General features: G+C 41.0%; 2 protein-coding genes across 4 annotated transcripts in view; one reads left to right on the forward strand and one right to left on the reverse strand.

Moving 5' to 3' along the window:
• Window positions 1–20,120: 20,120 nt before the first annotated feature.
• ACTR3B (actin related protein 3B) lies at window positions 20,121–46,536 on the reverse strand. The gene is made up of 12 exons (XM_042817202.1): window positions 46,436–46,536; window positions 39,029–39,084; window positions 37,081–37,205; window positions 35,951–36,061; window positions 34,232–34,327; window positions 33,974–34,081; window positions 32,479–32,622; window positions 31,759–31,932; window positions 30,090–30,182; window positions 22,134–22,259; window positions 21,620–21,703; window positions 20,121–21,080 (listed from the first exon to the last, which is right to left on the reverse strand). Exons 1-12 carry the CDS (start codon window positions 46,477–46,479, stop codon window positions 20,985–20,987), a joined length of 1,257 nt encoding a protein of 418 aa, XP_042673136.1. The 5' UTR covers window positions 46,480–46,536; the 3' UTR covers window positions 20,121–20,984.
• A 22,488-nt stretch (window positions 46,537–69,024) lies between these two features.
• Window positions 69,025–72,089, forward strand: part of XRCC2 (X-ray repair cross complementing 2) — a 10,042-nt gene continuing 6,977 nt past the window's right edge. The window contains exon 1 of one of the 3 annotated variants that reach the window (XM_042817371.1): window positions 69,025–69,104. In XM_042817371.1, the coding sequence (XP_042673305.1) occupies window positions 69,066–69,104 (39 nt within the window). In that variant the 5' untranslated portion in view covers window positions 69,025–69,065. Of the gene's footprint in view, window positions 69,105–69,441; window positions 69,594–69,710; window positions 70,075–72,089 lie in introns of those variants that run through there. The other 2 variants (XM_042817372.1, XM_042817370.1) reach the window with 2 other exon arrangements.

Below are 72,089 nucleotides of genomic sequence, written 5' to 3' on the forward strand. Positions count from 1 at the left end.
TTTCTGAAATTAGGACTATTATACATCTGTTTTTCTAAAGATGAATGCTTTTTCCATCTCATACTGGAGTACAGTCAAGGCAGATTTCTGTAAAATTGATATCCTAAATGAGGGGAGATAAACACCCTCAGACTGATGCACAGAGCTTTCCTGCTGTATGAAATGGACGCAACATCACTGCATGGCAGCAGCAACATCAACCCTAAAGCCAACAGTGGGATTCATGAACAGCTAGATCAACCTCACTTGTTGCTGGGAGCATCCATCTGGGTGTTTTTATGCTTCAGTCTCTGTCAGGGTGGTGCCATCAGGCTGCAGCTCTGTGGATGGAGTAGTTTTTTCCACACACGAACAGGCAGAGGTCTGCCGATAGCACTGTTGGAGCACATATCCCCTCTGTAGCCATGTGCATCCCAGGCCATTTGAAACACCACCAAAGCCTCAGCTTCCTGATAAGAAAGAGTGCTTCAGAGTTAAGGCTAAAGCAGAGAATCAAAAAGGAGCTCCGCTCGCTCCCCTCAGACCAAATGGGACAGGGAATAACGCAAATAAAACAGTTTGTGAAGAGGAGAGAGAAAATGCTGATGAAGAGAGTGTGGGTGAACATCATGAATCCCATTAAACCTCTATCTTGTGCAGCAGATTGCTGCAGGCGGGAATTTCTGATGTACTGTCTAACTTGCTGTAAAGTCTTATCACATATAAAACTGCAGTAATCATAATGCCAAGGAATGAGACAATGACAAATGAAAAAGCTTTCAGAAGTTAATGTTCACAACACACTGCCAGCAAAATGCACAATTTATTTAATTAGTAAAATGCCATGAGATACTGTGCAATTCTGCATTCAGAGAGACTGTGGGTAAATATGCAAGAGTGTTATAATACAATGAGATGGCTACATTAAAGATTGAAATATATGTGGCTGGTGAGATGTAGACACTGCACATTAAAATAAACACATTGCATCATAAATTCAGCACACTTGACATTATAATGGGCAATGAAAGCTATGTCACCTATGAAAACAGATGCACCTCTTTTGGAACCGTGGCACCAATGGCTGCAGGCTGATGTAGACTTTCTGAGCCTCTGGTCTTGCTGTTTGAGTAGTCCATAGCCACAAGTACAGCCAATGGGCTAAGAACTAGTAGGTCTTTATTTGGGCAGAGGGAATCAATCACTTCTTGCCTCAGTGTCAGTTCTCCCATCACAGCTCAGTTCCTTTTTCTTGTCTCTTCACTTTACTCCACACCTCAGTTTAAACAGCAAATTCCACACTCTAAACCATGTTCATACCATCCTCAGTCCTTCCCATGCAGTTTTCCACCTCTTCCCCTCCTGTTTGGGGACTAAGGCATAGCTTGGGCTGCTCCTGGTGGAGGTATTACCCAGGTTGCAGTGTCTATCAGCCACCAGGAGCAGCACCTTAATGGTCCAAGCCAGGAAAGCTCAGATACTCCAAGCTCCTACTTTTGTGGCCACAGACTCTTTCTATCACCTTTCAAGACCCCTCTGTTACTAAACATATTCTTAAAACAACACTGAGTTCACTAGAAGCCCTGAGAAGCATCCTCAGCAATCATGATCTTCTTGAGATACAGTGAGGCTAGTGGGTAATTTATTCTGCTCTCCTGTGCTAACAAAGAAAGCACAACTGCTCTGGTTGTGTTGGGCCCAATTTACCACAGGGGGTTCATTACAAGGTTGATTGCATGATGAAAAGATCATGATGGCAGGCTGCAGTGCAGCAGCCGTTCCCATCAGTTGAGGTCAATGTGCATATTTTGGAGTTTTCTCTTGCAATTTTCACGTGTGGCACTGAGTATTTTAGTATTCATGGGACCCCATATGGTTTACAGAATGTCTATATCCAGCAGAGCATACATTCTGCTCTATAAGCAGTAATTTTGATTTAACATTGCCAGTGTCTCTTCCTAAATCAGTTTTGATGCCTCCAATTCCGTATCATCATATTCCTGTTTCAGCAAGTGTTGGCGTGATTCACAGTGAGCAACGTGGTTCATCAAATAATCTATTCCCTTACCTCGGTAATTATTTTTAATGGGTGATTTATCCTTTTATGAGTAAAACAGATTAAATGCACAGCACAGCGTATTTCAGTCTGTGGTACATATCTGCTGCTTTAAGGATGTGGATGTGAGTTTGTACATCTTTCTCAGTTCCAGGACTGACTGGTGCATCACAAAATGTCACTTCATTTGGAGACAAACGGAAATAACCCAAGCAGAACCATTTTTATTGATAAAGTGGAGCTGCAAAATATCAGGGTCACTTATCATTTTGTACGTGGAGGACAGGCAATGAAGTCTTTATTGGAAAATTCTCTATGACAGAAAAGCTCTTAATCTTGTCAGAGATAACACAGCCACAGTAATGCATTGCTTGATATTTATAATAGCTACAGTAGATAGCCCCAACCAAACATGCTGTTTCAGCAGTTCACAAGGCTTAAATGACTTTAATGTCAAATGCCTTTGAAGATTCCATTTCTCTTTATCTTCTTTGCCAGGAAAATCTGGTATCCAAGCATTTCTTATGTGACTATTGCAAATTCTCAGCCCCAAGGTGGTGCACAAAAAGTGTGTGTCATACTGATCACAAAGGTTTTGCTAGGACTCCTGCAGCTTCATAAGCTTCTTCTGAGTGACACAATAGCCCACATCTTCAAAATGGCAAATGGGATTCCTTGTAATAGCCAAAATGCTACCAGAGATGTTCATACCACTTGCTTTTAAAGATGAGTTTTCCTTCGTTTTCTAAGCAGTCTAAGCTTTTGCATTGTTCCAGAAAGCTTACCTTTTTTGTTGTCGTATCAGCATCTCTTTGGGAAAAAGTAAGCATGGTCAGTGAGTTGTGAGGACCATCCCAGCCAGGTGACAACCCCAGCAGCAGGGCAGGGACTGTCCCTCCAAATAAAGCCACAATTTGTGTAGTACTTAATGCACTGACATTCAACTATATTACAATAGTGAAGTGACCTTATATTTTAGTCACTGAACTAAAGGAGTAAAGGCGTTTAAGCCAACCTTCTCTGACAGATATTTGTTTATAATTTGTTAGTAATCTCCAATGCTGTCAGTTCTACATCCTTCTCAGTAAATCTATTCAGTGTTTCATTACTACTATTCTCGTTGTTGTTGTTATGCTGATTTTAAATCCTCCCTGTTGCAAACAAGAGGATGTTTCTCATCCTATTCCCGAGAGACATGGAAAATAATTCCTCTGTGTATTTGAAGAGCATCACTCCTCTTTAATCTTTTCAACTTCAGGCTGTTTTCGCAGTCTTTCCAGGTTGTCTTTTCTATTCATTTATGGCAAGATTCAGGTCTCAATTAAAGGAACCTATACATAAGTCACTACCTCTAGTCACAGATGCCAGGTGTCCAAGTACCTGGCTTAATTCATAGAATCATAGCATCATTAAAGTTAGAAAGACCACTAAGACCACCTAGTCCAACCAGCAGCTAATGCCTGTGACTGTTCTATTCAGCTGATAGAGAATCCGTCAACAGATTCCATCAGCAGTCCAAGAGATGAATCAATTCACAGCGAAACAAACTCGACTGACTATTTTGCCAACCTTTTCATCAGCTATGAGAGCTCAAACATCTGCTTCACCTATAGACACATACATTGTAGCCCCACAAGCTTTGGTAACTAAGTCAGATAATAATTCTCCATATAGTTTTTATTTCTCACACTGAAGCAGAAGACTCGGTCTAGCTCCAAGATTCAGCTCTTTGATTAACATGCTAAACACTTGGCTCGTATCTCACAACAGCTGCATTCTAAAAGTTTCCCCCAAAACTACCTCTTTACCTCATAGACAAAAAATTTAGCAAACTCATATCCCAGCCTGGAAACATTTACTGGCAGGATCCTTTCAGCCAGAGATTCTTTAATGGCAGATGTTCCAGACCTGGGAATTTCAGAGAGATTAAATATTGGTCTATGAAGCAGTCACTTTCCAAGACCAGAAAATAATTATAGTAACAGTGGGAATCCCCTTGACCTTTCAGAGGGCCAGATGTATCACAATAAAAGTGGGTGGGCTGTGCAGCTTCAGAGCTGAGTCCTGATCAGATGAACGTGCATCAGTCTGGTGCTGATCACAGGATCCTATATTCTTCTTATCCTGCCTCCTGCAAATGAGTGCCTAAATATACGGTCTGCAGGTGCAGTTGTGATGAATGCTGTCACAGTTTTCCCTATCACAGAGCTTCCTCTGGCTGCTGCCAGTTTGCCCATAGCTCCTGGCAGCTGTGTCCACAATGAGAGAAGTGAAAGTCAGAGCATGTTACCAGGCAGAGCATTTCTGCAGGACAAGATTGGAAGTGACCTCAGCAGCAATTGCCACTTGGAGCATCTTTAACTGCAGGTAAGAAAAGCTGTTTTCAACTTGTTTTCTTACAGAACAGAATGATTGATAGGATAAGAGGTAATGGCTTTAAGCTGTGCCAGGGGAGGTTCAGGTTGGATATTAGGAAAAAATTTCTTGTCAGGAGTGGCAATGCACTGACACAGGCTTCCAGGGAGGTGGTGGACTCACCATCCCTGGAGGTGTTCAAGAACCATGGAGATGTGGCACTGAGGGACATTGTTTAGTGGTATGGTGCTGGTAGGTTGGTGTTTGGACTAAATGTTCAAAGTGGTCACAGAAATGACATTTTGTCCTGCCCAGAACTAACCCTAAGGAAAAGGGTTCATGGCAATGGTGAAGCTACATAGCCTTCCCTGCAGGAAGGCAGGGACATGCCCTATCCCTGCCTTCAGAAGCCTGCTTCTGGCACAGATACACCTGGCTGGGACATCCCAGGTGGCCTCCTGGGGGCACCACTCATCACCAGTCTCCATCTGAACACAGAGCCACCGACCACAGCCTTTGGCTGTGACCTTCCAACCACCCCATTATCCACTGAATAGTCCATCGCTCCAATCTACATTTCTCCAATCTAGAGATAAGGACGTGGTGCAGGACCATGTCAAAGGCCTCACAGAAATCCACACAGACAACAAAAGTCACCCCTCCTTTGTCCACCCAAGCTGTCACTACCGTAGATCAAGGTGTTAGGGAGCAAGCTATCCTGTAATCAAGCATGCTTCTGGCTACAAAACACCACTTGCATATAGATCTGCTGGCATCAGATACTGAAAAGATTTTTTCAAACAGTTATTTAGTTCTTTGCCTTTGCACCTTATATTTTCAGCCTTTCTTCAGCTCCTAAAGCTGGCTCATTAACATTGATTCCAAAGTTTGCTTATAAAGGAGGTTGGGATCCTGCAAGCAGAGCGCGTTGTTTCCATTCCCTGACTGCTGACAACAACTTCACATCTGGACAGCTCTTCTGTAAGCCAGGCTGGTGTCAAACCTAGAGCACTCACCCAAGCAAGCGGTCCTTTGGGTCTAAAATCCATGCCCATACATGAAGCCAGCACACAGCAGCTGCTCAGCATCTCCTGCAGCAAGAATTCTTCTCAAGGGAAGTGCAAAGATCCCCCTCCTGAGACAATCAAACTTCTCCTTGAAATCGGAGAAGCAAAATCAGCATAAAATCTGTTTCTTACACAAAAAGCCATAACTTCAAATGTCATTTTAAAGTTTGGAAAAGAACAGTTGTGACAGCAATTTCAATATCACCAGTCTGTTTAACAATGGGGAAAACAGGGCTGAAGAAGTAGATGTGTTAGACAAAGAGCTCCCTCTAGCTAACGAGATAGCATTCAAAAGCACAGAAAGCATTGCAGTATGTGTATACACAGTATGAAAGTTCACTTCTCATCATCCCACTCGTTAGAGGACAGCAATAAATACAAATAAGCTGTAGGGCAATGTTAGCAATTACATCAACACTCAATACTGTTACGTCAAGCCACGTAATGCAGCCTGTGTTTCTAGGTCTTCTATTTAGGTTCATCAGGAGGATGTGGTTAAGCAGAAATTGTTCAATTACACCTGAAATGCTGCAGTTTTATGCAGGTGCTGAAGCACCTCTTCAAATTCATCCGGCAGCACTAGCTGGAGGATTGTTTAGATTGTCCCATGCTGGGGGTGGAGAACCTCCTCCTTCTTCTGCCTGGCAGAGCAGAGACAGCACCATGTGAGACCATGGTGAGAGGTTGTTGGGGTCTGTAGCACCATAAACTCACATCTAAACAGTGCCAGGACTCATTGAATCACAGAATAATAGAATGGGTTATGTCAAAAGGAACCTTAAGAATCATCCAGTTCCAACTCCACGCTGTGGGCTGGTTGCCCCCCATCAGATCAGACTGCCCAGTGCCCCATCCAACCTGACCTTGAGCACCTCCAGGGATGGGACATCCACAGCCTCTCTGGGCAGCAGTGCCAGTGCCTCATCACCTTCTGAGAAAGGAATTTCCTCCTAACATCTAACTTAAATCTCCTCTCTTTTGATTTAAAGCCATTACTATCAGACTGTGTACAAAGTCAGTCCCACTCCTGTTTATAAGCTCCCTTCAAGTTCCAGAAAGCCACAACGAGTTCTCTCCAGAACTTTCTCTTCTCCAAGCTGAATAATCCCAAATCCTGCAGTCTCTGCCAATTTCCACCTTTTGCTGAGTATCTCCAGACATAGACACTTCTTCAGAAGCCATCGTGTTTGTTCTTGATTTAGAATCATAGCATCATTAAGGTTGGAAAAGACCGTTATCATCACCAAGTCCAATCATTGGCCCACCCCCACAACGCCCCATGTCCTTTCAGTGCCACACCTCCACGGTTCTTGATCACCTCCAGGGATGGTGATGCCAGAACTCCCCTGAGCAACATGTTTCAATGTGTTATCACTCTTTCTGAGAAGTTTTTCCTAATATCCAACCTGCACTAGGTGCCATGAAGGAAGAATTGATAAACAAAGAAGTATAAATGAGGCTTAGGGTCAAATAATGTCCACTTTAAGCAGGACCTGCATCTTGTTTCTCCCTATCCCCTCCCTCCCAGATTCAATTCAGCATTTCTCTTCGTTAGGGCAACACTTAACCAGGTGATTAGAATCACCGTAAGACTTTAGCTTGTATCTTATTACAACTTTTCCTGAGAAATAAATCCCCATAAGACTAGCTTATATCTCTGTGTAACTTTCCTTGAGTCCTACCTAAAGACAAGAAATTCAGGATCAGAAAAGTTAAATATATCAATCATACCAAGGTACACCAAACCATCTAATTTTAGTTAAAATTCAGATTCTGTATGTATGCACAGTACTCCAAGTTGAGCTTGCATGTTTCCCCAGAATGAAATCCTGGTTAAATACCTAATTCTAGCCAAGGAGATTTGTATGTGCACAGTAGCTGTTGGGTTTCAAAGATTAACTGCAAAGAAGCTTCCTTCATCTAAACTTAATTAACGTGCACTCTTATCAGGGTTTATAAAATTGCTGAGAAATCACAAGCATGGTATGGAACATTTCTAGAGCTATAAAGCTCTAGGATTTTCTTTCTGATAGACATAAAAGATAAAAATTTGTGTTCCTATTACTCTCTAACAGTCTAATAAACTGCAAATATCTGATTTCCTATTAAAGGCCAGAAGCCAAGAATTCAAATAGAAACATCTTCTATCACTGTGCTCTGTACATAAAGTAATGTACAGATGCAATAAGAAAGTTAATTGGCTTCTTGTTGCTTGGAGTGCATGTGGAAGAAAATTAAAAGAACCAAATTGCTATATCTAATTAGAAATTCTGTGGAACAACATTGTAGAGATGGATTGTCAGCTTCCTCAGGCATTTCCTACTCACGTCAGTCAAATTTATGCATCTCCTTTCCAATTAGTATCTTAATTGCCTTCCCATAACTAACAAACAAGTGCTGGCTGTCAGTTTACTTTAATTCACGCAGTCGCAGGGTTGCTAACACTCATCTCCCAGTGAGCAGGTGTCCTACTGGGCAAATCACAGCATTGCACTGCTACATGGAGAATTTCTGTTATGAAATTAAATCTGCAACAAACATCTCCTAGGAGACCAGAGTAATTCTGGTTAGAGGAGAAGAGGAGGAAGTGGAGGACAGATAAAATGTTTTGTAAACAATATTGCTGTTGTGAAGCGTTCGGATGGGCTGTCATCAGTATCTCTACTCTTAGCTTCATTTAGCAATTTGTGCTAATTTGTCCCCCTCTGCTCCACCCTTGTAAGGATCCATCTGGAGTACCGCAACCTGGTTTGGGGCACCCAGTACAGGAAGGATGCAGGCTGTTGGAGCGGGTCCAGAGGAGGCCGTGAAGATGCTCAGAGGGCTGGAGCACCTCTGCTACGAAGAAAGGCAGAGGAAACTGAGCTAAATTAGAAAAGAGAAAGCTCCTAGATGTTAAGAAGAAATTATTTGCTCAGAGAGTGCTGAAACACTGGCACTGCTGCCCAGAGAATGTGGGTGCCCCATCCCTGGAAGTGCTCAAAGCCAGGATGGATGGGGCCCAGAGACCTGGTGTTTGTAGCCCTGCCCATGGCAAGGGCTTGGAACTGGATAATCTTTAAGGACTCTCCCAACCTAAGCTGTTCTATGATTCTATGATCCTTCACAGGCAGCAGAGGGAAGAACTCAGCATCTTCTCTCCTACATTATCAAGATCTCCAAGGATACCAAATCCTCCAACTTTACCACCTCCCCTAAATTGTGCTCTCCTGCAGCTGGTAGAAATAGAAGATGAGGAACAACCAGCCTTCCCAGGCCCAGCTTAACTCACTGCTGAACACCATATTGTGTATTTGATCAAATCTCTTACCATGAGACAGCAAAGACCGCACACTGTCAGATGGAATCATTACCAAGAGGTAGGTATCCTCTGAAGACTGATAAGAGACACATTTGCACCATATAAAGGGTATATCCAAATGTCAGCACCTCTCCAGCGGAATCCCAGTCAGCCTGAAAGCTCTCCTCTGCTCATTCACTCTCACATATGAAACCAGGAAGGTAAATCTTGGGCTGCCTCCATGCTTCCATTGTGTGCCCTAGTTAAATCTCAAGAAAGAGCACTGGGGTGAATGCTGGAGAGAATTTGCTGCCCAGTAGCTAAAAATCTTCTCCCTGCAGGCTAACTGCTGATCCAGTTCTCTTCTGATTCCACAGATGATAGCTAAAGATGAAGGCTTACATCAGTTAAAACATCGTGCAATTAAGCTTGGATTTCTTTTAATTTACAAGAGTAATAGTAGGAGCTTTACTCTGCAAGAAGGATTTTAAAGTGACCAGAAAGCAGGAGTGGACAGATAAATGGTCACTGTTCAAAATGGTGGTGATGAATGGTAATTGGAAAATTTTTCATACAATATTTTCATCAGAATTGAGAAAATGAAAGGTTCTTAAATGATTATTCAAGTTAAGAACAACAACAACAAATAGACCATATATCAGTTTTCTAAGACCATGTGAACTTTTAGCAACCTCCCTAGTGAAAACTACAGAGCAATAAAAACACTTTCCTTATAGACCCCATGGGATAAATGATCGTATCTTTTCCCATGTCATAAACCTGCAGAGAAACTCATGCTTCTGCTTAGAATTAGCATAAGAGCTGTGGTAGGCAATAGGATAAAATATGCTAAGATAAACCTAGAAATCTCCAAAAGAAGATGCATATGATAGAATTTCACCCAATTGCTATGCATATGTAATGTCAAGATCCTTCCCAATTGAGGAAGAAAGAGATAATTCACTCCCTGTACGCTGGTGTCCTAAAAACTTTGCTCTGAAGCTGCTAGCAAATAACACAACAAATGAACATTATTCAAGAACTTTCATCCGTGAAACATTGGTCTGTTAAAGCTGCCAACATCCCAAAGTGTTTGTATGCTTTCAGAAAATGCCATTGTTATGGCACATACAAAATCCATGTGACAGACAGTCCAGATGATGAAAAAGGTACTGTCCTGAATAGCATCAACACTGATTGCAATAACCAACATTTGAGCTGTAGGTGTTGCTCCTGTCAGTCAGACAGAAATTGAGTCGCTGCACTTCCCCTGGTGCATTCACAGAGAAAATTGTCCTGCAATGAACTCAAAAGCCCCGTGAGTTGCTCAGCACTGTTGATCTCTTACTGCAACACTGTACACCCTCCGGATACCAGTTCTATTAAGACACAGTGTGGGTAGTCCAGCAAATCATCCATCTGTAAACAATTGAATTAGAAGCCTGTCCTCAGAGCAATATGCTCATACAACGGCAGCCCACAGCAAGTGAATACAGGGAAACTCCATTCTGAGTTAGGAGAGAAACCTCTGATACCTCACCACTGTTTTCATCACGGTCACAGACTTTCTGAATGCCAACCATGTACCCATCCTCGTGGATCCTCCACCTGTGAGAGGGCCATAAAAACATTTAGTTGCCTTGCACAAATCCTGATTTACAAACAGAAAACCTGCGATATGGAATCTATTGTTCCCTTCTACAATTACACATTTTTAATCATGGTGTGACTTGAAGCAGCAGATATAACAGTACAAATAGGTAACAGCACACTGCCTTTTCTTCTTTCAGATTCATCTGAAAAAGAGTTTACCTACCTTACTTGTTCGAATCACATCATTGTCATGAGGCACTCAAGGTGTGCCTCAAAATTTGGAGCTGACTTACAGCACTCTGATGTCAATGGCAATTGCTGTTGTTCACTACAGGACATAAATGGATCATACAGGTAACAGCAAACGAGAAGAAACATGGCTGAAACAACAGGACTCTTGCCAGTAATCTTTGGTGCAAGAAAAATAGCTGGATATTGTGCAGCTGAATAGCTTTTATGACAGACAACCACTGAATAATATCAAATATCGTAAGGCAACTGAGAACAAGGAATGAAGGAACTGTGTTCATTTTTATAGCGACAATGAAAACATGACTGAGAATCAGAAAAATACTGAAATTTTCAGAAGAAGCATTAGCAAATATCTTTTTGTTGGGCACTAGATACAGTAGCCTAAGGTTCTGACACAGATCTGAGTTCCTGGAAAGAAATCTTTTCTCAGCTAAGTTCAGCTGTGCATCTTGATCTAACTTGTTGAAAGAAAATAGATGGTGCTCTCCTGCTACCACAGAATCATTCGTCTGACCTAATTTAGACTCTATGAATTGCTCTTACAGATACATACCTCTCTCCTTGCAGTTAAAGGGAGCCCAAAGTGATGAGCTTGGATTAGTTAGATATCTGATCCTGAGAACCCTTAAAATCTTCAAAAATAGTGCCCTGTCTCAGGATTATGGTTCCAATTTCTTAGCACACAACCATGATTTACTTGTATCCACTAGCGCACAAATATCAAGAATACCAAACATGTGAAAGCTGCTACCTTCAGAAGGCTGCAAAGTAACAAGTTCTCCATCCTAGACTGCTTTCCAAGTAGATCTGCTTGCATTTAGCTTCACTCCACTGCTCTTCACAAGGACTGCCCGCTGAAAAAGAGGAGACAGGGCAAAACCAAAAAAGAGTGAGAAAGAGAGATATTTTGAGCAAGAGAAGCAAGCGCAGACCAGGCATACCAAGTTGCCATATGTTACCCTTCCTAGTTAGCTTCCACCCTTCTCATGATTACATGAGGGATCATCTATATTGAAGAAAATCAGTATCTGCTGCTACTTAGTGCTGTGACTGCCTGGTAGCATGCTGAATATTTCTCTGACACAGGCAGTAGAATTGGTCAAAATATCAGATTAATTGGAATTTTGCCCACAAAACCTAAAACCAAGTAATTTTTAGATTTCTCATTGAAATAAAAACTTATTTACAAGGAAATTTGAAGAAAATAAAACATCTATGTTAACAGAGCAGGAACTAAGCCCAGTGACTACAAAGGAGGTTCAGGTTCTGTTTGTTTGAGCTTCTCTCCAGTAAACCCTCAGGGAGGGCATGCTCCAAGGCCTCAATGTTTTCTTTAGTGAGGGGACCAAAACTGAACACAACACTTGAGGTGTGTGAACACAGTACTCGAGGTTTTTCTCTTTTTTAATTTTATTTACTTTTTGTTTGAACTAATTGATCACAGTTTAGCCGCCAGTTGTGCTGATCCAAAAATCCTCCTCCTTGGGATTGATGCTGCTCGGGTATGGCATTGGGAATCCAACCCACTGGATGCATTCAGAAGAGACCTCAGTGATCTCAGTGGGATACTGACCTGCCTGGAGCAGATAGAGAGCAGCTACAAAGAGGCAGATCTGCTTCCACCTGACTTATTATTCAAGTGTAAAAGTTTAATGCGCCTATCTGAACAATTAAAGCGTGTTCTCTGGAGCATAGTTGTCTTCTTGCTTCTGAAGAGACAATGGCTCATGAATTAGCAAGCACTACGGGCAGTACCCCAACGTGGATTTATTCATGAGCTGCCTGTTTCTTTGTACACACCTATGAGGAAGAAACAGCTTTAGTAATACACATCACCAAAGGATTTTAAGAAAATTAGGAATCATGTAGAAAATTCATTGGGTTTCTAAGATAAATTTTCTCAAAGATGGAAGGCCAGTATTTTTAAGGGCGGCTGATTCTACTCTGATACAGTTTTTATAGGATTTGTGCAGTCTTGTTAAAAAACATCTGTGGTGCAAATCATGACTGGAAGAAGCATGACCTTCCTTTGGGAAAGAACTGAGCTTGCTTTGCCACAATGTCCTTAATAAATACCTTTTTGGACATTCATATCAACACATCCTGACTAATGACACCTCTTAATCTGTTATGTGACTACAGCTACCCCCAGAAGAAGAAAAGGGAGTTAATTTCACAGCTACCTTTGGTTACTAAGGCCATGTACTCATGGTCAGTCTGTAATTCACAGCACAGAAGATTTAAATTATCATTCTGTGAAAGATTTGCTTTTTCCTTTGGTTTTGAGGAAAATTACGCCATTACAAAACTTTTATTTGTCTGGTATTGGCAATTTATCCAGTGTTATTCTGCTGCTACGCAAATTATCATGGCAAATTTACAATTCCATCAATTTTTATGCATTTGGGAATGCACTGGTTCAAAAGACTGCATCTTGCCAAATAGTGATAATTGTATTCCTTCTTTCAAAGAAATTACTAACAAAAGAGATTATTTCTGGGAGAGTTACCCCAAAAAAGTCTTTTCCCTTCTTTTGAAAAGTACTATTTTGTCATAGTCAATCTTCGTGTAAATTGATCACCTCACTGAAACATATACACAAGACTCTTAGATCCAAGACAGAAGAAAACTGAGGGGAAAACACAGGGAGTACACCACGCAGACAGGAGAGGAGAAAGCAGAATTTTGACTACAATTTCAAAGCAACTTCTACTCAAGAAAAAAGTCTTGTGAGCCTTGGTGCTGACGCAAGGTGCATAGCAGGCTATTTCCAGCTGCTAGGTCTGATTTGTGGCAATACTCCAGAACAAATTGTTCAATATATAATTCTATCAAGTCATCCAGAAAACTGAAGAAGTCAAGCTGGTTTCTTTTTCCTTCTTGAGTGTTGCCATCAGGAAGAAAACTTCTCAGACAAATTAGATGCTAGATATATCTCTGTAATCGTAGAGCCTTATGGAGACAGGATGATAACTCATGCAAAATAGTGACACAAAAGGATTAAGAAAATAAAGATTTACTGATGAAAAGTTGCAGAACCTATGACCCCACAATGTGGAAAGTTAAGAGTATAAACTGACTTGTGTACTTACATATTTACAACATACACCCTTAAATATTACTGACCTTAAGAACTGCAACAGTGGTTTTGAAATTGACACCTTTTCAAAACACATTGGAGAGTTCATCATTGTTATCTGACAGCTTATGATACAGCTTCCTCTATGGTAGAACCAATTGTAGCAGAAGTATTCTTCTTACACACAAAACAATTGACAACATTTACATCTTACGCACAATTGACACACAATTGACAACAGCATAACAAAGACCTAGAGCCTTAAGAAAACAAAATAGCCCATTATTTAAAATATTTTTCACCACTCTGACACTGAAAATATGCAAATTTTATTTATGCTGGTAAATTAAATGGTGTCAGGAAACATTCCCAGGCATCAGAGTACTATCAACTACATGTTTAATCACAAGCATGACCTAGAGCACCATTCTGGCCACAGCCATCATCACTGAGCCAACTAATGTCAGAGCACAGCTCAGGAATTAGTACAGTCCAGAGACCATCCTAAAAGGTAGTTTGCATGTGCTCACTTTATCAGGAAGCCAAGAGAGTTGAGTAAGAACAGGCTGCACCGTGCAAGTAGGCCTCAATGCCAGAAAATGATTTTGAGCATGTTTAATTTACAAGCATTTCTATCACTCAGAACAGACGTGGGATGCAAGCTGTTGCATTTCCAAAGTTAATAAAAGGTTCTATATTATCCTTGAAGAGAGTCATCCAAGTTCACAGAAAATTAAATGACATTTGGTTTACTTTTAATTTGGTAAAAAGAAGCCTAAGAACTCCATTTGGGGATCCAATCAACAGCTCAATACTGTTCTGCTATTACAGAGATGATCCTTAGTTATACTCTCATTCATTTCATGCTCATTACAACTAAGTATCTGCAGTTCTTTAGAACAGTGTTGACTGCAAAGGTAGTTGTCATCAGGTAAAAACATCTTCAGATATACTCATGCAGGCTCCCATCTCCATTGCACAGAAATGGAGGGTCTAGAATACTTTCCTGAGATGTTTCTGATCATCTTCAAGGGTGTTTTATTGATTTCACTTCATGGATACTCAAATTTAAGAGTTGCATACTCCAGATATGAGCCATTTTGACGAGTCACTGCATAATAAAGTCCAGGTGAGGGAGGAAAACAAGCATATTATAACACAAAAACATTACATTTTGATTATCCTGTAACAACATTTCCCATAAAAAGTCACTAACTACTTAAAGCCAGCAAATTGTAAACTGTGTACTCAAGAAATAGGTGTTATGGAAAAGGAGTTCATAATCCTCCTAATAATCTTTGGCATTGGGGCACATTCAGTATAATTATAGACTGTGGCAGAGTAATTTGAAAACTTTATTCCACAGAGCCATAATTACATCCTGGCTATAATCCTTTAATAGCCAATATCATTTAATGCATAATAGACATACAATATGACTAGATGAACAGACGTCCTAAACATTTTGCAAGCAAGCCATAGTAAAAACAGAAGCATAGATAGTGATGTAGGCTACGAAACAAGATGCACAATTAATAAGCAACAGAATACACAGCCTAGAAACATTAGAACTTCTGCTCTCATTTGCGCATTTGCTGCAACAACAGCTGGTTTTCTAAAGTACCCTGCTGGATGAATAAATTGAAAAGTACTGAAAGAAATCTGTCATGATTTGCCACTCACGTCAATCCACAATCAAGCAAAGGGTAGAAACAGACTTACAGCTATTCTTTGAAAAGACGTTGTAAGGACTTACCCTCCAGTAAGTGCTGACCCAGTCCAAAATGCAATGAAGCCACAACAGACCATCCATCCAGCTGCAAATGCGGAGCATTTATCTGGTCACCTCTCATTCTCCATGTTTATGTTGTCTAAATTTCATCTGTGTCACAGAAAATAAAAGCCAAGGAAACAGGGAGATTTGTTTAAACTGCTTATTTGTGCCCAAGAGCATATACAGTGCATGGGACCAGAAAGGAAAAGATTAAAAGAAAACATGATTTGGAGCCTATTTGTTTGTTTCAGGAAAGCAACACAGTGTTCAAGAACCTCTTTAAAATCTGAAGTGACCCTGAAGCACATAATCAGATGCTCCGGAGAAAAGACAGGAATCAGGACATGTCTAGTTCTTCTAGTACCTCACCAGGGGCTGGTGCTGCCTCTGCTCACTAAGCTAACATCAAGTCACCCTACACAACTGGAGGTTGAGACAAATGCAGCTTTTTTCAGTCAAACTACACTGATCTTTTTTTATTAATACACTATACACGTGATAGGTCACCACTTGAAGAGCATAATGGAGATGCCCATGATTGCAAAGGCATCACAAATTAGGACACTCAGTGAGCATCATCCTCCAAATTGCCCATTGCTTTGTTTTTTCCAGTCTACACCAGTTCATTTTGTTTCTCTTGCAGTCAAAGGGTCAAATATCACTCATTACAGATAGCACTGTCTTCCTTGTACCAATTACAGAAGAAGATAAAATAAGGGGAAAATTCCTTCGTGTTAGCACAATGCAGTGTTTGCTGAGAAAAGTAAGATCTTTAATTTTAGAATGGCCATGGAAAGATCAGACAGGCTCCTGAGACTACAAGCAAAACAGCAGCAAACTTCAAACTAGACAAAGGTAAGAAACAATGACTAATACTATAATCCAGTTATATTCATCAGCTGAATTCACAAGAACTTAGAAATATCTGTAGAGAAGCAGAAGTGACAGTTCTCCCTCCTCTTCTGAATTCCACCAGACAGAGAGTTGAAAAGCAATCCAAATTGTCGCAATTTAGCTTGACCTCTCCTTCCAATAGCTGAAGGCAGCAGACTTTCTTAGGCTGGCTCCACAGCCTTTCATCTACCTGGCAGGAGACTGCTATGAGACACAAATGTCACCTGAACTGCACTGCATGGAGGCAGAGTGGAAGCAATTTTTTTCTTGAACAATGTGATAAGTGTTGGTGCACGTGAGAAGGCCACAGCCACCCAGGAGCTCCGTGCTGAACGCTGTGAGAACACAGCATGGCAGCTGTTAGACATGCAGTGTTTCTCGAGGCACATCAAATTTGATACACTAACACACCCTTACCTCCCACATGAATAAGCTGCAGCTTACAGGAGTTGCTTTAAAGCATCCTTCCGGAGTCACCAATTTTCAACCACAGAAGCAAGCTGTGAATACAGGCAATTCTTTGTTGCCTTCTGCAATGTACAACTGTTCATGAACTACAATGTCCAACTTTGTCATCTTCTGCAATGTACAACTGTTCATGAACTACAACGTCCGATTTGTTGCGAGGGATAGAAAAGAAAATTTAAATGTTAAAAACTACATGTACATTCATGTGCTGCTTTCCCTCAGGGTGTATTTCTTTACCTCTTGAAGAGGCACTTACTAAAGTCCAGTGTATGAAAATGAGATATCTGGCTATTTCTTTACCACAGTTTTATCTAAGCTTTCATTCACTCTAACTGCTCTAGCCGTTCACTCTAGCTGCTATATGGATGTCTTAACATTATTCCATGAGCTGTTCAATTAAGCAGAAGGTTGCATATCTCTGTTCAGTATCCCTGGTGATTTTAAGTCAGCTGTTCACTTGTTCCATCTCCAATGCTTATTTGGCACAACAGAAATTTTTCCAGATGAGAAGGAACCTACTTATCACAAAGAATGAATTATTTACAGAGAGACTGGTATTCCAGTTTGTGTCAAGACTTCACTAATTGTAGTTTATTGAAAGTATCGCATTGAACACAAGCACAACACTCTTCAGGTTCATAAGAGTCTTGAGAGCTTTTAAATACTACCAAAAAAAGAAAAATTCTGGGGATTGTCAGCAGGAAGCAACACCTTCCACTTCTACGGTATTGACTCAAATCAAGGTTAAATCAAAGCTAGAATAAATCATTTGGTAATTGGTTGCTGGGGATATGTGAACCCCTTTCCTAACAGGTACATGGTATCATAAACTCTCCAAGTCAGAAGTCCCAGTTACAACTAGGCAGAACAGACTGAACCTCCTGCTGCACTTCAGCTTACCTGTGTTCAGTCTCCATGCACGTCGTATCACCTCACAGAAGAGTTCTGTGATTATCAGAGCTTGCTCCAGAGACCAAGCAGGACCACAACCCCTTCAACAGCAGCATGCCATCACAGCAATTCAGATGCTGTTTAAATCCCAGCTTAGGCCACACGGAGCTCACAGATAAATGATTTTTCACGTGTCAGATTCAAACTCTGAAATTCAGAGTGCAGTGGCAGATGAAATCAAATAGCCTGTCAAATGTAACACCTGGTTGAGCTACTTTTAAATGTCAACTTCTTTTACTCTAAAGAGCTGTATGAGCTTTCACATAGTTAAATCCAAAATTACACTGCTGAATACTGTCATACCAACACCACCTCACCACTTTCAAGTAGATAAAAACAGGCATTTTTCCATCCAAGCACACTGCTTTCTACTCCTGCAGATATAGACAGACTTGTCTTAGCAGGATAGGTAACAGATCCACCAGCCTCACCAGGCTCCAGAAATTTGCCCTAAAGCTCTGGGTATTAGTAGAATACACCTTACGACATCAAGCTTTGTAGAAGTACTAGTAAGTGCTGGTGCATGTGACTGGAGGCAAAAGAGGTATCTGCCCCTCTGGGTCTGTCTCAGGTTCAATTCCTTCCTGTCCAAAAGCAATCATGCCCAACGCATGCATTCCTTCTCAAGTGAGTGCCCAGAGCAACAGGTTAAGGGAGCAACTTCCAACTCTGTTTTCAGAGAGTAGTGTGGGTCCTCATTAACTGTTGGCAAGAAATCCAGAGAGTTAACTGAAAAAGCAAGCTGACCTGCCAACAATTCAGTAAAAAGGATCTAAGAACTCATTTTCAGTTTTTCCTCTGACATCTCATCCAGACTTCTTTTTCTGCCTAGCGGTGGTTTCAATGTCATGTGGTCCTTCACATGATAGGTAGATCAGCCTTCCAAAAAGTTGAAGAGGAGGGTAACTCAGCTTCAGAACGCTCAAACATCCTATATTAGTATTCTTACTATTAGTGGTGTGAGCCTTTGGTTTTCTTCATTCACACCAAAACTTGCTCTTTGAAACTTCTTTCCCCATGAAAAAGAAGAAAAAAAAAAAGGGATACTCACATCTTCCATTGGAGTTGTTCAACAAAATTACAGCTAACTCTAAGGAAACTCTATGCCTGACTAAAACTGGCAACTGGTAACCATTCCATATTCCCAGCATGCCTTATTTTGTAGCACCAAGTGTCACAGTGCAGAGTGCATGCATAAGTCTGAATGCACAAGGCTTCCTCTAAAGCCTGACTCCTGCCACATCACACTCATTGTTCTGGATTCTGCTGCGTACACCAGAAACCTAAAAAGCTGGCAATGCAGTGACAAACTTCTATTTTGCAGTCTTCACAATCCAACATCATTTTGAGACTAGCTGAGTGCTCAGTCCTAATGGATCTTGATTTCATTTTGAAGGGTATTTTTGAAGCATACTATTCTCAGGATCATCTCTTCTCCCTGCGTTAACAGCCTCTCTGTTTCTGATAAGATAACATGTCAGAACTCTTCTGGCTTATACCCACGTTTCCCTGTTTCTCAAGCTGCTGCTTAAAAATGACATGAAGTTGGAAGAACTAAAAAAAAAAAAAAAAAAACAAACCCAACTCATTCAGTTCAGGGCTGCATAGGAATACTTGTCCAGCATTTAAAATGCTTTCCTAGTGATTTATTCTCAACAAACCTGAACATTTTTAAAGTCTGTACCTCATAATATATTGCAGCAGGACTCAACAAAAATACTTTAACACAGACAAGGTGACGTTATGCTGGAACAAGCTGAAACACTGCACATTATGTTGGATTTCCTATTTTGTTCCTAGTGGAAGGCTTGAGCAAAGTAAGCTTCAACGTGTCTATTCTGAGCTGAATTTCAAGTTCTAACACATTCAGAAACAGGTTAGAGTCACAGAGTCCCCCTTTAATATCAAATGCATTGGTTGGTCTAATGCTGGTTAAAAACAAATTGACATGTATTGCAAAATCCTTACTGAGCTACATAAACTGTTTCCAGAGCTAACATGGAAAACCTCTGTTGCCACAGAACAAATAAATATCAGCATGAAAAGAAAAAGGATATCCTACCCTATCAATGACTGAAATCATGGGCACACAAGAACATGTACCCATGCAATGCATGTAAGTCCCAGAAAATGTTGCCCAGAGATGCTAAGGATTCTCCATTTAGAGATTACTGAGTGAAACTTCACTGACCCTGAACAACTAGACCTAACTTTAGGGTGACCCCCCTACAGAGCAAGAGTCTGAACCAGAGATTCCCAGAGATCCTTTTCAATTTGAGTTTTACTGTGATGCTACATACGGTGATCTACGAATGGAAAGGTCACCTTGGGAGATAACAGAAAGGAGTATGCAAATCAAAACTACCACAGACTTTCATAAAGATGTTAACAGCGTTTATTTCACTGGTGCAAGGCCCGTGTGTCACCCACCACTCAGCAACATCAAAACAAAACATCTTCTATAAAACAGTTTCAGAAAATTCAAAACAAAGTAACAGTGGCTATAATAAACTTCATACAGTACTGTAAATCACTTAATTTGTGTCATTCAAACAAGAATAAATCAACTGCTAGCATACATGGCTTTTATTTTTTTCCCCAAAAACAAAACATACCAGCACAACTCCAATACATGCCTCACACCTGGAAATGCGTAACATCACTCCATGACATTGATAGCTGTTCGTGCTTAGAATTCGTCATCAATTCACCCTACTGATATCATAAAATACAAAATGATATGAAAAAAACTTACATTTACAAAGTACAGTCCCAATCCTGCAATCTAATCTGTTTGGGCAGGTACCTGCCACCATTTCAACCCCCTGAAGGCAATGTGGTATTTAGTGCTCCATTGCTAAAGATTTGATTGCAGAATTAGGGCAAAAGTGGGAAAGGTTTAAATCTTTCCACAAGCAGTAAAACCCTGCTTCATTCTTCTAGATTCAGTTTCAGTAGTATTTGCACAACCTCCTAAACAGAGAATTACCTACTGCCAATTACCTCACATTTAGGAAGAAAGAAGGATAGACTTTAAAGCAGTCTGCAGAGAAACGGCTTTCACTGAAATGACTTGGGGCTGTAAAGCTGTGCTGTAGCACACGGCGGTGATCCAAATGCTTCCAAGAGATAGCCACATCTTCTTTCAGTATTTACAGTACCTGCTGCCTTCCTCTGCCTGACATGAGCTTCTTCACGAGTAAGAAATCACAGACCTTGTTTCCATTTGATAAGCATTATGACATGACTCCAAACACAGGATTATGACGACAAATGCTAGGGCCATATTCTTCATAGTCTTTTTTCGTGTGACATACTTGGAAGAACTCCGGCTATGAAAACATAAAACAAATCCTCTCAAAACCATACGAATACATAAAGCAGAAAAAGCACACAAATAAAATAATGCTTTCTTTTTTAATAAAACTAAAATTTTTTAAGAGGAGAAAACAATCAGTGAAAGCCTGTATGGATAATAGATTAAAAAAAACAAAAACAACATAAGAAATCTCACTTTGAAAACAAGAATTGTTCCTGTTTTCCTCCATTTGATTCTCTCTCACGTCAAAGAACGTTTGTTTAGATCCTATACTCCTGAAATCCTGACTAATCCCAAGTGCTAACTTCAAGAATAAAGGGTCCATGCTACAGCTATCATATAAATTCCATTTATGTCACATCATGATATCTTCACTCAAGTAAAGCTTCCACTTGCTCTGTACAAATTTTGCTGAGACGAACGTTGTGATAGGATTGCAGAATGTGACAGAGTTCAGGATGTCACAAAAGGTTTGAAAGCAGTACTCAGAACAAACATGGCCAGCAGACAATGTGAAAAGAAAGATTCAGAATAGTTTTCATGAACACTTACTGTTGAAGCCAGCATGGAACCACCGAACCAAACCGCATAACGCTGCATATGATGTGTTATCACTTGAACTTCAACTGGCTTGGGCTAAGAAAAACAGTTCATCATTAGTTTACATTTCCTTCTAAACTCAAAATGTCTGGAAGTCTTCACCCCTCCATTCATATCACTGTCTCATAATTACTCAGAGCATTGTATTTCCTAGGAGATCAAATCATATAATAATTCCTGACCAGTAGGCTGAAGGACACAGCAGTTAAATTCCTTTTGTCTACTGCTGAGACCACTTCTCTCCCAGTAAGAGATATCAGAAAAGTCCATACACATTGCTCACAGTAACTTCAAAGCTCCTGTAAAGATATGTCATATGCTGCCAAGCTACCAAAGATCTGATAATACATACATTCACACACTCTATTCATTCTACAGCACTGTGTTTTCACTTGTGAGGTGAAAGCTCTGAACTTCATTTTTTCTACTATTCTCATAATCAACCCTACTTGAAATTCTTACTTACTTTTATCCGACCACCACTGAGCTCCTCACTAAGCCTCAATCTCGCATCCACGACTCTTTTCAAATCCCTTTGCAGTCGCCGTCCAAAGTCCCTGAACATTGTGGATCCTCCCGAGAGCACCACATTCTGTGGAGAAAGTAAAAACACACTCTCTAAATCCATCTTCAAAGCAAGTTTCCCAAATTGCATTAGGAAGCTGACAAGCTACACAAGGCACCTTAATGTTGCTCAGTTTCCACAACACGTCCACAGCTCCTTATGTTCACCCTTTTTCCTTAAATAGTAGCTTTGTGTAGAATATACTACCACAAAAGAGAAGGATTACATTAAAGTAATGAGCAAATATCTATACATGCACTGGAGCAGAAAGATGACACTATCCAAAAGTCTCAGAGATGTTGATGACTTACTTAATTATCAGTGCTAAAACTGCTTGGCTCTAGCCTGGTCATGTTGCTGTTGGTACCATTCCACAGGCTGGAAAGTTATCTAGAACTCACTTTTAAAAAGAGATAGACTCCTAAACACAGTCACCAGCAAATCCAATGATTCAAAGATGTATCAAAAAAGGACAATAGTCCTGAGAAAAGTACAGTGCCTTCCACTTTTCTCTACCTGCTTGTCTAGTGCTAGTTCTCAAACAGAACTAAAAGCCTTGTTCCCTGGATTTGTGCTTTGATTCTAAACACAGGTTCTAAAACATCACATCCTTAACGCTCCTGATAATATCTCAGGGCTCCAGAACAATGCAGAAGTCATTTCAATGGGGCAGGGGACCTGGGATTGATTTCAAAACAGGGACACTGGAAAATAACAATGGTGGCAACAAGAATGGACTTCATAATCAAAAAGGAATGAACTCTATGTGTGCCCCGCAGTGCCTGCATGTGGCACTGCAAACCAAAACACCAATTAGTGCTTACTAAAACCACGTGTATACCTGAGTCACATTGGCAAAGAACTTTACTGAGATCAAAAGTTTTACACTGGGCAAATGGTTATCCGTTCATAATAGCTTTTGACACTGCAGATTGTGCAAATAAAGAAAGAATCCCTGAACCACTGCTCACAGCCACAAAACCTGCATACAGATCTGAAGTGCAAAAGTATTCATGCTTTCAGGCTGCAGAAGTAACTTTTTGGAGTTTAAGCACCACAGTACAAGCTGCAAACAATATTTTCCTTGCTAACTGAGAAGAAAGCTGTTTGCTTATTTATGAAAAATAATGAGATAAGTGACCATATACCTAAAGTAGGATCCAGAAACCACAGCTGGTCCTAAAATTAACCTGCCTCCTTCATATACAAGAGCTCCCTCTGCTTTCAAGAACATATCTTACCCTGACTCAAAGTGGTTACACACTCTGTAAGAGGAAACTGCTAATGGGGAAGAAAAAAGGGAAAAAAGACAACGACTAAGTTGAGTGATGAAATAGCAATTAAAAAATTGTCATCGGGAAATATTACCTGGAGATAACGAAGTTGGCAAAGAGAGCGAAAGCAATAATTCCATTCAAAACAAATTAAACTTTAAGTATACATCACAAAGTGGACAGTGATATCACTAAGAGATTTCAGAATACTCTTGAGAATATTTGTAGGAATACATCTTAGACCACCTTATGCAACTGCAGTTAGTGGTAACACTAGGAGAACCTCTTATCATTCCAGGGATACAAGCTAGAATGTCACACCTCCCTGAGATTATGATTGTGTAAGTAATTCTACATGCTAAAATAACATCAGAAAGAATAGAAACATTAGGGTATACTCTTTGAAAAGATGCATCATCTCATCACACCTGGAAAAGTCAGGTTAAACAGCATGTGGGATACAAGTATCACCAACTGCCATCATAACATGATTCTACACAGTTACAGTTCCCCTGCTTCCTGTAGCTCTTGGCAGCACTGGTCCAAATCTGTGCTAAATCTTTTGTAAAGGACTGCTGACAACATATGGGCTTCAACAAGTCACCACCACTCAGCAGGTTGATCTTCTGTAAGGAAGGCAGAAGACAGGCCTCACAACCGAAGCAGAATCCACACACATTCCTCACCCTCTGAACACCCTTCAGAAACACAACAGTGAAGGTGGCAAAAAACTGTTGGGATTAAAACAAACAAACAGCCAATACCTTCTCTAAAATTACTGAGTCTTATATGGTAACTCCAGTAACAACTGGAATGAGAAACATTAACAGCAAGGAAGGCTACACATGTCTGTGGAGAAAGCTTACTGGTGGTGTTTGGGATTCCAGCCTGCCTGGGATTTCTCTGGCCTCTCAGAAAAAGAGATCAAGAGAGTTAGGATTCAAGTATCTGTTGCCAGCTGCTTCCTTTAAATGAGACTTCTTCTGACCTATGTGCTTAAACACACTTCAGCTGATTTAACAGTTCTAGGCAGAGCACAGGTTCCACAGCTGACACTGATCACACCTCCTGATGGAAAGCAGCTCCAGTTTTTGCTTTTATAGCTACCTGGCTGAAAGTTACGTTGGCTTGAAAGAATATATTTTCTTACAAGAGAGGGTTGAAGATCTTCCATGCTCTTGAATAAGATAACCACAGGTAGTAAATAACAAAAGCAACCCAGTTCTGGGAGGAATCTGGGGGTCAATGCCATGCGCCTTAGAGGGCTGGCAGGAAACTTCTTACTTCCCATCCGTTCCCTTCACTTCCATTATGAGCTCTAGGATACTGAATTTCATTCCATGCCACCTCTGATCCTATATCTGTGTAGTACAATGCTACAAAGATACAAAACAAAACCAACCCAGTTACAATAACAGAAATCTTTATCTAAGTAAAGCTTACCTAAAAGCTGCACACTTTTGCTAATTTAGTTAAAACACTTACCAAGACTGTATGGAAAGTGTAAGAAATATTCATCTCAAACAACAAATATTACCCCCACAAATAAGTAAATGTATTGCAAAAAACTATTTCTGGAATAAAATTTTATTTTAGTCACGAAGAAACAATTTGTGTTTCTTTAAATTCATGATACTTGGTGTCTATTTTACTATTTGAGTATGGTCCTCGTTGGTTCACCGAAACACTTCTGCACTCAGACAAAAAAGAAACCATAAGTCAGCCACTGTTAAACTAGCTAGCACACTAATGTTACAAACCTAATTAGCAGTGGATAAGAAGGAAGGAGGTTTCCTCTCAGCACTCCTGTGCTACACTAACAATGTTAATCACTTGGGGCTTCAATTTTAAGTCGCAAGAATGCCTTTGCTTTCCCCATGACTTACATCAGTGCCAACAAGATGCAGAACTAACGGCCTGGCAAGCTCTCCAGCCTTAACTCACCTGCAAAGCCTGCCTACTCTGCACTTAGCAATTAATAGCAAGCTTTGCCATTTTGCTGAAGCACGCTTAAGCAAAAGTCAGTTGAATCCTTGCTAGCTTCAGCTCGAGGACACCTACAATTTCAGTGAAAGTGATAAGGAAAGAGTTGATAGGGCAAATGAGCCAGAACCCACTGGATGGTGTTTCTGCCTGCAGCTCACAGCTGCACAGCAGTCTAACAGCGCCATCTACACACCACACGGTGTATGTGAGGCTGCTTTCACACTATTTAAAAGTATTTTAAGTTAGAAGTGACATTAGGGAGACATTTGCTATAGCTTTAGTCTTTTGCATTTCAAACCTCCCCGGGATTCAGTCATGGTTCGTTGAAAGCTGGGTACCCAACAGTTTGACTTTCTAAGAGAACACAAGTACAATAAGCCTACTGCAAACATCAACTGCAGCAGTACTTTCAAATTCTCTACTGCTCACATTAGCTGCACATCCAGCTAAAAGTCATCTTCTCAATGGAAAAGAAGCAGTATCCTTAAAATTCACTGAAAGCCAAAATAATCCATCTATAACAGACGTCCACATTCACCAATACACCACAGTCCTCAACTCGTGATATGACCAGCTGGAAAAACTAGCTTAAAACAAAATTGAAGAGGCCAAGGATGTGAGAACTCAATCCACCCTGAATATTTAAACTTGGTTGATTAGAATCTTTCAGAAAGATTTCTGAAACCAGCTGAATGCTCTGTCAGACATCACTTTTACCTTAAACCACATATTTGTGCCAAAAACACTGCAGAAAATGGAAATGAGCTGAAAGAAATCAATCAGAGACATGCAAGTGTAAGGTTGTTGGTCATATCCCACTGGCAGAAGGCACAGGTTTCAGAACTGTTGATACTGTTCTCATCAATTGTTACTGTCAGAACTCCGGAAGTATCTGGGGAGAAACTCTGGATGAGGAAAAAGGAAGATGAAACAGCAAGTAATAAGAATGACAATTTCTGAACCCGATACAAAAACATAAAGAACATTATAACTTACTAGAATATCAAGCAGTTTTCAGGACTTTGAAAAGTCCTTCATCCACTTGTAAAAGTTATTACAACTATATCCACTAGCCAACTGATATGTCTGGCTATTCTTTTTTGACACTGAGGTAAAGTGTCATAAGATACACCCTAACTGACACAAAGTTGGGACAAGTCTCAAGGTCATACAGAGTGTTTCCAACTTAGAGAGGTTTTTAAATAACAGTACTGAAACCATGCAACATTATCATTCCTTGCAAATATACCACAGAGCAGATATTTCATGCTGATTTCAAGCTAGATGTGCATTAATAACAGTGTTTAGTAATATGCTCAGAGTAACCTAAAAGCAGTGGGAAAGATCACCTTCTACTTCCACATCATGCTACTGCTCACTGCATTCCTGTGATACGTCATGTATTCACATAACTGTGATGAAAATAAGGAAAGAGGAACAATATTTTAGGGAAAACTGGAGCTAAAGAATGCAACAGAGAATACCTCTGTAAACAAAGACATGGAGGTATTGGATAGAGAGCTGGACATTAGCCAGCAATGAACCCAAGAACCCAACTATATCCTGGGCTGTGTCAAAAGAAGTGCAGCCAGCAGAGCAACAGAGGAGACTCTCCCCCTCTGTTCTGCTCCTTTGAGAAGGCTCTGGGGAGACATCACTGCAGTGCCTAAAGGGGGCTACAGGAAAGCTGGGGAGGGATTTTATCAAGAAGTGCGGCCAAAAGCTGGTAGTTTTAAATTAGAAGTTGGTAAGACTTATATTAGATAATAGGAATAAATTATTTACTGCTAGAGTGGTGAAACACTGGCACAGGCTGCTCAGAGCAGCTGCAGATGCCCCATCCTTCGTGGTGCTTGAGGCCAAGTTGGATGGGTTCCTGGGCAACTGGGTTTGGTGTGAGGTGTCCCAACAAAGGGTTGGAATTAGGTGATCTTTCAGGTCTCTTTCAACTCAAACCGTTCTATGTTTCTGTTATAACTCTCTGAAAAAACAGAGCTGGATAAACAGACTATACCTTTCTGCCCAAAGAACACCAAAGGTAATGTGATGCACTTTAACAGCCTCACCAAGCTCTAAGGAAGCACAATCACATTACCTGCTGCACGCAGAATGTTTCATTTTCCAGTGGAATTCAGCATACAGGAATAAGCAACATAACCAGGATACCAGACTACTTCAGTCCTACAGTAAGCTCAAAAAATTACTCCTCCATCACCTAAGCACTCAGTTTAATTTAATTCTACTTTCTGTTGTTTCTGGTTTATTTAAAAAATAAATAGTTTATCCTATAGCTTATCCTATTTCTTCAAATTCCAGTGCAAGTCTCTGGTTCCAAACTCAACAGCTTAGTGCTCCTTCCTTATTTTATCAGAAAGAATCTCACTCCAAGCAATCTGGAACTCTCAACCCCATTAGATACAGTCAGGGAAGACAGAGAATATAAATCAATGTTTCCAAGCGATCACATCAAGGTGTAATCATTATCAGAATTAAAAACAAAGTACATTGTTGCTAATCTTTATATAATTAAAAAGAATTTATGAGTTTATCTTGTGCAATTTGTAGAAGAATGCTCGCATGTGGAATTGAACAGCTACAACTGGCTGAACAGCAACAGACTTGTGAAAGTCCTGATGCTCCAAACCTCAACATAAGGCAACACAACTAGCCTCATAAGAGAACTGCTGATAAGATCAGGAAACAGGAATACCAGGAATAAAACTACAAAAACAAACACCATAGAACATCAGAAGATGGGTTACAGAACAATTCTTCAAAGGCTACAAAACACATATAACCTGCAACAGGGTATCTTAGGATATATTCTGGAGGAACATTGATGAAACACTGGGCTCTATCAAAAGAGGAGTGGGCAGCAGGGACACGAAAGTGATTGTCCCCCTCTACTCTGCTCTTGTGAGGCCCCATCTGCAGTACTGTGTCCAGGTCTGCAGCCCCCAATACAAGAAAGACAGGGAGCTGTTGGAGAGGGTCCAGAGGAGAGCCACGAAGATGATCAGGGGACTGGAGCACCTCCCCTGTGAGGACAGGCTGAGGGAGCTGGGCTTGTTCAGCATGGAGAAAAGAAGGCTGCGGGGTGACCTCATGGCAGCCTTTCAGTACCTAAAGGGAGCCTACAAACAGGAGGAATCAACTCTTGGAAAGGGTAGATAACAGCAGGACAAGGGAAATGGTTTTAAGTTGAGGGAGGGAAGATTTAGGTTGGATGTCAAGGGGAAATTCTTTACAGAGAGAGTGGTGAGGTGCTGGAACAGCTGCCCAGAGAGGTTGTGGATGCCCCGTCCCTGGAGGTGTTCAAGGCCAGGCTGGATGGGGCCCTGGGCAGCCTGGTCTGGTATTAAATGGGGAGTTTGGCAGCCCTGCATGTGGCAGGGGGTTGGAGATTCCTGATCCTTGAGGTCCCTTCCAACCCCGGCCATTCTGTGTGATTCTGTGAAACACCTACATGTACCCAAGGCAAGCCTAGCACTCCAGCACAGTAGCAAGAACAGAAGATATTTGCCTCTATGAAAACTTCAGTCTTGCAGAAAGAAAAAGGACAAAAGAGAGCCAGACATTAAAAGTTGCCAAAACCTTTTGCAGCAATCCTAAGCTTGAAGCCATTTTAGCCATCTACTACAAAAGTCACTCTGTATAGAAATTTGTTAAGTAGTAGAACCTCCCCTTTTAACCTGCACTGCAGATTTGCTCTAGGTTACTATGTTTCATTCTAGATTACAGAATATGTTATCTAAATAACTAAAACATGCTATAAAATGTTATTAGACACAAACTGTTCTAGGATATATTTAGTTACAACTTAATCGTTCCTGAGAAAATGCCAACTCTTGTAGAGGAGATTCTCAAGATTCTAACAGAACAAAACCATAGCCTTTCACATGAACAAGTCTATTTCTTCATGTTACTTCTCATGCTGTTAATCAAAAATGAAAAAATAAAAAAATAGGGCACTGCTGCTGCTACACAAACAGAAACAACTAGGAAGCATAGAATGTGCTGCCTATGCAGAAAGAGAGCTTGCCATAGGCTATGCCTGTCAATACCTTCTTTTTCAGTTCTTAATGAACCACTGACTGAAAAAACTCTCTGGACTATATGCTCTAAACAAGTTTAAACAGCCTTAATTATTGTCTTCTAAAGGATTAATTTTTCATGTACTTAAACATGAGGTTCAACACCTGGCTAAAACTGCAGTAAACACACTGAGACTACAGGAAAAAAAAAATCCACATGGGGACGAGACCATGAGGCAACCCTTAAAAATGGGCAAAATCCAAAAAATCCCACCATAAGAATTTATATTACAAATATCAAATATAAATAGTTTATTGGGAACAATACTTACCTGCATGCCAAGCCACTGCTAATCACCATCTTTTGTTTAAAATTAAAAGATCAAGTATTCCTCACTCAGAAAAACTGAACCTTGTTTTATCTTAAACTTTATTTCTATTCAAAAGTCCACATTCCTCACAGTAGGGGAAATCACAGCTACGTGTACCATACACAAATGCATCATAATGTTGTAGTTATCTTCCAAATGAATTCAGTTAATCTTAGAACACAAAGGCCATACCTTATATAACGGACGCCGGACATCGATGGGGCAGTTCTGTATAACTTCATCAACTACATCCGAAATGGATTCCATAAAATCAGGATTAGCAAACTAGAATGAAACAGAACAGACATGGTGTGTTTCCTTCCAAAAAAGGAAAAGGCAGAAGTGAGACTTTAGAGACAATTTGTAACAGCAGTTTTAAAAGAAAAAAAGAAGAAAGGAAAAAAAAAAGGGGAAATAAAAGTCAGTATCACTCCTGCTGACCAAGTATTTTACCCTATAACAAGCATACTTTTGTACAAGAGAAAAGAGCATTTCTTATTTCCACAGGCAAACTCAGCTTCTCCTCCTTGGTCATAAGTCCACCGTTCAAAATTTATGCACTAGAAGCCCACTACTGCACGTGACATGATTTTAGAGTACATTCTGTCAGACAGAGATAAACTGAAAACAGAATAAGATTGTAAGATGGTTTTACCAAAGACAGCTTTACCTAGCTAACTCAAAACCTGTTAAAGTTAGGAGTTAATGAAGTCCAGGGAGAAATTCTTCTTGGAAGCGGTACCTATCATCTGCTGTGTTTCTCTTGTCTAGAAAGATAGTGTTTTCAATGCAGAGCCAAGACATTAATTCTTCATTAAGTAATAAAAAAAAAAAAAGGAAGATTGTCCTTTATCCTATTCCTCACAGCCTTTATAGGGCCTAGGGAAAAGGAAAAAATTAAAACCATGTCTGACATGGGATTCAGTGCTCCTCTGTAAGATCATGTGAGTAAACAGTGGGGAGGAGAAGCTACTTAGCCTGGAGGTTTAATGGTGATGTAAGATTAGACACCTAGAAATTGATAACAAACAGATTAAGGTTGGAATTTAGACTAAAGGCAAAGGAATGAAATTTTCAAACAATCTTCGAATAGGAAGAGGGTAGACAAAATGAAACTTTAGTGTAAATATAGACCTTGATTAAGTTTTCATACTTTATTACAGACTCGGTTGCCTGAAATAAGCTGAATGGAGCATAAAATAACAGACAGGACATACTCTGCTATGCAGAATCAAATTTTAATGTTTCAATCTTCTCCCAGGATATTACAACATCCTGAAGTTCACTCAAATTGAACTACCAAAAATCAGACAGACCAGGCACTGTAAATGTCTCCCAAAACTGTTACTTGTTACCAACACAGATTTCAACAGACTTCCCTCAGGGAAAAAAAGTAGCATCCATAAAATGGCATCAACAGAAAGCAACAACACAAGTCAAGATTTCAAACAGTATCTATTGAGTAATTCCATGCAGAGCATAGCCCAAACAGATTGGTAACATAACTAAAAACACAATTATGAAAGCGTGCTGGTTTATCCCAGTGCTTACAGAAAGAGAACAAGTACTATATAAAATCTGAAGGTTCTAACTTGTTCTTCTGAACTTTAGCTTGCCTTTAAAGAAAAAAAATGAGACGTTACAAACATAGCAAGAGATACAAGAAAAAAAATTTCCCAGTGCACTCATGTTGCTCTGTGCTTGAGCTACCCGAGACTGTACAAGGCTTGCAGTTAGGAGACTACTGAGAGCTTACTTCCACTTGATGGCGCACTCGCATCAAAAACAACAGTAATTCCCTCCCCCTCTACTTATACAGTAAAGCTTCTGTAACTTAATACTGCTAGCATTTAACTCTTACCTCAGGATGAAAGAAAATTTCAGGTCCAAGGAACCTCTCATAACCAACGTCTATAACAAATTTGGTTTTGTTGATTGCATTGATGCCAGTATACTGTTTGATCCATTTTCGTGGATCCCCATCATACTTAGCAAATTCTTTCACTATGTCAGGGCAAATATAACAATATTTCTCCTGTTAAGAAATATCAAGCATAAAAAAATGCCAAAATAATTATTTTATTATTGACTTAAAGTATGTTCCAATGAGAAAAATAAAAACATATATGAATTCTTACAGATTTGGGTACAAATATCTCTTGGACAGCCCAATAACTACTGAAGCCTCAACTATTCAAGACAATGCACACGCTTAACTCTTCAATAAAATTCCACACTGACTCACGTAGATTACAGAAAAGTTCAATAGCGAGCTCTTTTTGCAAGATCAGATCCATGAAAATCAACCTACAGACATTACATATTCATCAAATCAAAAAACAAATCTTAAACAAACTTGAGCCCTACATGCTAATTCAATCTGCAAAGCATATTCAACTCTACCAAGGAGTCTGGTGTGACGATTTTCTTCCTCTTTCTCCTTACACTGCACTTGATTGGATACGCCAGCAGAAGCTCGTGTAATTACTTGCATTTTTAAGTGAACACAAGCAACTTGCTAAAGCAAAAAAAGAACATTTGCTCAAAGTATTTAGGTATTAGGAGACAAAGAAGGGTGTACCTTTATGGCTTTTGCTGTCTCCAGAGATTGTTCAGGAGGAATTCCCACTTCCCTCTCCCTCAGGAGTTGTTGAATAAAGTAAGTAATATCTCTACCTGCAATAGGAATATGTTTGATGCAACTTCCAATTACGTAGCCTTCTGCCTATGTGGGAGGAAGAGGGAAAACAAGAAGATGATCTTTAGGCAAAGTCATACTGTGCAAAACATCAAGAATCAACAGCAAAGTTACCTTTCTTTTATACAACAGCTTGCTTTCATTTTTAATTGAAAGTAAAATATTGAAACAGTGAAGTGTTAAGATGTGCAAGCAGCCCCCTGCAAAGTGGATATTACTTTTAAAAGAGCTTGATTACAACTTATAAACAGATACTGCTGATCTAATTGAAAAACATAAGCAGCAGACAAAAAAAAATCTTGCACATTAGAAGACAGACAAAGTCTGATCAGATGTAATCTTTCATTTTTTAGGCATAATCTGAAAAACAAATACAATATGAAAAGACTGCCCACGTCCTGTTTCAAAATGAAAAATGAACAGGAAAAAGTATAAAATTATTAAAAAGCTCAAGTAAAAAACAACAACAAAAAAATCAAATGAAGACATATCTAACAATAAGTGCAATGAAAAATAGAAATCTTTGTAGCATTTTTTTCCAGGATGCATTGATTGAAAGCAGTCATATTGCTGAACCAACATTATTTCTTTTCTTGCTTTTTACATGCTTCAGAGCTTCATACGGTAAATGTATGTAAAAAATATGGTTCTTTTTCTACCATTAGAAGACAATACTGATACAGCCAGATTAATACTAAAATGCAAGAAATTATAGGGAGTCAGATGTTCATTCCTAAAATAACTGATCATTCAAGCATACTATATGCTTCAGAAGTACACTGTCATCAATAAAATATATGTTAGTATGCATGAATAACTGTATATTTTTAACATCCTTCAAGAAATAAGCCATTTGAAATCAGCCATGTATATGAACATCCCTTTGTACCAGCCTGCAGTTGCTTCCACAGAGTTCACTAACTTCTAAAACAGAGACAACAGCTACGTAGCATAAATAAAATACAAGATATAAAAAAAAGTTTGTATGTATGATAAGAAGTAATGTAAGCATGCAGGAGATTTAACAGTGATATACATTAATACTGAACAGAGCTGAAGCATCACAATAATGCAAGACAAGGATTTACATTGAAGCAGCCTTTAAAAGATGCCCTAGTGGTTCCTCACCACAGCTTTGCAATAGTCTGGACAGCTAAAATTAATCTCATAAATAAAGTCACATAAGTAAATACATATTTTGCAAAGCTGCTGTAAGGGAGGAAATCCCAAACAACCAAGTAACTATAAAATTTTTTACTACAAAATTTTTTACTTTGTTTGCACTGTTTACTTTGACAGTTTTTATTTTAATATATAGAAAACAGAATCTGTACTTGTCTAAACAACCAATATTTTAGAAATGCACCCTCCTACATACCACAGGAATTACATGGGTCACTCCATCACCACTATCAATGACAATTCCAGTCAAAGTACGTTCTCCGACCTGTCGTGATGTCCAAGAGGCAGCTAAGGCCAACACTGCCTGTATGAGAAACAGTTTGCATTTAGGCAGAATGTGCTGAGTTACAATCTTAGAAAGCAATCATTTCAAGCATTTTAGACATAGGCATATGGAACATAATATACACTGCAGCTGCACTGTACTTTAGAAGTATATAATCACTGTGATCACCTGAACAGCAATGTAAAGTCCTGGTATGTTAAATGATTCAAACATGATTTCTGCAAGATACTCTCTGTTTTCAGGCGTGTTCAGGGGAGGTTCTGTCTGGAAAAAACAAAAACAAAAACAATTCCTCAGAGTCCTAACAGTTAATGCAGTGATTTGCTCAATAGAGTAATAATCAAACTTCTGGAGTTCTTAATGCGTTCCTAAATCTCACACAAGCTCCAATTCTAAAAATAAAGAATTCACACAATCTGGGGAGAGTGGCAAGAAGGTTATCTTCTGCAACATGTTCGATTTGAATTAAATTCTCAAAGCAAAGGAACAATTATGTTACAACAAAAGATGTTTTCTATCATACTGTATCATTGCCACTACAAGGAAAGACATTATCTCAACACCCAAGTGTTCAGAAAGAATGAGAGTACTGTGTTAGAGTGGCCCAGCTGATTTCAGAAGGACTAGTCATAGGAAAAAACCACAATGCTCAATGCTTAAACACGAAGGTGAAAAGCTTAGTAAGATATACTAGGAGCAGACAACCTCTGAAAATTCTTCATGTCCCACACAGTCATACCTGGAAAAGGACTGAATTTTAGTGAAAACAACCAGAAATATTTTGAAGGATTCCAAGTAAGCAAAGGCCTCTTCTTACACATGAGTGTATAGCACCATCAATCACATTCATACCATTGCTTTTACACACACTCTTACTCAATTTGTGCAAATCATTTAGCATTTACAAACGAACAAGTTTCAAGCTATTGGCACCATCCATTCAGTTAGACTCAAAATGGCACTGGGTTTTGAAGACATATAAAAGTCTGCCAGTGCAGTGCTGACTTTTTAGGCTTTTGGTGCACATAACAGAATGCAGAACTATTAGAGAACGTGGCAGGAGTCAGCATTCAGAAGTCTTCTGTGCTCAGTGCACTGTGATATTTGTCTGGTACTACAAAATGCTGGGGATGTGGAACGGGTATAGGTGGCCTGCAATCTGTTCCAGTCAGGTCTTGAAAGATAACAGAGGGTGGGTGGTGTTTTTGTGTAACATCTCCAACATAAGATGCCTAAGGAAGTTGTGGAGTCCTCCTCCCTGGAGCTGTGTGGACATGGCACTAAGGACCATGGCAAATCAGGCTGATTACTTAGAGATCGCAAAGATCTTTTCCAACCTAGACAATTGTGTGATTTTAAGTCATGTTCAGAGTAGAACTAACCAAAAGCCCCTTGCATGAAAAATCCGGAGATAAATCAGACATAAGGACACATGAATAAAGGATGTAAAAATAGTCTATTGCAAACTGCTTGCTAAGAACTAGTTACCTAATTTGATCTTCAAGAAAATTTTTCATACATTTGTCCTTTACCACTAACATATGGTGCTCTACTAAGCAAGAATACCCCCTACTGCAAAATCAGCCAAGAATTTCACACAGAATTCAGTTTAAACAAAGCAATTGAAGCTTTGCAAAAACAAAATCCAACCCGTCAGCAGCCTGCATCACAAAATGAACAGAATTTGGTTGCAATGCAGTTTCACAGATTTATTTTTCTCCACTTGATGAAGAAATACGGAGAGAAAAATCCTCTAACAGAGCTTGGAATTTGTATGTTGGAAGCTTGAACTTAGAATACTATGTACTTTTGCTCTTACATAAATACTCTCCAAATAACGTGCAGTTTTCATCTCAGAAAGTGTTTTTCTCAGTCTCAATAACTCACCATTAAAAAATAGTGATCCTCAGGTTCAGCTCGTAGGTATTTAAAAATGACCTGCTCCATGAATCTCTCCATGAGGTCCCAGTCTTCAACAATACCATGTCTTATAGGCCACTGAAACAAGAAATGTCAGCCTTTGATATTATAAGAGAATAAACACACCCAAAAATAGAAACAGTGAAAGCACCCAAATCCTTACATCTTCTGCAAGAATTGAAACCTCTCATCTCATTGTCACACCATCAAATCCTCTATTCTCACTTTAATTTAGAATTACTATTTCCAGTTATCTCATAATTCCATGTATTTCCAATTGCAATTCTGGGTTGCAGAACTGCAAGCCAGAGAGCATCCTTTGTTCTTAAATCTTGCTATTATTTTCTTGCAGCTCCATATTTTAATCTCTTTTTGTATCAGTTTAATCATTTATAAAGTTGAGAATCATACTTCTCTTCAATATGTCTTCCAATCTGTAAGAAGTAAAGAACATACAGGCAATACATTTTTCAGCATAAATTATCACAGGGATATGTTTACATTTTGTTCAGTGTTAGGAACACAGATGACATTTAAGTAATACAGTAGGATGTATAAAATATGATTTTTTCCACATAATTCAGATGCTGTTAACATCTTGTAAGTACAATAAGTCCCTTACTAGGGTATGGAAAATATGATTCACACAGAAGCCATGCTGAAGTCAGCTCTTCACAAAACAATTGTGACAATCCATGAAGCAGAAGTATCCAATATGTTCACCAATTCATGAGCCACATTAGAAAGATATATTGTTAACAAGAATTTAAACATTCAGCATTATGTGACTACTTTAATAGCTAATAATGTTGAACACTGACCGACTGCACTGATTCAGTGGATATTTACAGAGGTCATCAAACACCAACACAGGGCAGCACTAGTAAAACAGGCACTTAAGCAAGGTTTAAAAAAAAAAAATAAAAAAATTTAAAAAAAAAATCAACAAACCACAAGCATGTAGTTGTAGAAAATATATATTTTTGTTGCTTTTTAACAATGCAAATGTGTTTCTTTAAGTAGCCATCAAAAAGACAGAACGATACACAATAGCAATAAAAACATGAAAATTTGAGAAGCTTTCACTGTTTTCTTACCTTTGTAGCATAGGTAGGTTTATCTATGGCTTCATCTCCTATGAAAAAGTCCAGATCATCAACACCTTTCATCACCCTCCTCTGAGCCTGGTCACCTACTTTGGCTGATTCGCGGATCGCAATACCTTCAGATAGAATCCAAACAAATTGAAGTCAAATTAAAATAGCTAAATACACAGGAATTCATTTATTTGGAGCCTTTCCTAGAAATAAAAACTGAAATGTAGAAATCATAGTTGCCAGAAAGCAGAAATTATACCTACTGACAAGGCAAGAGAGCAGAATTCATTTCTGGTGCTCTCTCAGGAAGGATTTCGGTCACCAATCTCCCATTAAAGTAATAGATAGCTCAGAGCCCACCTTCAAAATGCATTCTGATATGTGCTACAGCAGTCATTTAACTTGCATGAGCAGTGTTCCACCAAGAGGTACTCCGTCAGTAAGCAATGTGATTTTCTGAGTTTCAACTCAAAATTAAGGAAAAGGGCACAAGAAGAACTACGTACTTCTGAAGTAAGTATTGGAGTGATTATCCTGGTTGGTGAGAAAGAGGAAGCACGGAGGGGCTAAATCAATTTGCAGTGGTATAGAGACATCTTTGAAGAGTCATGATTCCCATTATCAGGCTGTTATTCTCACTAAACTTATTAGGTGATGGCTGCCATAGGCAAGGAGACAGCAGAAGAAAAAAAAAACAAATCTGGGGCAAGTTATAAATAAAAAGGGTCTGAAATGATGTAAAATACTGCTTATCTATCTGCAGGTTGTTTGTTTTTTAAATACATCATCATCAGGCTCTCAATAACATACAGTAGAAAATGCACAGCAGAGAGGCATCATTCACAAAAGCACTGAGCAGCATCAAGACCACAAATCACAGACAAGCAAACAGCTCTTTTGGAAACACATTCCAGTCTCCACACGTTATCTCAGTTCTATAAAGCAAGGTTTATAAAAAATTCATAGGAAACACTTGCTATCCCACTTCTTTAACATAAGATGTTAAGATTTTTACAAGTGCTACTGGCTTGAATTATTGCTTACAATGGTTATAGACTATAACCAGTACTGCACCTGGTCAAGAACATGTTCCCCTCCACCTCTTTGGCCCCAACAACCATGATTATTTTCTTATCTTTATACCTCCTATTACAAGTAGTCACGGCAGAATGGATGCTTTAATAAGGAGTGAATTGATGACGTTCCCAAAAAGTAAAGGCAGCATTTATTGCAATTGGAGATAATCACGAGATAATAAAAGCCATTATGGAGTTAAACAGGTAGTCAGTGCTACAATCTGCACACATACATAGTATTTGAGACAAACTAAGGTTACAATTAAAAACACTGGAAAACATACAACATTTTAAATTAAACAATTTTAATGTGGAAAACCAAGAAGAGGAAATCTGCTCACCAAAACCATGTTAAATGGGTACAAACATTTTACTGGGTAAATATATACCTTGGATGAACATTACCTAACAGGAACAGTCTTTCTGACCATTAAAGTGCCTGCAGCCCTAGACAGATGTAAGCAAGGCAGAGACCACCTGCACTTCAGTACTTTATTTGGTGGGAAGCCTCACCCAGATTATACAGGCAGTAATAACCATGGTGTCAGATAGACTGGAGGTGAGTTGCATTCTGTCTACTCAGGAGCCCTAGCAAAAAAATAATGACTGTAAAAAGGAAATAGAATTGAAGTCCTCTTCATTCGTCATGGCAACCAGGAGGTGATCTAATAAGCACCAGGCCCAGCTAACTGCAAACAAGTTCTGCTGAACTACACTCCAGCCAATGATGCCAACACAAATAATGTTGCTTCCCAGATGGATGAGAAACTGTGAAGGCCAAGCTGGGAGCTAGAAAGCAAGTCATTTGCTTGTCATAGTGCTTAGTAACAGTGGTGTACCCTAAAAACTGGAGGGACAAAAAATTTACTCACATGATGGAATAATGAACTGAGGTTCTGTATTCCCTGCATAGCCAAGTTTGGTATACCTGGAGAAAGAAGGATCACAAGGTCATTATGTGCACATACACATTAAGGAAAAAAAAAAATCCACTCCGCTTCTCACACTGAAGGCCAAATAAGCAATACCACATCTATATTTTCTAGGTTATGCTTTCAAGTGTAAACCTGCTGAGAAGAAAACTCAGAAGTGGTAAATATTTTAGATGCTATTTATTTTTCAGGCACTTTCAGCTTTTCAGACTGGAATTTCAGAATGCTGAAACCTGTACTCTCAGCTCTTATTTCCACTTACTCACCAGCTATGGCAAAAGCTGGGGTAGGCCACATTCCACTGACAAAAGGAAGATGCAGATCTTACCTTTCCAAGAGCTACCATACCCCAAGATGCCATGAGATGCTGTAAATTTGGTTAATACTGTCCAACAGGAAAAAAAAAAAAAAACATCAAATGGTACAAAGCATTGACTGTTTGTCTTGATATACAATATTGAGACATGTATATATATTTGTCAACTAGAATACCAAGGCAGAAAAGAAACAAGTAACTTGGGCAGGAAAAAAAAAAGGGAATGTCCACACAAAACCTAATACCTGTGCATGATGTTTCCTGGCTCCAAGCTAGCTCAGGTTTTTAGCAACTATAAATCATTAACATCCCAGACTACAAAGAATCTCTTAAAATACACAAATACATTCAGACAGAGTTTAAAAATCAGTTATAATTGAATGACTTTAAACTGAACTTCTTCTCTGATATTGTCATACTACAGTACTGGATTGTGAGGGAAACCAGCATTAATCACATTCAGTTTTTCCATGAAAACCCAAAGGCAGAACATTGTTAAACAAGACCAATCACAAAATTACAGCTTATTCAGGATCTCTGTCTACAGTTTGCTGTCAACATTTGCAAATGATACCCCTAAAACAGAAGGTGGTTTCTTCATTAACAGCTTAAACAGAAAATGCCCCTTTATGGAGTATTTGGAATAAAAATACTCATTGAGAGTCAATCTGCCTGAATAAAGAAATTTAAACTGAATTAGCAATGACCTTGGAATTTAAATATTGTATTTTCAACATCTCTTCAAAGCTATAGCTTCAATAGACTTCAAGGAATCTTTTTTAAAAGATTTTTCCCCAAGGCTAAAAAGACAAGGGCTGTGTTTTGAGGGCAAGGGTTTGTTGTATTTTTAATCATCATTAGACTGAAAGCATATGCCTGTATAATCCAGAATGTTTGTACATACTTTCTATGGCTCTGAAAAATATAATCAGGGTATTAAATTAGACTGATTTGTAAAGAAGGCCATTACTAGCAAGAATTCTTTTTATGATAATTACTGCTTGGTTTCTCCACATTTTAGAATGAAGCCCATCTTGGGAATACAGTTAAAATGTAACAAACAACAAAGCAGGCATTACACTGGGACTTGGGATGCATTACAGGATACTCACTTTTCATTTGTCTCTCTGAAATGAGTTTTGCTTGCATGCACATAATGGCAGCCAAGGAAACCCTTTTTGGACTCAGAAGTCCTAGGTCTAAGGCTGGGAAACAGCAAGACAGGCAGAAGCCTCAGGAAAGCAATACTCATTGCTCAGTCCTCTGAGATCCACTGATAAAAAAATAGTCATTGTACACACATAAGCATAGAAATATGTACATATACTTGTAATACAATTTCTATGTGCGTATAATGAAAAGTAAAAGGTTCCTGAAATACAGCCAGAACTTTCTTCCTAAGCTAAGCTGTGGCCCTGAGTTCAGTTTGCCATCTCTTCTCCCTCCAAACACTTGCCAAACTCAAATTCAATCACGGTATTGAACAGAAAACAGCCTTGAAGAGTCAATTTGGGATATCAGTGTATCATGGCATTACCTTACCACTCAACCAGGAATCAGATGCCAATGCTAGGATAACTTACAAAGGTACCAAAAGCTGATAGCTCAGCATCTTACTGATTTGTTTTGTCATTAGCTGAAGCTGATCACTTGGTATCTGACTGATTGATTTTATCATTACCTGAACTTCTCTGCTTCAGTTAAAACGACAGGATGAGCCTATTTTTTAGTATGAGTGAAAATAGTTCTGTGGAAGATAACATCTGGAAAGGTTTCTCCTGTACGCCATTCATCCATGCAGGATAAAGACTAGAACTTTGTCAAAAACTCATCTTTCGGTTCAACATTGAAAGAAATGAAAAGATGTACGTTAATGAACAACAACAATGAAAAAACAGAATCCCTTTTCAGGACCAAACAAGATACAGACAGTTTCCTGTGGCATATCTCAGATGTTTTGACAAAACCAAATGAAAGGGAAACTCAAACCACTGAGAAAGACAAAAGAAACGAGGCAGGTGTCTTCCCTTCCTTGCCCAGCAGCCCACTCACCCAGAGCACAGCACACATGGCCACAGCCTTCTCTTCTGCCCAGCAGGACCTGGGCACACTCCATCTTCCAGGGCAGTACCCAAGAGTGCATTGGAGTGGTTGGGCGACCCACTTTCAGGACCTGCTACAGACACTGTTTGCTTTTATACAAAGCACTTGAATATTCATCAACCTTGAAGGTCTGGATGTAAATAGTTAGGGAGGTTACCCGGTCTCCAGCTCTTTTTCCGATGAATATTTAAGGGTCTGAAACATGTTTTTTCTTTCTCCTGGGCTACAGCCTAGCAGACTAATGGTAATGCAACATCTCATGATCTGTAAATTACAGAGAAAGCTTTAGGGAACGTGTAGATAATCAGTATTCCAATATCATTAAAAGTAGCAGATTTATTGCTAGAGAGATAGGAACATACCGGAAACTCTACAAAATGTAGCATATTGAAGACTGCATGAAAGATTAGTAGAAATGTGATCCAGTAGATGAAGGCTGTATTATGAAAGGGAATTTGAAGGAACTACTCATAAAAAAATAAATAAAACAGCTAAAAGTTGTGTTGTTGAAGCAAGCATATTTATGTATTTTTACTATTGTTCTCTACTATATACTACTTTTCCCAGGTGACCCGTTAGTACACCACTCAGCTTGGTCAGTTTTTGCATGAAGAACAGTAAGTCCTGCTTCTTCTGAGGCCCTACCATGAAAAGACAAAATGAAATCCAAAGAAAAATGCAGTGTGCATGAAGATGATTGCACAGATGTACAAATGGACCAAACTTGAAAGCAGATATGGAACCCTCGGTCACTTTTACGGGAATATATTCTGGAAATTTCTTACTAAAACATAAGAACACAGTTGAAGCATACAAGGCTACTCAGGCAGTTGCCTTATCCATTTCAAAGCAGAAGTCACTCAGCAAGCAAGCAGAAAAGCAAAGCCCAGGTGAGAACATGAAAAACAGGGAGGAACCTTTCCTCAGGAAGTGTAGGGATAGGACAAGGTGTAATGATTTTAACCTGAATGGGACGGATTTAGATTAGATATGAGGAAAAATTCTTCATGACGAGGCCAGATCATGGCATAGCTGCCCAGAGAGCTGCAGGTGCCCCAACCCTGGGGGTGCTCAAGGCTGGATGGGCCTAAGGGCTCCTGGCCTGGCAAAAGGTGTCCTTGCCTGTGGCTGGGGGCTGGAACTGGATGAGCTTTAAGGTCCCTTCTAACCCAAACTATTACGTAATTCTACAATTCTAAGTTTGAGCGTTTTTAAATTTCCTTCTTTTTTTTTTTTAAGATTGAGACCAAGAAGCAAAGTGTTAGATCCACAAATGAGCTCTGAAGAGACAGAACTACTGAGAATACCAGAAGGCCTTAAGAAAGACCTGTAAACAAACAAAAAATAATCACCTCTGTAATGAGAAAGCTTCCTCTGATGGATGATACATACATAAGGAAGAACTTCTTCTCTCAAAGAGTGGTCAGGCACTGGAATGGCTGCCCAGGGAGGTGGTGGAGTCGCCGTCCTCGGCAGTGTTCAAGACGCGTCTGGATGACGTGCTGCGTGATGTGGTTTAGTACTAGTGGTGGCAATGGTGATGAGGAGACAGTTGGACTGGATGATCTTGTAGGTCGCTTCCAACCTCGTGATTCTTGTGTGTGTGTGTTCCTATGTGTGTATGATGCTAAAACGTAGCAGTTTTTACTGTTACAACACCTGTGATGACATACTGCCATAAACAGACTGCATATCATTATTACAAATAGGCCTGAGAAACTCCTAATGTAAGGTCCTCATAAAGATGTGAAAATGCACTTTTGGAACGAAGGAGGATGTGAGAAGGGAATGGGAACGAAGAAAGAAAGAATGCAGTAGAAAATAATAATAATAATAAAATATTATGTCTGCACGACGTACAGAGAAGCACCACCAACCACTATACTAATAAACTGCAAATTAGAGCCATAGCTTTGGAGAGACTAGTAGGACCAGGACTGAAGCCTGTGATTATAAACCACAGCTAATTAACCCATGCTCCTTACACTCAGAACAGCAATTAGAAACTTAGCTGTGCACGACTGGTATAAAGAATAGAGATAATACTACTTGCATGGAACAACTCGTTTCACATCAGAAATACAATAGCAAGAAGAAATGTAAGACAGCCAAGTTAAATGGCAAAAGCAATGACAACAACAACCCCTTAAGTTTCAAGACAAGTTGAGCTCACTTCTCCCAAAAATCAAGTATTTACTTCTAAGCTGATCAGTAACACTTGGCCAAAGTAAGCTTTCCTTACTAAAATAAAAAACACTTGAATAAAATACACCCAAAATAGAAGCATTCCTCAATGCCTGAAGATGAAGAGCAGTATTTTAAGCCACCTCCACTTTGCACACCCACCTACTGGAGTGCTGATGTCCCACAGCTAAATGCCAATTAATAAAAACAGCCATGAAGTTTAAAGCCACTTGGAACAACACCAGAGAGGCCTGGTAGTCCGAAGGCCCTAAAAATAGCATGCCCTTCTCCACAAAAGGACTGACAGCAACACGCAAGCTGAGCACTAGAAAAAACCTCACTCAAAGAAAATGAAGACGTAGTGCATCAAAACTGAAGCAGGATGGTTCACTTGCAAATGCTAATGGAAAAAGAGCAGTCACGTCAAATAAACTGCTACTGCTTTCTGCAAAAATGTCATGAACTGTTCACTCTTGATTCATAAAGACAAAGTCAGCTACCTAACAGAGGAAAAAAAAGGTTAATGTGTCCTGCTACGAGGATATGTTTCTTGCCAAAGCTCTGTACCTATTTTCACACACCCATTTCTGCTTTTCTGCCAAAATCCAGCACTGCTCAGGACTGAGGCCTACCAATGCAAATGACAACTTTAATCCAGCCTTCATATGCACAAAAAACAGAAAGAGTATTTTCATAAACTTAAATCTACTTAGCTGAACACAAACCTGTGCTGAGACAAAGCTCCTCATTCAGTACCAGAGATACAAAATACATTTTTCTTCTTATGTATGAAATATTTCACTGTGTATCTGCACACACCTTTCCATTTCCGTTATGCTGTTCCAAGTTTTTCATCTGAAAGCCTTTTCATGAATCATTTGAATGAATTGTTCCAAGTGTGTAACCCAAAGTAGATTCATTCTAACAATAAGAAGGTTTTCAACCCACACAGAAGAAAATTCCAGAGACTCTATCAGTGAGTCAAGCTACTTCTGGCTGCTTGGATCAGAATCTTATGTCTTCTTGTTCTGCAAGATTACTTACTTCAGATAAAGTCCCGTCAGCAGAGACACCACATCATCTCATACATACTAAGATAGTTTGGAGGCATGGAAATGACAAGTCCACTTGTGGGCAGCCTGAACTCTTTCTGAAACAAGCTATCGTGCCTGCATACACACAAATTCCAATAGTTTTTGCAATGTAACCACTGAACAGATTTCAGAAATTGTACTGCAATTATCATTTCTCTGAAAGCATACAGCAGGTTATTTTTTGTCCTTATTTATTTTGTACAACTGTTGGCCAGTAACATCCACTGCTTATGCAACAATGGAATCACTTCACAAACTGAAAGCAAAGGAGTGCTCCTGCAAGAGACAGACAGACATATTTTGTGCATTTTCTGGATTTTGCAGTTGATGCTGCAGCTTTTGTAAAGGACCCACCTAGCGTCGCCCTTTCCCCAAGAAAAGCTCTTCAATTCTGTGAATTAACATTCCTGTAACACCAAAGTTCCTTGCAGAACAGGTACTTAAAATCTCTTCAGGAAAAACAATAAAATAAATAAATAAATAGATGAAACCAGGGAAATTCCAATGGAGTATCTAACGGACAGGCACAATTACATACAAGATGGAACCCATTCTCTATTCTACTCCCAGAACTTTCAGCTGTGGACTCCACTGAGAAGACTGAACTGATTTTAGGTATTATAAGCAGAAACAGCACAAGAGACTTGGGAAAGTTTTGTCACAGCTTAATAAACTTTAAAACACGAAATGCTTTTTCTGAAGAAACTGAACCCATCAACACAATGGGTTGCTCTGGTTACCTATCACTTCTTTTTTAAATTATCTTTTCTTTTGGTCTTAATACGATGGCCCAGTTTTGGGAATTTTAAAGGGAAACTTCCAGGCATTACCTAAACCAAAATAGTGCAACCAATTCCCTGCAGAAGGAAGGGCTATTCTTGCAATAAATAAATGAAATTGATGACCCTATAGCACAGCCTGACATGTGAAGTTATCAGCTGAACTCATGCACCAGTGTCTCTTCTCGTCCTGAGAACTTTCCATCACCGCCAGGCCAAAGAAACGAGCTCAGTGCATCTCCAGCATCTCTATCACAGCTCCCTGACACCTCCTGCTCCAGAGGCACAACAGCAGCACCAATGGACCCATCAGAAGCTGACAGTCCTCACTTGTCAGACAGGTAGGAAAGAACTGTTCCTCTGCAAAGTGAAAATCCCAGCACAGCCTCTGCTGTTCAGATTAACTCCTCGGAGTGACAAGGAGTTACAAACTCATGGTACGGCTAAACATCGAATAAATCAGAATAAGTTACAGAGCTGTGCTTGCCCAGGCAGAGTAAGTACAGATCTTTCTCCTCGCAGCAGTTTCAAACGCCATCCCCCACGTTTAGCATTGAAGTCCTTGGATCGTGGTAAGTCAGGGAACAGAAAAGAGGAGAAACAGGCGCGTTGGGACACAGCACCCCGGGCCGACACGGCCTGCCGGGCACAGGAGGAAAAGCAGCGGGCACAGCGGCCTGCCCAGCAGCAGCAGGGCCCGCAGGCCAGCAAAGGGACGGGGACACACGGCAGAGACTGGGCTGGCTCCGGACGCAGGGGAAGGGACAACGCGCTGCGGCACGGCGGAGCTCCCACCACGCGCGCACGCACACACACACACACGTCGCCAAGAAGGCTGTCAGCACCGGTCCCCCCCGCTCCCCGCACTCACCCGGTGCCTCCGTCTATCACGCAGGGCGGCAGGTAGCTCGCCATGCTGGGGAGCCGGCCCTACGCCGCACCCAGGCCGCCGCCGGCTCCCCCCGGACCGGCCCGGCGCGGCTTCACTGCATGAGCGCTGAAGGGGCGGCGGACACCATGCAGCCGCCTGTCAGCACCGCCCCTGGGGCGCATGCGCCGCCCGCCGGCACCACGTGACGCAACCTCCGCCCGCCTTCGCCGTTCTAGGGCGGCCATTTTAAGAGGGGGCGGCGAGCCTGCGAGGACGGCAGGTCGGGGAGTTACAGGAGGGACTTTCTTTTTGCCCGTTGCCACGGCCTCCAGAACACAGTGAATAAACTTGTTGAACAATGTTTATGTCAGCATGGGCATCACAGAATCGTAGGGATTCGAAGGGACCTGGAGATCTTGCAGAGCGAGCCCCTGCTAAAGCAGTTCCCTACAGCAGGTTGTACAGGAGAGAGTCCCAACAGGTCTTGAATATCTCCAGCAAAGGAGAACTTTCCACAATCTTTCTGGACAGCCTGTTCCAGTGCTCTGTCCCTCAGAGAAGTGCTTCCATGTGTTTGTCTAGAGTTTACAGTGTGTCAGTTTCTGCTCGTTGCCCCTTGTTCTATTGCTGCTCACCACCAAAAAGTCTCCCCCCCCCCCCCCCATCAGTTTGACTCCTGCACTTTAACTATTTATTAACAGTGACGAGATCCTTTCTCAGCCTTTTCTTTTCCAAATTGAACAGCCCCAGGTCTCTCAGCCTTTCCTTACAAGGGAGATGCTCCAGGCCCTCATTCATCTTTGTATCCCTTTGCTGGACTCTCTCCAGCAGTTCCCTGTCTTTCTTGAGCTTGAGAACGCAGAACTGGACACAGTGCTACAGCTGTGGCCTCACCAGGACAGAGTAGATGGGGAGGCTCACCTTCCTCCACCTGCTGGCCACACTGCTTGCTGTGCCTGCACAGCCCTCTGGCGTGTCATCCCAGCTTTATATCATCAGCAAACTTGCTGAGTGTGGCTCTATCCCTTCATCCAGATCACTGATGAACAATATGGTATTGAGTAAGACTCAGACCAGCACTGACCCCTGAGGAACGCCACTAGTTGCAGACTCTGTACCATTGATCACAACCCTCTGAGGGGTACTCTGTCACCCAACCAGTACACGCTAACAACATATACATTCATCAGGTTAAAAAACTTCTTTTAAACCTCACATGGCCACAAAGGATGCAGCAGAGTAAGGGAAAGAGGAGAAAGAAAGAGTTCACCACACCCCAGCAAGCACTGCAGATGCTACCCTCAGAGCAAGGCTCACTTCACGAGTCACGTCTCAGTGGTGGTAGGTTTTGCCCCACCAGCATTTAACCACTCACTTGTGAAAACACAAATTGTGTTCCTCTGGGTGCAGGTGGCTGCGGCACAGCCCGCATATCCTCTGAGTTGGCCACAAGCAGACCCAGAATACCAAATTAATACCCGAGTCTCAAAGCATTTGAGAAAAAAATAATAAGCTGCAACAAACATCACCTGCAAAGTTGTTGACATCCTATTTACATATACGATAATGATTTCTCATACGTGACTCAGCCATGGTCATACTGTGAGTGCGTGGTAGCACCAGAAATAGGCCTTGCAGATGCTTTGGCCTGAGTGCTAACCACAGGGACACATTTGTTAGCCGTGGGGGTGTCAGTTTTTATTACCTTCTTCCAGTCGAGCATTGCTGTGCAGAAGCTCATGCAGAAACAGGCTTTATATGAAACCATGAAAATGTATCCCCTGGTCCTCAGAAATGACATCTTTGGTGCAATAACTATAGACTGTTGCAGATGCCTGTGGGGTTTGTTCAGCCATTTACCCCACACCAAGCTCATTCACTCAACATGTTTGCTCACACCAGTCCCCATAGAAATTTTGGAAGATAGAGCATCGTGGAAGCCAGCCCAATTTGTGTGTTAGAAAGGCTCCCTTATCAGTGTGCTGAGATAGCTGGAAAGGCAGACTCCAATAAGCGTGCTCAAGGATTGGAGATTCAAGGTGGAGGGGAATCATCTGCTTCCTCTTTAAGATAGTCAACTCTGAATGACACATTAAAGGCACTGCTTTGGGATCCAGGGGGAAAGGGGAAAAAAAGAAAGAAAGAAAGAAGAATTCTTTGATTTCCTTGGCCAAAATTTCCCCTCTTGCATGCTGTCGCACAATATGCTATGCTTAGAGAATACACACTCATATGCTACATGGGCACATTTCTGTAACATTTCTTACCGTTCTCGAGTTCCCTTTCCACCCCCACACCCCCCAGTTGCAATGGCTGAGAGGAAAGTTTCATCTGGAAAAGGAGATATTGTCACAGTTCACATATAGCCTGCAGGCTGCATGTAGAAATTCAATTTGCAAACAGCTGCAGAGGTTTGAAACATTTGTGCCCTGCCCTTTTCTTCTCAAGATGTTTATTGCCGTCCCTGGGGCATTGATTACTACCCCCTGGCTCTCCCAGCTGTTTGTCGGAGTGCTCCCCAACCCACTTCAAGCAGAATCAGCTGAGATAGTTCAAACAGTTTAAGTTGGTGCTGTGTACTAACTTAGTCACTTATGCCTGAAGAGGATTAGGGAGCGTTCAAATTGTTTTGTTAGCAGAGAGGAAGGGATGGGATTGGATCAATTACTGTAATGTTTTTAGCTGTTCCAGCTGGATCCAGAAGAAATCTGTCCGTAATCAAGTAGCATAGATAAGTCCACAGAGAAGCTGGAATAAAACTTTAGCCACGAAACTACTGTAGCTAGATACTCCACTCTGTGCTGGTAAGGTCTCACCTTAGGTGTGGAGTCCTCAGCACAGGAGAGCCATGGACCTGTTGGAGTGTATCCAGAGGAGAGCCACAGAAATTATTCAAAGGACTGAACACCTCTCCTACAAGGACAGGCTGAGAGAGCTAGGGCTGTTAAGCCTGGAAAAGAGAAGGCTCCAAGCTGACCTGATAGCAGCCTTTCAGTATCTAAAGAGGAGCTACAGGAAAGAAGGGGACAGACTCTTCAGTAGTGTCTGTGGTGACAGAACAAGGGGAAATGGTTTCAAGCTTAAAGAGGGTAGATTTAGGTTGGATGTAAGGAAAAAGTCTTTTGCAGTGAGGGTGGTGAGGCACTGGAACAGATTGCCCAGAGATGTGTTGATGCCTCGTCCTTGGAGACTTTCAAGATGAGGCTCAGTCAGGCCATGGGCAACTTGATCTAGCCATGGAATCCCTGTTCAATGCAGGGGAGTTGGACTACATGACCTTTAAATGTCCCTTCCAATTCTGCAAATTCTCTGATAATATACATCAGTTGGTGGTCTTACCCAGCAGCAATGAGAAATGATGTAAAAACACTTATACATCCAGGTGATACATTGGAACTCTAATAGCTAGCAATTATTTAAATGAAAATAATGGTGAATAATTCCTCAGGTAGAAGAAGAAGTAAAAGACACCCATCTGTGCAGCTCAGCAAATGATAGATTCTTCTTCAGCGTTTGGAGGACATCATGGCTTCTCCCTCATTATTGGAGAAGATATGTTGTTATTTCTACTTTTGTGCTTTCAGCCAATGTAGATCATGACATCCCTTCACCTTTTGTACAGTGCAGACCACAAAAGTCCGACAAGTTTAAGCTATACTGAAAGGAAAATGACTTCCAAGAAGGTTAGGTAGTCTCAATTTGAATATCTGTAGAGCCTACCATAAGTTACATGATTAAAGCTCTGCTGTTTCACACTGCTTTGTCTACACCCCTTTTCACCGCAGTATCCACATGCCTTTGAGGAATGTAGTAAGTGATGTGGGTAGTACCTGCGTTCTTTCATTTTAGTCTCAAAGGGAGAACTGTGTAGGCAGCAGAGGGTTGGGTTTTATTTTCAGTTTTTTATTTTGAAGTGTTGATGCCACTGTATGTTTACAATAAAGAAGGTAATCCAAAGAAGTAGATGTTGGAGTTCTGATAACTCTTAACTCCTGTGAGACTTTTTCAACAGCAACAGAGCAGAAAAACTTCTTAGATAACTGAAACAGTGAGTGTGAGCTCAGCTAAGAAAGGTCAGTGTGGAAGAGAAGAGTGGTGCTGGTGCTTCTGAACCAGCCTCCTAAGATGAACTGCACATTGTGTTCTAGATTATGCATCTCAAAAGGTGATGGTGTCATACTTAGATATATCACACTGATATTTTGGAGCATTAGGAATGGCAGACCAGCTTCAGTTACATATGCAATCTGCCAGAAGGAGACGGGTTCCTAAACCAAATGGATTCAGAAGCTCAGAGTCCAGGGATGCCACCAAATTAACTAGCAAGTAAACCAATTGCCTTTGCCTAGCCTCAAATAAATGAGGCTGCAAATAAGATTTCCTTTGCTTACATAACCTCTCCCCCTGCTTGGCATCAGCTTCAGCCAGCTCTTTTTCATTGCTGATCTATTAAAGTATTAGGCTAACTTGGTGGTATCAATAAAAACAAAGATCTTTTGAAGGGCTATACTGCTGGCACTTAAGTTTGTATTGCCCAAGCAGCTTTCTTTCAGGCTGTATGTTTGTGATGAATTCTAGTTAAAGGGATAGATGTGAGCATATTTTACGTCCATCGCTGCTTTTTTTTAGAGGAAACCTTCACAGAGGCACCAAGAACTTTCTCCTGCACCCCTGCCTCCTTGCCGAGAGTCCTGTAGTATCTTGAATCAAGTAATATGAGGGTAAGAGAGCAGTACTGGCACATGTCCTGAAGTTTCTGTTCTATCCAGTCATCACCCTCCATCCAAATTAATTTGAGCTATGTATTTTGAAAAAAACACTTTCAAATCTAATGCTTCAATCTGTAGATAAATGGCTGGTCAGCACTGTTTCTCTAAACCTTGATTTTTGGCAAGTAGTGGAAATCTGTTATTAGATCTTATACTGTGAATTGTTTTTGAGTTAGTACTACACCCTCTGATTTTTTCATCTGACAAGCCAAAAACTGTGCTTACATATTGGTCACAAATACATGATTGCAATCTTCACTTCTTTTCTAAGTGGTAAAAATGATGGCAACGTTAGAAAAGACTCACTTCAGAAGCTCAGAAAGTAACAGTGTGAAAGACAGGTCTTTAATCCCCTGATCACCTCTAACATGAGACGAGTTTAAGGGCAGTTGCTACGCAGTTGTCGTCTTATAATCACTAGCAAAGGTCACCAAGTATTGGTGTTCACACACTAGAAATCACAGAAGTATTACTCAGTCACTGGGGAGTAAATTGCTGGAGAATCTAGGCTTTTCCCTGTGACACAGCCAAAGAAAAAGAAAAAAAGAAAAAGGGTGGGGGAAAAAGCAGCAACATGGGGCAAACTATTCTCACAAAGATACATCTGGAGAGCACACATTAACCTATTCTATTTCTTTGTTTCTGTAGACCTTTAAACAGCTACTTCTAAGACCACTCTGAGCAGACTCCATCTGTAATTTAAAGCACAGGAATAATCGTACTGAAAACAACAATTATCCATACTCCTAAACTTATATATCATTTATATAAGTACAAACTGGGGCCTAAACAAGCTTTACTTCCTACCAAACTGTTGACTTAAGATATCGTGGCAGAAAAATCACAAGCTGCTTATGCAAACAGAATAAAAACTACTTGCTGTCTTTATAGTGGGGACTTCTGTTATGAGAAAGTTAAAAGACAGTCCATGGTTTGGTTGAAAGGCAACAGAGTTGTACATCTTCTATAGAAAATGTGACATCTCTGAAAGTCTTTTCTATTTGTGTATCCCCCTGTTGTGTGATCCTTTAATTGCCTTGTAAATATATGAGGGAACATTGCCATTTCTAGCACTGCCTGCTCAAAAGAGGCTTTTATGCCCCAGGTAGAATCTTTCCATGCTTCTCATGTTTCTGGAACATCATGTTTCTGCTTTTTTTTTTTACTTTTTTTTTTCACTTTTTATTTTTTTTTTCTGTGTGACAGGATTGAACAGAATCAGAACCCAATATTCCCACTGAGATTGCATCACCAGTCACAGTATGAACAACTGCTTCCTATCCTCTTCTTTGTATAAGCCACTCTGGACTGTCTGTTGATGTATGTTTTCTTAAATAGTGCCCAATGACTCTCTACCTCTCTTTCCTGAGTGGATACTGTTAATTTAGATCTACTCAAAACATTCTGGATTCTATCTAATCTATTTTGTGTTTGTACCATATTCATCACCATGGTAGCTGAATGCCATAGTGTCCTTGAGGTAGAGGCTATGCAAAGCTTATTTTAAACCGCTTCTTTGCCTTTTAAATTGAGTTCTAACAATTTCAGCTTACTTCAGCTGAGAAATTACCCTTCTGCTCTTCATAAATAACAGTCTGAAATTTGAAATGAATCCAGCACGACCTGGGACTCTCTTTTAGCTGGGAATATCCACCACAGTAACTCTGACAACTATGTTAATAATACCCTTTTATTTAGTTACTTCTCTTACTCTAAGAGAAATGTTGTGAAAGAACATTCATAATTAATGAAAGCAATAGTTCTTCAAACTCAAGCAAAGCAAGCAGTCTTCTAGTAAGCTCTCATGCTCACTCTCACATCTTTTAACACTCTTATCTACCTTGAAATCTGATTATCATTAATGATAAAGCTCTGACTACAAATGTATGTACAAATACAATATATATGTATAGCATAACTGCATTACCTGTTTTTAAAACACAACACAAATTTTTTGTTCCATACACTCAATGCTGTATACTTTATGATGTTATAGGGAAGGTCTGAACTACTCCTTCCTCAACAATGCTGCTGATACATTTACAAATTGCAAATTTAAGGGGAAGAAAAGAAGAATGCCCATATTGAACATGGAAATAGTGTAAGGTCAACTGTATGTTTCTAGTTTTTATATCAATTTTAGTATTCGTTTTCAAATTCCTTGTTTGAGTATTCAATGTGGCATTCAAAGGAAAAAAAAGCTCACCAATAGTCGCTACCCTCACTTTTTAAGCACACTGCACAACTTCAATCAAGACTGAAGAAATGGTAGAAGCTTCAAAGATTTAAAAATCACGAGCAGATGTATGAAGAAAAATCACTAAGAAGCTAACGGTGAAAGGTCAGAATTGCCCTCACAGATAGAGAGATTACAGCATCAGCACAGCTAGATCATTAACAACAAAGTCACATGGCAGACATCTTCCAAAGTGTCGATATCTAAAGGACCGTGGGCTTCACCTGTCTGAAGCTGTTACAGAAGGGAGTCAGAACAGCACAGAACAAGGAACGAGTGATGAATTTGCCTTCCTTGGCACACGTACGGCCACACAAATCTTTATCTTCTTTGCAACAGATGCCTTACAGCCAGTTCTAAAAATGGTGACTCAGGATGTTTAGATGAACGCGCACACACAGAAGATGGATTAACATTCTTCCGGAGGTACTCCAGAATGCAAACAACAGCCCAGCTCCACACTGTATAAAATCACCCCCCTGCAAGAAATGCATCAATTCAGAGGTGATTACACAGATTTGTGCAAAACCTCCCATCCAGTGGTTTCCACCCTAAAAAGTGACTACAGATTCAACTAACCTACTGGCTTGGAAACTGTACATCCTGTCTTCTGTTACCGAATGGAATATTTTCTCCCATTACTGTCTGAATCATTAAAATGTCAATCACATAACTTTTATGCAATGTAGGAAGGCTGCTCTGAAAGCAGTGCCTCCTATTTTATGATGTTGGCCCACACATCAGAGGTGGATGTTGCTGGTATGGCAGAGCGGCTGAACCTTCCCACCAAAATTCCATTACATTTTGTTGCAGTGCGACAGATGGCAGCAGAGGGGCGGTCTGACATGGAAGTGTGCATGAAGCAAAGGTGTGTCATCGAATTCCTCCACGCAGACAAAGTGGCATCCATTGACATTCATCAATCCTTGCTGAAAGTTTATGGAGACCAAACAGTGCATGTGAGAAAAGTGAGACGGTGGATGGTGTGTTTCAGCAGTGGCAACAATGTCATGAAAGACAAGCTGTGTTTTAGGTAGCCATGTAGATTTGTACGAATGTAGCATGCAGACTTTTGTTCATCACTGGTGAAAAAGAATAGCTAACGGTAGGCCTATGTTGAAAAACAGTATTTTGTAGCTGACAATTTGATCTGTCAAACAGTGTTATTGTGCTTTTTGTATCTATTGTACCTTCTATGGAAGTTAATAAGAGACACTAATTTCAGAGCAATCTAGATAGTTTTTAATCAAATCTCAGATACACTCAAGTTTTGTGGTTTGGTAAGTTTCCCACAATATTTTGTTCATAAAGCATAGATCTGTTTGTTACAACAACAGCATATGATACCTCATCTGAGGCCCAGGATAGTTGTTTGTAATTCAGAAGTGATTTCTTCATTACGACCATGAAGCAAACGAGATTGCCATGGTCTGATGAGAGCCAATCTTGACATCTTCCTGCCCAGCCTACCTCTGCAGATATATCAGCTAGACTAGTTTGGACAGGCAGATCAGTTTGTTGTTTGTTTTGTTGTTGTTATTGTTTTTAAAATACATCAAATGAATCAACACATCAACAAAGCAGCAACATATTTTTCCAGTTACTAAATGTATTTGTTAATCAGCCAAACCAGAGATACCAAAGAGTCTGTCTGTGGAAACAAAGCCTTTGTTTCACCAAGACACCACAAGAACTGTCACACACAACACAAACATCATTTTGATCTAATCAGGGTTTACAAAGACATTTATTGTAGCCCTACATAGCTGTCCAAAATCATGGAGATCCAAAGTACATGTGACAGGATCAACCCCAGAGACACAAAATGGGGTCAGACCAAGCCTTGCCTTAGGAGCAAGGCAGTAGTCAGTCTCAAGCACTGTTAAAAGCAGCGTGCCATTTCCTCATCTCCAGAATTGCTGGTATTTATGTCTTTCCAAGTCTTTCCAAACAACTTTCCCAGGCAGCAGAATTGTTTTTTAAAAAAAGGCTTTGGGAGAAAATCTTGTGCATACTTCAGGTTGCAACAAGTCACCCACCAGAAGGGCTGTGAGGCTGCTGCTGGCACACAGTACTTGGAGGTGGAAATCCAGCCTTCCACAAAAGCCAGGGGCTAATTCTCTTCAGTAACATTAAAATACCAGCACATTCTTTCTGCCAAGGGAGGAATGGGTTGTTTCCTCCAACAAAGACTATCCCACAAAAAGATTCACAAAAACTGGAGCCAGACTCAATTTCTATTCAAGTAAATATATTTGGGGGGAGGGAGGGTGAGGGGCATTTGCTGATGAAATTGATTAAGAATCCCAAAAATCTCTACTTGGACTTAACTCACAGCAAGTACTCTTCTTTCACTGCAGTAAAACTGCAGATTATGAGATGTTGTGTTTACTTGCATTTCTCAGGTCATGCATCTAAAGCTGCCACCTACTGCAGAGCACTCAGACTTATGGTAGTTCTGCTGCCAGATGCTCACTGATTTACACTTTTTTGCTTCTGTACTTCAAGCACCAGAAAGATTCATGCCTTCCATATTTTTCTAAGTTGTTCAGGCCCAGTTGACATCAAAACTTAACATCTGTCTACATGAGATATGAGAGAAAACCCATCTTCCCAGATGAGTGTTTTCATCGTCAGCTATAAGAAAAAACATAATTTTCTCAAATACTCTTCACTGTTTCTTCTCCTGCAGTTCTTGTGTCTCCATTAACGCTTCCCTGCACTTAACCCCACTTTCATTTTCCTTGGCTGCAACACATATTAACTAACAAAGTTGGGCTTTTCCATAAGTAATAGAATTTTGCTAATGAATTACAACATGTTTTGATACTAATACTGTATAAAGCCAAAACCCCACACTTCAAGTCTCCTCTATCTCAACTTCACCATCTGTGAAAACAAAGACTTTCAAACTCACAGCCCTTTGGTTTCACACAATACCTCCATGTACACCAGGGAACAACAGGTCTGTTCTGCACCTGGAGAAAACTGCAAACAATTGCAAACTGCTCTTGATCTCTGCATCTTAACAACTGGTAGCAGTGGCAGTGCAGCAATGTGGATTGGGCTGCAGGTGATTAACCAAGTGGGTGGCACATCTCAGGATCTCTTCACTCTGCTTGTTGCCCAAGCAAAGCAGATCAAAGTTAAATGTACTCAGCCATGCCAGAAGCAGACCCTCAGCTGAAGCAGACATACACGTCCACTCCACTGTTGTGTGCGTTGTGCATACCAAACCTCCTCCTGCCTATATTCCTACTCTGATAAGTTAAGGCTTGTAGCAACTCTTTCGAGCAGCTAAGGATGAAGCTCTTCCTGGGAACTTGTGTGGGTGCTGCGCCTTGTTTCAGTTATGGGTTGTTCCTTTTTTTCCCTTCATAAATTCAGCTATCATTACAGTAGCTGAGACTACCACATGATGGAGTTGAAAATAAGAAAGGCTATCAGTAGGTGCAAGCAGTGATGTGAAGACGCAGTATTAATCATCTCAAGCTCTGACAACAAGAAAGTGGATATCACACACAGACAACACAGGCAGATGCAATCAAGCAGCTGCATCCTTTACAATAGAACAAGTTTTCCATCTTATCTACTTATAGCAGACCCACAATTATTTTTCCACTCAGCCAGGCACTATAGCTCCCTCAGGAAAGGTATGGAATTGGCATGAAAAAAAAATAGGAAAGTAAAATGTTTCTTACTATTTAAAAAATGTATCTGCTTCACAGCTTCAGGGATGAAACATGGAGATTAATGTAACTCAGGAGCTCAGAGTTAGAGAGGATGGGGCAATTGCTTAAAGATCACCCAGCAGTCACATCCACCCAGCCACTACCTCAACACTTTGTAAACACTTACAAAGTAATGGCTCCTTTCCCTGCCCCCAGCCAGCCCTCCTGGAATGATAAATTAATAAATAAATAAATAAAGTAAACAGGGGACTTGTATCTAACACAAGTCAATTTTAAAATGAATAAGTGAACAAATAAAAAGCATGCCTAAGTTTATAGCCAGAAGGCCAGAGCCTTCCCACTAGCTTTATGAGCAAATCCTGACTTTAGCCAATTTAGGGATATCCTCGAATAGTGATTCAAACTACTTGCTATCATATCAAGTAGCTATCACAAGAACTAAACTAAACTAAATTTTAAAAAGTAGAAAAAAATAAATCAGCTGTGACAGCACTTTGGAATACAGACTTACCAGAGCTCTCGAACAGAAGAAATACGATGAGCCCTTAACATTGTCTCAAAAGTGCTGTGAAACTTTTGTACTTCCTGCAAAGCTCCCTGGAAAAAAACAAACACCTCATCACCTTAGTATATATTCACTCCCATTTTTTAAAAAGAGGAAAAGAAAGACCTGGGGAACTGCAAGCCAGTGAGCTTTATGATTGCACACGGAAGATTGTGGAACAGAGCCTTCTGAAAGCTGAGTGCGACAAGGAGATGATGTGACACAGGAGCACGGCTTCACCAAAGGCAGATCACACCTGATCAATCCCATGGCCTTCTATGAGGGAATGATGGCATCAGTGCAGAGAGGTAGGGCAATTGATGTCATCTACCTGGACTTGTGTGGGACCTTTGGCATGATCCAGCACCACATCCTTATCTCTACATTGGAGAGATGTGGATTTGACAGCTGGATAATGGATAATGAGTTGGTTGGATTGCCAAAGGGTTGTGGTCAGTGGCTCTATGTCCAGGTGGCAGCTGGTCTGAGACCAGCAGGTTTTAACAGTCAGTCACAAGACAGTGGGATTGAGTGCCCACAGCAAGTTTGCAGATCACACCATTATGAGTTGATGTGATAGAAGGAAGAGAGATGCCATTACCTCTCGACCCACCACTGCTACCCAGGAGAAGTAGGCTGGAAGTAGGAGGTGAGGGAACAGCAGGGACTGCTTCAGCAGGCTTGAGGCACTAAAGGAATACATGCATCACCAGGACTGGGCATTCCTAGGGTCTCCTGTGAGGATGGATAGATGGTTCCCCTGCTCTCTCTCAGCAGTGTTTCACTTGACAAACTTGTCTGTTTGTGGGTGTCTGATTCATTGTAATGGAGATCCACCACTGAACTACACTCACTGTTTTCCAGCAGGGACATTTCCTGCTAAGAGGTGTGTTTCAGGCAAACACTGCCAGCATTTCCTCCGGTGAATTCGCCTTTGGGACTTTATGTCTCTGACTTTGTCTTAAGGCACTAAACAGCTTCTCACCTAAAGCAAAACTACAAGCAGGCATGCTGTTGCTTGCAGATTTCACACAGCCTCCAGCACAATCACAGAACCTGTGAGCTGCTCGGGTATATTTAGAATCCCATATTGTCATTACTTTCATCCTACAAAAGGGAGGATAAAAATCAAAGAAGAATGGAAGCAGAGGATAAATGCACAGCTGGAGAATGTCAGCAGTCACCTCAGCAGTGGCTGGGCCTGATGCACCTGTTGTTTAACAGAAAGGGAGCAGATAACCCAGAGAAAAGAAAATCAAAGTTAATTCCTACTGCTGTAGTCAACACACACTGTGTACAGTAGTCCATCTAGTCATACAAAGGTCAATGCATAAGTCCTGTGTCAGCAGAGATGCTTGTAATTAACGATTTAAATCACAGTTGTTGGCTAATTAGCTTGGACTGTGAAATGTGATATTTTTCCCAAGACAGGATCCCAAGAGAAAGAGGAAAATATCAAAGATGCAGATAAAGTTGGAGCTCTGCCTCCAAAAGCTACTTCCACAATCACTCAAACTTATCAGGGCTGCTTCCTCTTGGTTCACCAGGCCCCTAATTTATGTCTATTAAAACATTTGCAGAGCTGCTTGCAAGCTAGCTGACCTATTTGTCTTCCTTTTCACTATTCCTAAGACTCCTCATCTATCTAGCTTTGTTTAATTCTTCAGAGGCACCTAATTTCTCGAGAAGTTGGAGGTCACTTGCTCATACACACTTTTAATTATAATAATGGATAAAATTACCCAGATAATAATATTTTTTGCCTCCACTCTACCTTTTCATTTAATCTAGTGGGGACTATATTAGTAAAAATTTCATTTATCAGGATTTTTGTTTGCCAAGAGCAAGAAGGAAAGGAAAGCAGAGATCAAATTCTGGGTATTTTATTTAGTTGTTCAAGTAAATATTAGGTTCACTTTGGTAGGGTAGGGAAATACTGCAGTCAGCTGACGACTCCAGAGAACGGGGTGAAAAGAGCTCTTCTGGGTCACAATAACTCCATGGCCATGTAATTAAAAACTTAATGATATTATCCTTAAATTCAGAAAAGGGAAAGAAAAAAAAAAAAAAAAAGCAATTAGAAAAAAAAACCAACCTACCACCAATGTTAGTGATGTTACATTCAATTAGAAGCTGATCTTGGACCGCAGCCACAGTAAGATTCACTGGCAACTGCAATGGTCTTTTAGAAATACAGCAGCCTTTGTGAATCCCGTGACCTTTACGAATGGCCATAAGTCCTCAGATACCCTGCTCTCATTGCACGGAATCCTTGTAATTGCTTTTATTACGGATGGTGACTTGTGAAATGCCACATGAACACGGAGAGTCTCCCAGAAATCTGCAGACATAGCTCCCACAAGTTTATTACACCTCCACAGATCCGAAGAATCATTAGGGTTGGAAAAGACCTCAAAGACCATCACATCCAACCATCAACCCAGCCCCACACCAGCTAACTGTGTCTCTCAGGGCCATGGTCACATTTATTGAAAACTTCCAGGCATGGTGACTCCACCACCTCCCTGGGCAGTCTGTTCCGATGCATTACCACATTGACTTACACCATCTTCTTTGTTAGGGACCATCTGTTCAGCAAGTCCAGCCTAGTGCTTGCTTGCACATCTTTGGGAGGCATCATGACATCTCTTACTGCAGTTGCTACCCTGTGCAAAATCATTTTTGTTGGAACTCTGGTGGTGTCAGAGGATTTGTACAGAAACTATTTTAAGCCTACTGCAATTCCCTGGCAAATTAAAGGGTAGAATTACCCTGCTTTGGGCCAGACACAGAAAACACTCTATATCACCTTTGGATGGCCTAGCAACGGGGTGTTTCCTTCTGGGCACTTCACTTTGTGCTTCTGAATGTTAAGCTTTGTTTTGAGACAGTAAATTTCACAGAGAAGAATTCCACCTTTCAGATCCCAACCATAGAACAGTACGAAGAGGCAGCATGAACCTACTGCCCAGAGAGGAGCCACGTCTTGCTGCAGCAGCCTGAATCTGTATAGTTTTGAAGCATAAGGCAACTGCAGCCTTAGTCTCCACACTGAAAATCTTAAATTGCTCGGATTTGTTGTAGTGAAGTGCTTCATTAGCAGTCAGTGTTTAAATATAACCTAATCCACTGCTGCACTGCTTATTAAAAATTAAGGTAGCAGAAGAAGTGACCACGTTTTTATGATCTACATAACCAGAGACAGTACTTCGGTACTTCAGAAAACCCCATTTGCAGATAAAGAATGCTGTCACTTACTTTCTCCTCCATAAACAACTACTACCAGATCTCAGATCTCTGAGCAAGTTTATTATAAATATGCACCATCAGAAAACTCAGGCCGTGACTGCTTACGTGAATGCACAAATCATATAGCTGATATAAAATCTTATGTTTTATATATATTTAGAATTCACTTTCATTCATAATATACTTGAATGCTCACTAACAAATATGCAACCTCAATAAACACTTCTATCAGCATCTTACTGTCATTTGCAGAAAATCAAGTATTAAAATAGGTATGAACAAGAGCAAAGTGAATACTTTTAAAAAATAGAGAAATGCTGCTTAAAGTGGTTTTTTTTCACTAGTACCTGAATGCAGTGAATACAGGAAATCAGAATACAGGGTGGTGTTCCCAAGCTGCAGGGCTATTTTATGTTGCCCTAATGCAATATAACCTTAGATGTCTATTCAGCTTTACATAGAGTATGAAAAGGTTTCCATCCTAGGGGAGCTTCACAATTCTAAAGCCAAAAGAGCAAAATCTTGTACTCCAATCCACTAGTGAGCCAACAAGAACATTTTTTTTAATGTTTCCTTTCAGCTACGGCCTTTGTCATTCAGATATTTTAGTATAATTAAGTTCAAGATGCATAAAAAACCTTTTTGCACAAGACAATTGTCAGACTGAAATCACTAACTGATGAAGTCTGCAAAATTAACAAAAAATCCTTCCTCCTCTTCCTTCCATCAGAAGGACTCCAGAAGAGAGTCCTCGAGGACCCTTGTTTACCACCAGCCTGTATTCTCTGACAGAAAAACTATGGATCAGTGAACTCCCAGCTGAATCTGCTCTGTGCCACTCCTATATCCATCTTCCATCCTCATCACAGAACCACGAGCATGCCAAACAAACATGGACAAAGCACGCTGTCTTTGCAACACTCCACATGTGCAATTACCTCCTAAGAGTTACTGCAAGTTGCTTTACACAGAGAATCTCTGAGGTGAATGAAATCTATGTCACATGGAAATGACTTCCCATAGCACCACAATTCTGAACAGCTTCTGACAACACCAGTGCAAGGCTATCTTTGATACACACCCTGGTCACGGGTGTCCCATTTAAACAGATGCAAGAAACTTCTATACAAGTCAAACCCAGTAAGTTTGGGACAGGTCACAAGCAAACCAACTTGTGACTCTTCTAGCTGCTGTGTGGAAAAAAGATTACAGAATCAGAGAAGCATTGACTACAAGAAGTCCCAAAGGTCATCTGAACCAACCTCCTTCTCAAACCCAGACTATCGCCAACTCTAGAACAAGTCAGTCATAGCTTTATCTGGCTGATGCTTGAAAATCTCAAAGGATCAAGCTTCCACATCTTCAAATAATATATCTCAGTGCTGTATTTCAGGACCCTTCTGGACTGAAGCAGTTGAGTGTGACAGCCATTTCCCTCAGTGCAGCACTGCAGCACCACACGCATGCTTTCTGAAGGTGCATTTTCACTGAACACAATGAAAATACTGGAGTATCAGCCCCAGTACCAAGCCTGGGGCTCTCATCTATTACCAGTCACCAGCTGGGCACTGGCCTACTGATTACTGTTCATCACATCTCGAAATCCAGGCAATTTTCAACTAATGTAACATTCTGCTCATCAAACCATTACTTTCTCAGCTTCCAGATAAGGATGCTATGTTGTCAAACCTTACTAAAAATGAGATATATTACATTCATCAGTCTTCCCTCATCTTTGTAGCCAGTTATTTAACCATATATCTACCAGTCAGGTTGGTCAAGCGTGATTTACTGTTGGTAAATAAATCCATGTTCATTCATCCTTGTCATTCCCTGTCATTGTGTTCTTGTGTGTTTGGAAATGAATTCCAAGAGTATATGCCCCGTGAAAAGCATATCAAGCTTCGGTTGCAGTGGCAAAACTAACATCATATAACATCTAAATACGTTCAACAGACATTCAGGTACTGGGATTTTGTCTGCATTGCAAGCACAGCCACAGAAGCAGACTGGCATTACTGACCAAGCTCTTGCTGGGGCTTGTAGACACAGTGATGTAAGACTGCGACAGTGGATCTGTCATCCACATTAAAGGTAGCCAGATACACCCCAGTTTTTTCTAATAGATTTATTTCAAAGATGATTCAGATAAAGTTGTCGATATCTCTTGGGTAAGTTCACCATCAAGCCCCGCTTTCAAGACAGTAGCCAACAAATGAGGCATTCCCTGAATACGGTCTGGAGAGTCATTACTGAGGTAAGTGTGGTCTAGCTTAAACAAAGGTTTATAGCCTTCTATAAAAACATACCTTTTCCTATTACTACCACCATCAGTTCTGACAGCTGTTATCTCTCTACTTATATTTTATGCTTCTTAATTCTAACATATGATGGCACTTCGCTTCCCAATATCCAATTGACATTCTTTTGATGTATCTTTTGGGCTGGTGCCTAAGCACATTTGCAAATAGTTTAGTGCTCAATTTAGGGCTGAATATATTCCCAGAATTCCTTTGGCAATCAATTATTTATTACTTACAAGTGTTAAGATCAAAAAGAAAAGAAATAGATGTATATTTCACGCTGACAGGAGGTCCGCGGGGATTACAGAAAACAGAAACTTTAATGCTAAATTTGTGTAAAAAGGGTAAAATGGGGATTCCCTTGTCAGTTCTTAAAAAATTAAAAAAAAAAAAAAGAAGAAGAAAATGGCCTGGATTATTCACGTATTCTTCCTGGGCTTTATCTCATGGTTTGAAATGCACATTAGAATTGTACCGTTAGTTCTCTGTACCACAGGGGCAAGGTCTGGTTTGCTTTCATTAAGGAGTACCAGTCGGCTTGGGCTCACTGTCAGCTACCTGCATACCTTTTAGCAGCATATCCAGAATGGTATACATAGCTAATTAATTAACCTTCTAATTCATTTCTATTGATAAGCCTAGGATTTGCATTAATTTTCCAGCAAGAACATACCACTGGTATGGCCTTTTTGTCACATTTGTAAGACTTGAAGCTTGTAACAGCAACAACATTTAAGTAAAGGAGAACTTGCAAGAACAGTATTTTAAAAGATCATCCATACTTCATAAACAGCTTGGCAGAAATGGAGAGCATTTTATCAAATATGTTTGGCTGGGGCAGAATAGTATTATTCTGATCTGTGGGGTATAAGCAGTGATGGGGGATCTCAGGGGTCAGAGCTAGAGAACTCAGAACCAAACTCTCTCTGCAGTCACCACTGACTACTCATCTGTCTCTATAAACTGCATGCTCCTCTCCTTGTATTTATATAAAAATAATAAGTTTTTAATTTATTGCTAACTTCAACTGTGACCCAGATCAGGTGCCAAATAAAGACAGCTTTTGTATAAGCAAGAAATAGCCCTCGCCAGATCACCAGTACAAAACCAGTCCTTATCTATGTGGCTAACTGCTACATAAGGGATATCTGGCAGTTTCACAGTGAGCCAGCACAGATTATTCAAAGAGGACGGAAGCAGCAGCAGGAAAAGAGCAACCTGGTGCAAACAAACAAAGAGGAATTCAAACTCAGCAATACAAGCTGATAAAAGGCAACCTCCAGAAATAAGAAGTCTACTCATGAGTATATGTGAAAGGCTGCACAGACCAAGTTTATTTATGGTGTAGCTCTGCAAGCCGAAATGTAAAGCAGAATATCCAGCAACCAGCTCTGAAACTTTACAACGGATGCCAGAATTTAGTAATGTTCCGGGTTGTTTTTTCATGGCCAGCAGCCCATCCACCAATGGACTCAATTCTTTCCTCTTTTTTTTCCCCCAGGTTGTACAGCAAATCTATCACCTTCTCTAAAGCCATTGAAATTATAACACCCTAGTAATTTAACCTGCTTATTTGTCACGCAAACAGATAAATTATACTACTGTAAAACTGAGATGCATTTACAGAAAGTGGCAGCTCTCCAGGTAAAAAGAATCAGCCATCTGCTCTCAGAAAACCTAATAAAGCCCAGTGACAGATCACTTCAGTTATTGAGAGAAACTTGGAACAGTGGGGCAGAAATCAGCCACATGAAACTGGAGGAGTCACACAACAGACAGGTTGTGCATAATCTGAAAGGCAGTCCATCATTTGCTTTGCCACCTGCAGATTCAACATCCACCTGAAGGCAGAACTTTCCAAACGGTTATTGTTGTTATCAGTATTAGCTGAGACTTATTTAGGACTCTGAGGTGGTCTTTAGTTCATCAGCCTTCTGGGCGTTGAGCATAACTAGACAAAGGAGTAAATGAGGCAGACCGAAAAAATGAGACCTTTCTGTTTTGTCTTTCAGAGTGACTCTTCTGTTTAAGTGAGTTTTCAGATAGCCAACTTGCCACATTTGGAGCAAAGGTGTTCTAGAGGTTAACGAGCAAAGCAACAGCTGACTTCACTAAAGAGTTTAACCCAACTATACAAACTGTTTTCAACCTAGAAGATCCGTTTGGAGCTGGTTTGTGCTGGAATGTCACCCACACAAATCTTGCAAGGAACACTAAGTGACAACACACCAAAAATAATGAAGCTCATGTTGGAACAAAATCTCTGTAATTGAAAAAAAAACACTGCTTAAAGGAAGAAACATTTAAATTCCAGTTTCTAATTTAGCTATTACCTAATTAAATATAAAAACTTGATGTATTTGAACCTTTTTGCAAACATCCTCACACAGTCTACATTTCTTGTCACCACACTGGTTTGCTTTGTGCTTCTCCCCATTGTTTTGCTCTTACCTCAGGCCTTGTTCCAGGATGGGGTGTTAAGTCTCTGGGCTGTCTCTGTATTGCAGACCAACTGGCAATTTAAGGTTAGGACTTTGTGTCTTAAAAAAAAATTAACTAATGTTTATATAAACAGTCGACTCAGGTCTCTACAGCCCCAGGGCATTCATGCAAGTCCTTCCTTCCCCAGAACCCAACCCAGCTTCCTTCTGTTGGCTGAAATTAGTAATGACGAATGGATAAATAAGCAAATACAAAAAATAATAATAATATTAAAAGATCATTCTGCTTGAGGCTGCAACTCCGCTTTAAATGCCTTCCTCTCTAGCACCATCATTTTCTCTCTCAACCGTGAATGTCTTAAACACGTGCAGGGGAAAACCTCTCACTGTGGAAGATGTTCAAAATATATATTGGGAAAGAGGAATTTTCTCCACAATGTGCACTTTGTGCAGACAGAGATGCACACTCCTAGAGCCTGATCTTTCTGCTATTAGAAAAGTCATTGCTCTTGCTGCTGAATTGCTACATAAACAGTGCCTATGGCTCAAGGGGCACCCTGAGGCTCCCCACATGCCAAACAAAGGAAGACTAATTTTCTGCCTGTAGAAACAGGAGTGCTGGGGCATAGAGTCCCTGGATAGAATGATCTACTTATAGCCATACTGCATTAAGGAGGATTCTGTCTTAAGGAGGATTCTTCTTTGTAGTAGAAAAACAGAATAAGGCGCAGGTAGGATACTGTATTCCTGGTGCTCCCTATTGCTCAGGAATGCTGCAGAGAAATAAAAAAGAATGTAAACAGAACAAAACAAAGCAGAAACAGAGTCGATTCTTATCTATCTTTGATGAAGCCAATGGTAGAGAGTCTTCTTGCTTACCCACGTTAATGTTTTTCTCTAAAGGAACAAGGTAAACACAGAGATTACTGTACACATAGAAAACCAAAAAAGGCAAATGGATGAGAAATACATTGGCAAGTTTGAAAAAAAATACAATACTGCATTTGATAAGATGCCAACGGTGCTGACTGCTGAAGTGCAGGGACTTTGGTAGACAAAGATCTGTGTAAGGCGTGGGGCTGGTTAAAGGTTGAAATATGTATAGTTGCCAAAACCTCACTTTCTATCTGCCAAGAAAAGTAACTGTACTGATAAATAAACGTAAAAAGCAAAAATGTGATTCTTTATTAAGGCAGAGCACTGTCAGAGCAAGTATCAGTTTTCCAAATTAATAATGCCAGCCTCAATATATTCAGCACATGAATGCAAAGGTAACATAAGAGAGCTGGTTACTGCAACCTGCCTATCAAGATGACCACTTACTTGATTTACATGTTTCTGTTATGTACTAAACATATCAGGCCAATAAATACCTGGGTTTTTTTACTGCTCTGGTGAGTTCAACGTTTTTAGCCTCTCTTTCTGGAATCTTTGTCACTTGATCTCTACTCAGCTGTGATACTTCATCTTGCATTAGATTGTAATACCAAAACTGTGTTCACCCACGCAGAGTTCCCATAGGACCCTACCAGGATACAGACAATGATTAGTGATGAGGTAGGAGTGGGTTTCAGCCAACTGACATTTATGTGTATTTTATGTTTCCGAATTCAAACAGCAATCGCTTTTTTAAATTAGTGCAATGGCTTTAATTAGAGAACAGCAACAAAGAGGCTATAATTAAAAAAAAAAAAATCAAATCACATGGTTGATGCAATGAGTAGTGTCTTTGTCATAACACACAGTGAGTCTGCTCTACTGTCGGGTTAGGTTCAATCATCAGTCAGCTTCAAGGGCAATCACTTCTAATTAAGAAACCTTTTAAATACTTCCAGGGAACACAATCCAGACCTCTATGGTACTGTAAGAACAATCAGGCACACAATTCTTAAGGTTGTCTGACCTTCAAAACTGCATTTCATGCTGTGTGTCCCCATGGAGCCACCCAGGTCTTTCTTACCTTTTTGAGGGACATGGTTTAATGGACGTGGTGGGGATGCCGTGATGGTTGGACTAGATGATAGTAGCCTTTTCCAACCTTACTGATTTAATACTAAAGAGCTAATCACCTTTGCTTTTGATAATTTTACATGTATTTATACCCAGAGAATAAGAAAGCCTACAACAGCTGTCCAAAAGAGTACTTACTTCTTGTTATTTAATGAGACATTGGACACTGAGAACATGATGCTGAAAGTACTGTTTTGAATGAGATTAAATTGCCTGTCTTTGTGGAAGTAAGTGGCATTCAGCTAAAAACCTTGAACGAGGTGGCAACAACAGGGTGTTTTGAATTAGAGGGAGTGATTTGGGGGCTGAAAGAAGGTTGAAAAAGTAAACAAAGCCTACGCCTTCGATTTGAGGTTAGGTTTTTCTGATTCGTGGTAGATTCAATCTCACTCCAGGAGAGACTTTTTATGTAGACAAACTTCACCTCTTTGAAGAAACAAAGAACTCCACTGGTGGTTTCTCCTCCAATCTGTAAGAACGTGCAGTATCACTGATAACCTCCCTCATCCCAAAGGGATGGTATCACTGCTGTCCTTTGATATGCAGATACAGGGAGTGGGATTGCTATACTTATCCCTGCTGGCTAGCACCGAGTCTAGGGAAAACACAAACAGGTTCTCCACGTTTCCCCCAGCACAGCTGAGACCAATGGGCCACGACCAACCACCAGAGCCTCACTGGTCGTTGGGATCCTGCCCTGGAGCACTGCATGCCACGCGAGGCAGCTCATCCAGAGGTATGCATGTAAAACATCCCAAATTTTTTTAAATATAAGCCATAATTGATAGCCGGCTTCTACAAGGCTAATTTTGCCAGCGTCGGAGTTCAATGACTGCCACGCATATGAGTTTCCTCTGAGTCACCTCAGCTCCAGCCACTTCTGCACACAGCAGTCTGCTCTGCTCACGTTTCTGTGTAGAACTGGGAAGCAGGACTTCTCCTAGAAGCCACAGGGATGCCCGCGGCAAACACGGAGCCCGGCACGGCACGCTGCGGTGGCTCAGGGCGGGGCTGCGGCCTCCTGTGCTGACAGGCACCGCGCCTCATGCTGCCAGCCCTGCCCAAGGCCCGCAGGCGTTCCTAAACGCCCACTTCCATCTCAAGAGAAAAACAAACGACCTACAACGGAGATAAACCTTTTTTATAAAAAGAAACAAACATCCGCCTCCCCGCAGAGACTGCGCCCACGGGAACACCAAGCGCCACAGACACCAACGGACTCGAACCTCGAACCCGCCACCGAACCGCCCACCCCGCGGCTCGAACCGCGCACGCGCACGGCACCGTCAGCTGCCGCCCAGCCGCAACGCGACTGCGCAGCTCCCGCAGCCCGCCGGGCCGGAGGGGGATCGGGAGCGGAGCGGCACCCCCTCCCCCGGCCGCGCCATGGGTGACGCGTTCCGGAGGGCGGAGTCGGGCACTCAGGTGAGGCGCTGCCCCCACTCCCCTCAGAACCCCCAGGGAGTCCACTTGGCGACAGCGGCTGCGCGCTGCGCCTCCTTTCGGCCCAGGGAACGGAGCAGCCGGCCCCATCCCGCCCCCTGAGGGCGGGCGCCGTGTAACCACGCGGGCTGGGCTGGGCGCCCCCGCGTCGGTCGGGCCCCGCGAGGGCGGTGCGTGAGGGGAGGGGCAGCGGCCCAGCCGCACCCGCCCGCCCCCGCTCCGCCGCCCTTCCCCCCGCCTGCCCTGGAGCACGGCTCCGGGAGGGGGCGGGCAGTGCCTGAGGGGAGCGGCGGGCTGCAGGGCTGCGCCTGTGGCGGCGTAAGGCGGGAGTGCTTGGAGCTGTGGCGGTGATGTCTTTACGAGGGTTTTCTTTGCTCTGCCGCTCCCGAACGGTGCAGTGGGTGCTGTGAGGAAGAAAAGCCGTGAAACGGAGGGGGAAAGGCTGGTGGTGGTTTACGTGCTGTGCGGATGGTAGAATCCTGGTCTTCAGACGCAAGGGGGTTCAGTTTGGGGGCTCTTCGGGTTTTTCCTTTCCTGAGGCGTTTGTTATTCCTGCTTGTAATCAGTAAGTTAATTACCTGGAAGTTTGTGTGTTACCCTGTCGCAATAACGCTGCGTGGAGCACATAAAAGCGTAGCAACACGAGTGGTCTTAATTATTGTGCGTTAAAACGCCATTTTATTGTAAGGGACTTCTGTTCTTAAGGGTTTTTGACACTCACTGATGACCAAACCTGAGCGAGGTAGGAACCCATAGCCGATGGGTTGATGGAGTCTTACAGTGCAATCGCAGGATCGTGAAGGTTGGAAAAAACCTCTCAGATCACCAGGTCCAATCCCAGCCCACCCCACTGTACCCAGTGGCTATGGCTCTCTGCCACATCTGCATGGCTCTGGGACCCCCCAGGGATAGCAACCCCACTGCCTCCATAGGAGCCATGCGCACCATCCAGGTAAAGCCCTTCAAGCGGCATTTCATTGAAAATAAGCTTCCTCCGACATCCTGGTGCTTAAGATCTGATTTTAGTGAGGATTATACGGAGATCACAGCCTTGCAATTTTATTCTTTAGTGAAATTAATGCAACAAATTAAAACGTCTCATAAAACGCCATTGGTACATCACAAATAAGTGATGAATTGCTAGCACACATCTTCGTGCCCAAAGTTTACAGAAGTTCAGGTGGAGCAGTTGAGGTGGTTGAGAATTAAGATTTGTCTCATGCATGAAATAGATTTGTACTTACAAATAGCCTGTAGGTTAGCTCACAGCCCTTAGCAGAGTTCAAGTATTTAATTTGAATTTCTTTAACATTTTAATTAAGTAATATCTCATTTCTGACAAGGCCTACACATATGCTTACCTTTATGCCCAACTTTGTTGAGACTTATATGGTGCGAGCGTGTGATGTTTTACTTGATGGGACTGCTCAAATGCTTGTTTCTTTATTAAAAAGATGGCATTGATAAATCATAAAAAACATTGAAATATTTGAGCATTGTCATTAATGACATTGATGACAATTAACTCATGCTGGATAGCTTATTCCCTACTCCTGCATGCACACCTGTGTGCAGTTTCATTCATGGATAATTGCACTTCTCAAGAATGCATACAAGGGAAGACCTGCCACCAGGATGTTGCTAAAAGGTGATGTTTTCTATGAAAGATGATGAAAGAGCATTATAAAGGAAGAGCATCTACAGCTAAATTACAGAATCAGAAGTCTGAATTACACGATTTCAAATTATGGGTGCTTTTTTCTCCATGCTTTTTGCATGGCAGGGCTTTACCCATAGCTCTTCTGAGACACCTGACCTCCATCACTGAGGCCACCCTTTAATCCCCATAGGTGTTCCCTTTCCCCCATTATCTAGAAGACTGTGTAAGTAGGCAACATGGAAACGCTTTCCCTGGAACACAGCCAAGGCAGCTCCTGCTGGTTTGGGAAAACCCGCCTTGTCACTGTCTGTGCCTGCAGAGGTGAGGGATCCCTGTCTGCTGTCTCATCACGGTACAGCTCAGCTGCTGTCACTTCTGTCAGCGTGTGGACAAACCCTTGTGAGCTGGGAAGGCAAATTGTTCGTTCCTTCTGCCAGAAACCCCACTGCTCACAGTGTGACACTAATGAGGCAAGTGCCTTTGGAGATTCTGCTTCAGAACTCAGAAGTAAATAGGAGTTAGATAAAAACACAGGTGTGCTATCATCAGCAAATTACCATAAATTACCTACAGGAGGACTGCTCAAAGTGAGCACCTGTAGTTATTTAAAATGAGTGCATAAACTCATTTAAACAATGACGGATTCGTATTTAAACAATAGCACTGCTCTGCTGTGTGTTTCCAGTGCTGTGGCAGGAAGCTGAAGAGGTGATAGTCTGAGAAGAGAAAGGGGCTCTTCGTTTCCAGAAAAAAAAAGTCTGCAGGGAGTGTATTTGTTAGTGTAGAGATAAATGAGGGAGCAGCAGGCTGCAGGGATGTGTTTCCTTGGGGCCTTGTGTTGCAGTCTGGCAGTGCTGCTGCTCCCAGCCCCCGTCCTGTTGCAGGGAGCTAAAGGGCATCAGGAGCAGCAGCCTGTGGTGGTTTCCTGGCTGTGACAGCTTGCAGTGCCACATGAGGGGGGCAGGAGCCCTTGCCCTGCTGCTGGGGAAGCTTCTCCTGCCATGGACTGGGGCTGCTGCTGCGGTCTGGGTGGCCATAACTGCATTTTGGGTGCGTGTGTAGGGGCTCAGAAATGTTTCTATGTTCTCTTTACATGTCCATCCAGCTGTTTGCTTCACCCAGCTTGCAGAACCCTACTGGTTCCCCAAATACTCAAGAGTTCTTGGTGTGTTCAGTTTGCTGCACAAACACGGGCTGTGTGGCAGGAGAGTCTGCAGGTCCACAGCGAGGTCAGCCCCTGCGATTCGTGGCCCCTCGGTGGGCTCGTCAGAAAGCTCTCCTGGTGATGTGGGAACGAGCAAACAAAG

This window comes from Centrocercus urophasianus, unplaced genomic scaffold, assembly GCF_019232065.1.
Source record: "Centrocercus urophasianus isolate 14NV4802_14NV808 unplaced genomic scaffold, USGS_Curo_1.0 seq_16, whole genome shotgun sequence".
In the NCBI taxonomy this organism is placed as follows: domain Eukaryota; kingdom Metazoa; phylum Chordata; class Aves; order Galliformes; family Phasianidae; genus Centrocercus; species Centrocercus urophasianus.

Excerpts from the sequence above, each read along its gene's own strand:
- ACTR3B (XM_042817202.1), bottom strand. The coding sequence starts at position 46,479 with ATGGCGAGCTACCTGCCGCCCTGCGTGATAGACGGAGGCACCGG. Across the intron at positions 36,062-37,080 it reads AACCTACCTATGCTACAAAG|TGGCCTATAAGACATGGTAT; the intron begins GTAAGAAAACAG and ends TTCTTGTTTCAG. Across the intron at positions 22,260-30,089 it reads TCCGGCGTCCGTTATATAAG|AATGTGGTGCTCTCGGGAGG; the intron begins GTATGGCCTTTG and ends CTTTCTCCACAG.